A 72089-nucleotide genomic window follows, 5' to 3' on the forward strand; every position below is an offset into this window, starting at 1 on the left:
GTGGACTGGTGGTTGGTTAGTGGACTGTCGGTGGTGGTGGTTAGTGGGACTGTCGGTGGTGGTGGTTAGTGGGACTGTCGGTGGTGGTGGTTAGTGGGACTGTCGGTGGTGCTGGTTAGTGGACTGTCGGTGGTGCTGGTTAGTGGACTGTCGGTGGTGGTGGGTGGTGGTGGTTAGTGGACTGTCGGTGGTGGTGGTTAGTGGGACTGTCGGTGGTGGTGGTTAGTGGGACTGTCGGTGGTGGTGGTTAGTGGGACTGTCGGTGGTGGTGGTTAGTGGACTGTCGGTGGTGGTGGTTAGTGGGACTGTCGGTGGTGGTGGTGGTTAGTGGACTGGGTCGGTGGTGGTGGTTAGTGGGACTGTCGGTGGTGGTGGTTAGTGGGACTGTCGGTGGTGGTGGTTAGTGGGACTGTCGGTGGTGGTGGTTAGTGGGACTGTCGGTGGTGGTGGTTAGTGGGACTCGGTGGTGGTGGTTAGTGGACTGTCGGTGGTGGTGGTTAGTGGGACTGTCGGTGGTGGTGGTTAGTGGGACTGTCGGTGGTGGTGGTGGTGGTTAGTGGACTGTCGGTGGTGGTGGTTAGTGGACTGTCGGTGGTGGTGGTTAGTGGGACTGTCGGTGGTGGTGGTTAGTGGGACTGTCGGTGGTGGTGGTTAGTGGACTGTCGGTGGTGGTGGTTAGTGGGACTGTCGGTGGTGGTGGTTAGTGGACTGTCGGTGGTGGTGGTTAGTGGACTGTCGGTGGTGGTGGTTAGTGGGACTGTCGGTGGTGGTGGTTAGTGGGACTGTCGGTGGTGGTGGTTAGTGGGACTGTCGGTGGTGGTGGTTAGTGGGACTGTCGGTGGTGGTGGTTAGTGGGACTGTCGGTGGTGGTGGTTAGTGGACTGTCGGTGGTGGTGGTTAGTGGACTGTCGGTGGTGGTGGTTAGTGGACTGTCGGTGGTGGTGGTTAGTGGACTGTCGGTGGTGGTGGTTAGTGGACTGTCGGTGGTGGTGGTTAGTGGACTGTCGGTGGTGGTGGTTAGTGGGACTGTCGGTGGTGGTGGTTAGTGGGACTGTCGGTGGTGGTGGTTAGTGGGACTGTCGGTGGTGGTGGTTAGTGGGACTGTCGGTGGTGGTGGTTAGTGGGACTGTCGGTGGTGGTGGTTAGTGGGACTGTCGGTGGTGGTGGTTAGTGGGACTGTCGGTGGTGGTGGTTAGTGGACTGTCGGTGGTGGTGGTTAGTGGACTGTCGGTGGTGGTGGTTAGTGGGACTGTGGGTGGGACTGTGGTGGTTAGTGGACTGTCGGTGGTGGTGGTTAGTGGACTGTCGGTGGTGGTGGTTAGTGGGACTGTCGGTGGTGGTGGTTAGTGGGACTGTCGGTGGTGGTGGTTAGTGGTTAGGACTGTCGGTGGTGGTGGTTAGTGGGACTGTCGGTGGTGGTGGTTAGTGGGACTGTCGGTGGTGGTGGTTAGTGGGACTGTCGGTGGTGGTGGTTAGTGGGACTGTCGGTGGTGGTGGTTAGTGGGACTGTCGGTGGTGGTGGTTAGTGGGACTGTCGGTGGTGGTGGTTAGTGGGACTGTCGGTGGTGGTGGTTAGTGGACTGTGGGACGGTGGTGGTGGTTAGTGGGACTGTCGGTGGTGGTGGTTAGTGGACTGTCGGTGGTGGTGGTTAGTGGGACTGTCGGTGGTGGTGGTTAGTGGACTGTCGGTGGTGGTGGTTAGTGGGACTGTCGGTGGTGGTGGTTAGTGGGACTGTCGGTGGTGGTGGTTAGTGGGACTGTCGGTGGTGGTGGTTAGTGGGACTGTCGGTGGTGGTGGTTAGTGGGACTGTCGGTGGTGGTGGTTAGTGGGACTGTCGGTGGTGGTGGTTAGTGGGACTGTCGGTGGTGGTTAGTGGACTGTCGGTGGTGGTGGTTAGTGGGACTGTCGGTGGTGGTGGTTAGTGGGACTGTCGGTGGTGGTGGTTAGTGGGACTGTCGGTGGTGGTGGTTAGTGGGACTGTCGGTGGTGGTGGTTAGTGGGACTGTCGGTGGTGGTGGTTAGTGGATGATAGATTCTGAGTATAAAGACGAGTGGCCATTTTTAAACAATTAAATGTATGGAATCTGAAGCATATTTCTAAGGATAATTTGTCCCATTTTAGCTGATGTTTTATCCAAAGCGACTTACATAGTCATGCATACATTTCTCTTATGGGAAGGGCGCAGCGGGAATCGAACCCGAGCGCCAAGCTTTACCAGCTGTTCGCAGAGGGCCTTCAGTACGTGTTTTCTGTCTGTAGATCCGATGCTTGACTTGGACATCCAGGAGCTGGCTAACCTGACGGCTGGGGACGCGGACGTGGAGAACTTCGAACGCCTCTTCACCAAACTGAAGGAGATGAAAGGTATCTGGCTGGAGACGCAAGGCAGTGCACTACTGGCACCCTAATCCCTACACAGTGCACTACTGGCACCCTAATCCCTACACAGTGCACTACTGGCACCCTATTCCCTACACAGTGCACTACTGGCACCCTATTCCCTACACAGTGCACTACTGGCACCCTAATCCCTACACAGTGCCCTACTGGCACCCTAATCCCTACACAGTGCACTACTGGCACCCTATTCCCTACACAGTGCACTACTGGCACCCTATTCCCTACACAGTGCACTACTGGCACCCTAATCCCTACACAGTGCACTACTGGCACCCTAATCCCTACACAGTGCACTACTGGCACCCTATTCCCTACACAGTGCACTACTGGCACCCTATTCCCTACACAGTGCACTACTGGCACCCTATTCCCTACACAGTGCACTACTGGCACCCTAATCCCTACACAGTGCACTACTGGCACCCTAATCCCTACACAGTGCACTACTGGCACCCTATTCCCTACACAGTGCACTACTGGCACCCTATTCCCTACACAGTGCACTACTGGCACCCTATTCCCTACACAGTGCACTACTGGCACCCTAATCCCTACACAGTGCACTACTGGCACCCTAATCCCTACACAGTGCACTACTGGCACCCTATTCCCTACACAGTGCACTACTGGCACCCTATTCCCTACACAGTGCACTACTGGCACCCTAATCCCTACACAGTGCACTACTGGCACCCTAATCCCTACACAGTGCACTACTGGCACCCTAATCCCTACACAGTGCACTACTGGCACCCTAATCCCTACACAGTGCACTACTGGCACCCTAATCCCTACACAGTGCACTACTGGCACCCTAATCCCTACACAGTGCACTACTGGCACCCTAATCCCTACACAGTGCACTACTGGCACCCTAATCCCTACACAGTGCACTACTGGCACCCTAATCCCTACACAGTGCACTACTGGCACCCTAATCCCTACACAGTGCACTACTGGCACCCTAATCCCTACACAGTGCACTACTGGCACCCTAATCCCTACACAGTGCACTACTGGCACCCTAATCCCTACACAGTGCACTACTGGCACCCTAATCCCTACACAGTGCACTACTGGCACCCTAATCCCTACACAGTGCACTACTGGCACCCTAATCCCTACACAGTGCACTACTGGCACCCTAATCCCTACACAGTGCACTACTGGTAGATGTTGGCTCAATTGTAAACCTTAAATGTACAGCGTGCTATAGAGGTTTCTGATTGGATCCAGCGTGCTGTAGAGGTTTCTGATTGGATCCAGCGTGCTGTAGAGGTTTCTGATTGGATCCAGCGTGCTGTAGAGAGGACTCTGATTGGATCCAGCGTGCTGTAGAGAGGACTCTGATTGGATCCAGCGTGCTGTAGAGAGGACTCTGATTGGATCCAGCGTGCTGTAGAGAGGACTCTGATTGGATCCAGCGTGCTGTAGAGAGGACTCTGATTGGATCCAGCGTGCTGTAGAGGTTTCTGATTGGATCCAGCGTGCTGTAGAGAGGACTCTGATTGGATCCAGCGTGCTGTAGAGAGGACTCTGATTGGATCCAGCGTGCTGTAGAGAGGACTCTGATTGGATCCAGCGTGCTGTAGAGAGGACTCTGATTGGATCCAGCGTGCTGTAGAGAGGACTCTGATTGGATCCAGCGTGCTGTAGAGAGGACTCTGATTGGATCCAGCGTGCTGTAGAGCGGTTTTTGATTGCATCCCGGCCTTGGTTGTCATTAACAACCTCTGTATATTACAGAACAATGTCATGCGATATTGCCGTTCTGTTTTTCTCTCTACAGATAAGGCTTCATGGCTACCTCCTGAACAGAGGAAACTCCATGCCGAGAAGGTAGCTTCACCCCTAAACACAACCATTTTAAAATGTTACACCCCCATTTTTTTTTTAAATCAAATTATATTCATACTTGGTTCTTCTGACTGTCGGTGTCAAACTGTAAATGTCCTCTTGTCATCTGTGTAGATTTTGTGTTTCTTCATCCTGTCCTGGCGGAGGACCAGGGCTAATAAACCCTGTAATGTCCTCTTGTAATCTGCATAATGTTGATTGCGGCCAAATGCCTGAAACCTGATTACTTGCTCTGCAGGTTGCCAAGGCGTTTTGGACGGCAATCGGAGGAGACCAGGATGAGATAGAAGGCCTGTCGTCAGGGGAGGAGAGTTAAGGGGAGACTGAGGAGTCACGCTCTTCCTTGCTGTCCCCAGTCCTCCCCTTGCTGTCCCCAGTCCTCCCCTTGCTGTCCACAGTCCTCCCTTGCTGTCCCCAGTCCTCCCCTTGCTGTCCCCAGTCCTCCCTTGCTGTCCCCAGTCCTCCCCTTGCTGTCCCCAGTCCTCCCCTTGCTGTCCCCAGTCCTCCCCTTGCTGTCCCCAGTCCTCCCCTTGCTGTCCCCAGTCCTCCCCTGTCCCCAGTCCTGCTGTCCCCAGTCCTCCCCTTGCTGTCCCCAGTCCTCCCCTTGCTGTCCCCAGTCCTCCCCTTGCTGTCCCCAGTCCTCCCCTTGCTGTCCCCAGTCCTCCCCTTGCTGTCCCCAGTCCTCCCTTGCTGTCCCCAGTCCTCCCCTTGCTGTCCCCAGTCCTCCCCTTGCTGTCCCCAGTCCTCCCCTTGCTGTCCCCAGTCCTCTCCTTCCTGGGGCTCCTCCCCTTCCTGTCTCCAGTCCTCTCCTTCCTGGGGCTCCTCCCCTTCCTGTCTCCAGTCCTCCCCTTCCTGGGGCTCCTCCCCTTCCTGGGGCTCCTCCCCTTCCTGGGGCTCCTCCCCTTCCTGGGGCTCCTCCCCTTCCTGTCTCCAGTCCTCCCCTTCCTGTCTCCAGTCCTCCCCTTCCTGGGGCTCCTCCCCTTCCTGTCTCCAGTCCTCCCCTTCCTGGGGCTCCTCCCCTTCCTGGGGCTCCTCCCCATCCTGGGGTTTTATTCACTAGGAAGCAAACAGAACAATAGGAACTTTTTATTTTTTGTTGCAAAACATTTCACGTTGTAAAATGTTTCTCTACGGTGTTAGACTAATGAATATACGCCTGGTCTGCTCCCAACTCAGGAACCGTGGACGATTGAGTAGAGACTGGGAGGGACTCTGGCCAGGTTGAAGAGAGGGGAGTGCTTATCGTCATATTATCAATTATTAGTTTGTCTCTTCCACATTTATTTATTTTGTGACACTATCGAAAAGCTAGCTTGGTTCCCAGATCTGTTTAGTGCCATCTTCCCAACCTAATGACCATACTGAAGGAGCTGGCAAGTCTGGACAAACATCTGGGACCAGGCTAGTAAGCTGTGGGGTGTCCAGTCTGCCCAGGTTCTGGAAGAGACTGAAAAGACTGGCTGTTCCATGGATGTTTAATTAGGATGTTTGGAGTTCATGTGTTTATCCCTGGTAAAAATACAAAAAACATTGAGACCTTGAGACCTAAGAGGAGGGGTGGGCCCCCGGGAGAGGTTTGGAACGGCTGAGGGGGGGGCCCCGGGGAGAGGTTTGGAACGGCTGAGGGGGTCCCACCTGGGGAGAGGTTTGAACGGCTGAGGGGTGGGCCCCGGGAGAGGTTTGGAACGGCTGAGGGGGTCCCACCTGGGGAGAGGTTTGGAACGGCTGAGGGGGGTCCCACCTGGGGAGAGGTTTGGAACGGCTGAGGGGGGTCCCACCTGGGGAGAGGTTTGGAACGGCTGAGGGGGGTCCCACCTGGGGAGAGGTTTGGAACGGCTGAGGGGGGTCCCACCTGGGGAGAGGTTTGGAACGGCTTAGGGGGTTTGGAATGGCTGAGGGAGGGGGCCCCGGGGAGAGGTTTGGAACGGCTGAGGGAGGGGGCCCGGGGAGAGGTTTGGAACGGCTGAGGGAGGGGGGCCCGGGGAGAGGTTTGGAACGGCTGAGGGGGGGCCCGGGGGAGAGGTTTGGAACGGCTGAGGGAGGGGGCCCCGGGGAGAGGTTTTGGACACCACTGAGTGGGGGGCCCGGGAGAGGTTTTGGACACCACTGAGTGGGGGCCCGGGGAGAGGTTTGGACACCCCTGCTGTAGAATATGGATATATTGTGTTTTGTCCTTTTTGTTTGATCGTTGTTCTGGGTTCCACAGTCACCTTGTAGAAAAGTTACAAAAAATAAAGTGATGTGCCTTTTTAATGTAATCATTAGCAAGACATTACAATTACACTCTGTCTGATTAAAGACCTAAATAAATCAATCATTAACTGGTGTGCGTTTTGTATGATGTAACACAAGTGGCACCAAATCACTGATCAATTATTAGTTTGTCTCTTCCACATTTTTTATTTTTTATTTTGTGACACTATCAAAAAGCTAGCTTGGTTCCCAGATCCCCCCCCCCCCCCCCAAGGAAGTGAAAATAAACTTTGGCATATTCTCCAACATCCAACATATTCTCCCCCCCCAGTCTAAGGGTCCATTCAATCTGCATTGTGGAAATATATGCTTTACAGTGTGATTGAAATTTAAAGGAAATGTTCTTCCTTTAGTGGAGATCCAATCTCTACAGCACGCTGGATCCAATCAGAAACCTCTCTACAGCACGCTGGATCCAATCAGAAACCTCTCTACAGCAGGCTGGATCCAATCAGAAATCTCTACAGCATGCTGGATCCAATCAGAAACCTCTCTACAGCACGCTGGATCCAATCAGAAACCTCTCTACAGCATGCTGGATCCAATCAGAAATCTCTCTACAGCATGCTGGATCCAATCAGAAACTCTCTACAGCATGCTGGATCCAATCAGAAATCTCTACAGCATGCTGGATCCAATCAGAAACCTCTCTACAGCATGCTGGATCCAATCAGAAACCTCTACAGCACGCTGGATCCAATCAGAAACCTCTACAGCACGTTGGATCCAATCAGAAACCATAATGACACCCCTGTACTAGGAGAGAGGAGCCGGTAACCATAATGACACCCCTGTACTAGGAGAAGACCCAGTAACCATAACAACATCCCTGTACTAGAAGGAGTCAAAACCCAGTAACCATAATGACACCCCTGTACTAGGAGGAGAGAAGACCCAGTAACCATAATGACACCCCTGTACTAGGAGAGAGGAGCCGGTAACCATAATGACACCCCTGTACTAGAAGGAGAGAAGCCCAGTAACCATAATGACACCCCTGTACTAGGAGAGAGGAGCCGGTAACCATAATGACACCCCTGTACTAGAAGGAGAGAAGCCCAGTAACCATAATGACAACCCTGTACTAGGAGAGAGGAGCCGGTAACCATAATGACACCCCTGTACTAGAAGGAGAGAAGCCCAGTAACCATAATGACAACCCTGTACTAGGAGGGAGAAGACCCAGTAACCATAACGACACCCCTGTACTAGGAGAGAAGCCCAGTAACCATAATGACACCCCTGTACTAGGAGGAGAGAAGACCCAGTAACCATAATGACACCCCTGTACTAGGAGGGAGAAGACCCAGTAACCATAATGACACCCCTATACTGGGAGGGAGAAGACCCAGTAACCATAATGACACCCCTGTACTAGGAGGGAGAAGACCCAGTAACCATAACGACACCCCTATACTGTGAGGGAGAAGACCCAGTAACCATAATGACACCCCTGTACTAGGAGGGAGAAGACCCAGTAACCATAACGACACCCCTATACTGGGAGGGAGAAGACCCAGTAACCATAACGACACCCCTATACTGGGAGGGAGAAGACCCAGTAACCATAACGATACCCCTATACTGGGAGGGAGAAGACCCAGTAACCATAACGACACCCCTATACTGGGAGGGAGAAGACCCAGTAACCATAACGACACCCCTATACTGGTAGGGAGAAGACCCAGTAACCATAACGACACCTCTATACTGGGAGGGAGAAGACCCAGTAACCATAACGACACCCCTATACTGGGAGGGAGAAGACCCAGTAACCATAACGACACCCCTATACTGGGAGGGAGAAGACCCAGTAACCATAACGACACCCCTATACTGGGAGGGAGAAGACCCAGTAACCATAACGACACCCCTATACTGGGAGGGAGAAGACCCAGTAACCATAACGACACCCCTATACTAGGAGGAGGGAGAAGACCCAGTAACCATAACGACACCCCTGTACTAGGAGGAGGGAGAAGACCCAGTAACCATAACGACACCCCTATACTGGGAGGGAGAAGACCCAGTAACCATAACGACACCCCTGCACTAGGAGGGGAGAAGACCCAGTAACCATAACGACACCCCCGCACTAGGAGGGGAGAAGACCCAGTAACCATAACGACACCCCTGCACTAGGAGGGGAGAAGACCCAGTAACCATAACGACACCCCTGCACTAGGAGGGGAGAAGACCCAGTAACCATAACGACACTCCTGCACTAGGAGGGGAGAAGACCCAGTAACCATAATCAAACCAATAACAATCTTTACAAAAACACACCTCTAGAGCTGCCAGCATTTATACCTACCTTTTGGATTAGAATAGATCATCTGTATTAAAATAGACCATTCTGTATTAAAATAGATCATAATCTGTATTAAAATAGATCTTAATCTGTATTAAAATAGATCTTAATCTGTATTAAAATAGATCATAATCTGTATTAAAATAGATTAAAATAGACCATTCTGTATTAAAATAGATCATAATCTGTATTAAAATAGATTAAAATAGATCTTAATCTGTATTAAAATAGATCTTAATCTGTATTAAAATAGATCATAATCTGTATTAAAATAGATCATAATCTGTATTAAAATAGACCATTCTGTATTAAAATAGATCATAATCTGTATTAAAATAGATTAAAATAGATCTTAATCTGTATTAAAATAGATCTTAATCTGTATTAAAATAGATCATAATCTGTATTAAAATAGACCATTCTGTATTAAAATAGATCATAATCTGTATTAAAATAGATCATAATCTGTATTAAAATAGACCATTCTGTATTAAAATAGATCATAATCTGTATTAAAATAGATTAAAATAGATCTTAATCTGTATTAAAATAGATCTTAATCTGTATTAAAATAGATCATAATCTGTATTAAAATAGACCATTCTGTATTAAAATAGATCATAATCTGCATTAAAATAGATTAAAATAGACCATTCTGTATTAAAATAGACCAATTATGAAAGCAGATGAAAATAGATTTAAAAAACGATAAGATGATAATACATAAAAAAATATATTAAATATATAAGGTAATAGATATGATAATCGATTAGATGATAATAGATTAGATCAGTATACACCATTCTGTATACCTCTGGCCCTTCTTTAGACACTGTGTTATCTAACCTCTAGACAAGCTTCATTGCCATACAACTCTCCTTCCGTGGCCTCCAACTGCTCTTAAATACAAGTACAACTAAATGTATGCTCTTCAAACGTTCGCTGCCTGCACCTGCTCGCCCATCCAGCATCACTACTCTGGACGGTTCTGACTTAGAATGTGTGGACAAGTACAAATACCTAGGTGTCTGGTTAGACTGTAAACTCTCCTTCCAGACTCATATTAAGCATCTCCAATCCAAAGTTAAATCTAGAATCAGCTTCCTATTTCGCAACAAAGCATCCTTCACTCATGCTGCCAAACATACCCTTGTTAAACTGACCATCCTACCGATCCTTGACTTCGGTGATGTCATTTCCGGAATGGCCTCCAACACCCTACTCAGCAAATTGGATGTAGTCTATCACAGTACCATCTGTTTTGTCGCCAAAGCCCCATATACTACCCACCATTGTGACATGTACGCTCTCGTTGGCTGGCCCTCGCTTCATACTCGTCGCCAAACCCACTGGCTCCAGGTCATCTACAAGTCTCTGCTAGGTAAAGCCCCACCTTCTCTCAGCTCACTGGTCACCATAGCAGCACCCACTCGTAGCACGCGCTCCAGCAGGTATATCTCTCTGGTCACCCCCAAAGCCAATTCTTCCTTTGGCCGCCTCTCCATCCAGTTCTCTGCTGCCAATGACTGGAACAAACTGCAAAAATCACTGAAGCTGGAGACTCTTATCTCCCTCATTAATTTTAAGCACCAGCTGTCAGAGCAGCTCACAGATTACTGCACCTGTACATAGCCCACCTATAATTTAGCCCAAACAACTACCTCATCCCCATACTGTTATTTATTTATCTTGCTCCTTTGCACCCCAGTATCTCTACTTGCACATTCATCTTCTGCACATGAATCACTCCAGTGTTTAATTGGTATATTGTATTTACTTCTCCACCATGGCCTATTTATTGCCTTACCTCCCTTATCTCACCTCATTTGCTCACATCGTATATAGACTTGTTTATATACTATTATATACTATATATATTATTGACTGTATGTTTGTTTTACTCCATGTGTAACTCTGTGTTGTTGTATGTGTCAAACTGCTATGCTTTATCTTGGCCAGGTCGCAATTGTAAATGAGAACTTGTTCTCAACTAGACTACCTGGTTAAATAAGGGGGAAATAAAAATAAAATAGATGATAGACGATAATAGATGATAATAGATTAGATGATAATAGATAACAGATAAATAGATTAGATGATAGATAATAATAGATTAGATAAATAGATTAGATGATAATAGATTAGATGATAATAGATTAGATGATAGATGATAATAGATTAGATAAATAGATTAGATGATAGATGATAATAGATTAGATGATAATAGATTAGATGATAGATAATAATAGATAAATAGATTAGATGATAGATAATAATAGATAAATAGATTAGATGAAAGATGATAATAGATTAGATGATAGATGATAATAGATTAGATGATATATAATAATATATAAATAGATTAGATGATAGATGATAATAGGTTAGATAATAGATAAATAGATTAGATGATAGATAATAATAGATAAATAGATTAGATGATAATAGATTAGATGATAGATAAATAAATTAGATGATAGATGATAATAGGTTAGATAATAGATAAATAGATTAGATGATAGATGATAATAGGTTAGATAATAGATAAATAGATTAGATGATAGATGATAATAGATTAGATAATAGATAAATAGATTAGATGATAGATAATAATAGATAAATAGATTAGATGATAATAGATTAGATGATAGATAAATAGATTAGATGATAGATGATAATAGGTTAGATAATATATAAATAGATTAGATGATAGATAATAATAGATAAATAGATTAGATGATATATGATTATTAATAGATGAATGTATTAAATAAATGATAGTAATAAATAGATAATACATCAGATGAAAATAGACAGATTAAAATGACTTTTTTTCAAATATTGAATTGGATTTACAATTTACTTCCTGAGTTGGCTGACAGCAAATAGCATTGACCCAAGCCTGGAGGGAAAAGTGCTTCGTTGGTTCCTTGAAATAGACAGCAGGCGTATTATACACAGAGCATTGTGTCCGACAGCGATGAGCAGGACAACACGCTCCGTTGAAACTGATTCATTATTACATCTCTGAGTAAAACCAAATGCCTCTTGGTCCAGCACCGTCCTCCTCAGTCCAGCACCATCCTCCTCAGTCCAGCACCGTCCTCCAATGTCCATCACTGTCCTCCTCCATCCTGCACTGTCCTCCATTGTCCAGAACTGTCCTCCATTGTCCAAAACTGTCCTCTCCACTCAACCCTCTGAACAATGACTAGAATTCACCAAATAATGGACACACTAATGTAGAGGCATGATTATGAGTTCATAAATGAAAACACCAACATGCTATAGATGTTGAGCAAATACCACAAAGATGCCAAAGTACAGTTAAAAACCACCATCAAATCAATATGATACACTAAATGCTACTGTTGAGAAGAACAGTTCAAAAAATAGAAATACAATTAAAAAGGTAAATAAACTACAAATCCCATCTGGCGCTGTGTCCTATATAGCTGCCCCTGCTCATTCCTGACTCATTTAGGATTTTTAGACAAATCTAACGGAGTAAACTAAATCTCCAGACACATATATTTTTTAAATCACAGATTTGAGAGAAATATTCATGTTCTTCATGAAATGTGATGATATTTTGGATGAAAAGTCACTGGTCCCCCCCCCACCCCCCGCGTCAAACACTTGGATTCATTATTATTAAGGTGACGTCACCTTAACTCTCATTTTAATACACCAATGGTCACGTGATATTCTCGTAACTAATTTAAATAATAACGACATCGGATAAGATGTGTTTGCAGAGTGGTGTGGTTTATATAACTAGATAACTCTATCAATTTGACTGTAGGATGTCAGTAAATATAATACATTGTTTAACCTATTAATTTATGGCAAATATACTTATATATATATATACATTCCCCTTTCATCTGTGTCTGGTGTTAGCTAGTGACTGGCTAGCTAGGTCTTTATGTCTGGTGTTAGCTAGTGACTGGCTAGCTAGGTCTTTATGTCTGGTGTTAGCTAGTGACTGGCTAGCTAGGTCTTTATGTCTGGTGTTAGCTAGTGACTGGCTAGCTAGGTCTTTATGTCTGGTGTTAGCTAGTGACTGGCTAGCTAGGTCTTTATGTCTGGTGTTAGCTAGTGACTGGCTAGCTAGGTCTTTATGTCTGGTGTTAGCTAGTGACTGGCTAGCTAGGTCTTCAGCCAGCATGGAACAAAAGGAGGGTAAAACTCAGATGCAGTTGTCATGTCAACATGCCAAATGGTGGATGTATGAATTTTTGTTGTTGGACATAATTGATGCATTTTCAATGCTGTTTGAGTTGCTTTGTGTATCACCACATTAGCTTGAGATGATTTCACTCCCAACACTGCTCACTGCATCCAAGTTGCTAGTTAGCCATGAGAGAAAAGGTACTTTTCCAGAATGACTGTTCTGTCTGCGCACCTGTGTGTGTGTATTTAGGAGACACTAGAACAGTGGATGCTGGGGGAGCCCATCTGTGTCAGTACTTTATCCAGCCACTGGAGAGGGCCATTGAGGTGCAGCTCAATCCAACAAGGGGTGCTGGTTACGGTCTGTCGCCTGAGGGAGAGGGAGATTAATGAAAATGTGTTCATCTTTTGTATAAAACAACAGCACAGCAAACCTGCTTTATCACTCGCTAGTAAACATTACAGATAACAATTCAACAAACAACTTGTATCAATAGCATTTCATAAATCAAACCATTTTTTTAATCAAGAAAAAGTGGAATCTCATGTCTGTTTAACTGATGTTTAGCCTACATCTCAACTCTTAAGTTAAAGTGTTCTACCTACATCTTGTGTGGTTCTACGAAGTCTGTTTTGCTAGTTGTATGTTTGGAACATGACTCAGGGCAGTGAGGCCAGGGAGAGTCCAGTGGGAATCCCCTTCCGTGTACTCTAGTCCGTCTGAACACGATCACCTCTGTCCCTCCCTCCCCCACGTCCTCTGCCTCCTACATTCCTCCCCCGTTTGTCAACTCTCTCTCTCTGCCGCCGTCTCACACCCTGTCTCACACCCTATCGCCCCCCCCCCCCATCCTCTCGCTCTCTCCATCCTCTCCAAGTCTGTCGCCGCCGCAGAGCGCACATGCAAAGTGACCACACACACACACACTCTCTTTTCCTGTCTTTATCCTCCTTCCTCCTCGTGGTTTTGCACGAATCCAGGATTCTTGGAGTCGACTCAGACTCCTGCGGTTTGACTCGAAGGAGTCGACTCTTGCTCCCCAAAACAGGCTGAAATGGATGAGCACACACGTGCACACCAGTTCCTGATTGCAGAATGTTTGGCGTTCTAGATGACTGACCTGAACATGATGCTGTCCATCTGAACTCTTCAACAGCCAATAAAAACGTTTTAGGTGACTTCTAGAACGTTTGAATATTCTAGATGATATATCTGAACATGATGCTGTCCATCTGCTCTTCAACAGCCAATAAAAATGCCTGTTTCAATATAGGTGACTTGTAGGAAGTTGAATATTTCAGTGATATATCTGCTATGTGCATGAAGCCATGGGATGATGCGTCTCTAAATGGCTGATCAGAATATTATCATATATTCTGCACATCTATCGTTCCAGTGTTTAAATGCTATATTGTGATTATTTCGCCACCATGGCCTATTTATTTCCTTATCTTACCTCATTTACACTCACTGTATGTAGACTTTTTGTTTTCTTTTGTTTCTACTGTATTATTGACTGCATGTTTGTTTTACTCCATGTGTGACTCTGTGTTGTTGTTTGCGTCGAATTGCTTTGCTTTATTCTTGGCCAGGTCGCAGTTGTAAATGAGAACTTGTTCTCAACTGGCCTACCTGGTTAAACCTGGTTAAATAAAGGTGTTCTCAACTGGCCTACCTGGTTAAATAAAGGTGTTCTCAACTGGCCTACCTGGTTAAATAAAGGTGTTCTCAACTGGCCTACCTGATTAAATAAAGGTGAAATAAATTTTAAAAATCATAGTATTATCCATGTTATGGAGGAAACCTAAACATCTAGAGGACCCATCATCCTTCCACTCCCTCCTCTTCCTCTGGAGGACCCATCATCCTTCTACTCCCTCCTCTTCCTCTAGAGGACCCATCATCCTTCTACTCCCTCTTCCTCTAGAGGACCCATCATCCTTCTACTCCCTCCTCTCTACATTCTCTTCCTCTAGAGGACCCATCATCCTTCTACTCCCTCCTCTTCCTCTAGAGGACCCATCATCCTTCTACTCCCTCTTCCTCTAGAGGACCCATCATCCTTCCACTCCCTCCTCTTCCTCTGGAGGTCCCATCATCCTTCTACTCCCTCCTCTCTACATCCTCTTCCTCTAGAGGACCCATCATCCTTCTACTCCCTCCTCTTCCTATAGAGGACCCATCATCCTTCTGCTCCCTCCTCTCTACATTCTCTTCCTCTAGAGGACCCATCATCCTTCTGCTCCCTCCTCTACATTCTCTTCCTCTAGAGGACCCATCATCCTTCTGCTCCCTCCTCTCTACATTCTCTTCCTCTAGAGGACCCATCATCCTTCTGCTCCCTCCTCTCTACATTCTCTTCCTCTAGAGGACCCATCATCCTTCTACTCCCTCCTCTTCCTTAGAGGACCCATCATCCTTCTGCTCCCATCCTCTCTACATTCTCTTCCTCTAGAGGACCCATCATCCTTCTGCTCCTCCCCTCCTCTTCCTCTAGAGGACCCATCATCTGCTCCTCCACATTCTCTTCCTCTAGAGGACCCATCATTCTTCCATGCCATCCTCTCTACATTCTCTTCCTCTAGAGGACCCATCATCCTTCCACTCCCTCCCTTCCTCTAGAGGACCCATCATCCTTCTCCTCTTCATCTAGAGGACCCATCATCCATCCACTCCCTCCTCTCTACATCCTCTTCCTCTAGAGGACCCATCATCCTCTACCACTCCCTCTACATTCTCTTCCTCTAGAGGACCCATCATCCTTCTACTCCCTCCTCTTCCTCTAGAGGACCCATCATCCTTCCACTCCCTCCTCTTCCTCTAGAGGACCCATCATCCTTCCACTCCCTCCTCTTCCTCTAGAGGACCCATCATCCTTCTACTCCCTCCTCTTTCTCTAGAGGACCCATCATCCTTCTACTCCCTCCTCTACCTCTAGAGGACCCATCATCCTTCCACTCCCTCCTCTTCCTCTGGAGGACCCATCATCCTTCTACTCCATCCTCTTCCTCTAGAGGACCCATCATCCTTCTGCTCCCTCCTCTTCCTCTAGAGGACCCATCATCCTTATACTCCCTCCTCTTCCTCTAGAGGACCCATCATCCGTCTACTCCCTCCTCTTCCTCTAGAGGACCCATCATCCTTCTACTCCCTCCTCTCTACATTCTCTTCCTCTGGAGGACCCATCATCCTTCTACTCCCTCCTCTTCATCTGGAGGACCCTTCATCCTTCCACTCCCTCCTCTTCCTCTGGAGGACCCATCATCCTTCTACTCCCTCCTCTTCCTCTAGAGGACCCATCATCCTTCTACTCCCTCCTCTCTACATCCTCTTCCTCTGGAGGACCCATCATCCTTCTACTCCCTCCTCTCTACATTCTCTTCCTCTAGAGGACCCATCATCCTTCTACTCCCTCCTCTCTACTTCCTCTGGAGGACCCATCATCCTTCTACTCCCTCCTCTCTACATTCTCTTCCTCTAGAGGACCCATCATCCTTCTACTCCCTCCTCTTCCTCTAGAGGACCCATCATCCTTCTACTCCCTCCTCTCTACATCCTCTTCCTCTGGAGGACCCATCATCCTTCTACTCCCTCCTCTCTACATTCTCTTCCTCTAGAGGACATCATCCTTCTACTCCCTCCTCTTCCTCTAGAGGACCCATCATCCTTCTACTCCCTCCTCTTCCTCTAGAGGACCCATCATCCTTCTACTCCCTCCTCTTCCTCTAGAGGACCCATCATCCTTATACTCCCTCCTCTCTACATTCTCTTCCTCTAGAGGACCCATCATCCTTCTGCCCATATTAACAACAAAAAATTAAGGCCATAACTGAACCAATTTCTGTAGGCTTGCGCTTCAGTTTCCCAGACTTCACAGCCTCCCCAGACTTCACAGCTTCCCCAGACTTCACCACTTCCCCATACTTCACAGCTTCCCCAGACTTCACCACTTCCCCAGACTTCACAGCTTCCCCAGACTTCACCACTTCCCCAGGCTTCACAGCTTCCCCAGACTTCACCGATTCCCCAGACTTCACCGATTCCCCAGACTTCACAGCTTCCCCAGACTTCACCGATTCCCCAGACTTCACCACTTCCCCAGACTTCACAGCTTCCCCAGACTTCACAGCTTCCCCAGACTTCACAGATTTCCCAGACTTCACAGCTTCCCCAGACTTCACAGCTTCCCCAGACTTCACCGATTCCCCAGACTTCACAGCTTCCACAGACTTCACAGCTTCCCCAGACTTCACAGCTTCCCTAGGAAACTCAACGTATTGTAGCATCACGTGGACAAAATAATAACGGAGTTCGCTTCTGCTGCATTAGTTCACGGTGAATAAAACAGAAAAGAAAATGACCCGGTGTGGCTTTATGGTACGTATGTGTGTGGTAGTCCTTACCGGTACTCAGTGCCCCAGCCCTTCACAAAGCTCATGCGTATGGTACACATCCTGGTGAGCTGGTAGACGGCCTCAAAGCCCTGGTTCACCGACTGGGCCAGCAGAGCTGCAAACTCCTGGTTATTGAATATCTTCAGGTTACAGCCTGAGGGGAAATCACATCACACCACGTCCAGACATGTTCATCAGGAAATAAAACGTGTGTGTGTGTGTGTGTGTGTGTGTGTGTGTGTGTGTGTGTGTGTGTGTGTGTGTGTGTGTGTGTGTGTGTGTGTGTGTGTGTGTGTGTGTGTGTGTGTGTGTGTGTGTGTGTGTGTGTGTGTGTGTGTGTGTAAGTGTGTGTATGTGAGTGTGTGTATATGTGTGTGTGTGTGAGTGTGTGTGTACCTGGAGGGACCTTGCAGACAGTGGCAGGGTGCCAGCCATAGTGTTGATTACAGTTGGGACTCTGGACAAAGATGGCACTGTCACTAAGACACTCTGCAAACACCTCTCCTCCGATGTAGTACAACCTCACACCCCGGCCTAGAGAGAGAGAGAGAGAGGAAGAGGAAGAGGAAGGTTGAGATAGAGGGAGAGGAACATGAGAGAGGGAGGAAGGTTGGGAGAGATAAGAGAGAGAGAGAGCGGAAGAGGAAGGTTGAGAGAGAGGGAGAACATTAATGGTGGTAGGTTGGGAGTAAGAGAGAGTGGTAGGTGTGTAATGGAACAGTAATGGTGGTAGGTGTGTAATAGTGGTAGGTGTGTAACGGTGGTAGGTGTGTAATGGTGGTAGGATAAGAGTGTAACGGAAGAGGTAGGTGTGTAAGGGTACAGTAATGGTGGTAGGTGTGTAACGGTGGTAGGTGTGTAATGGTGGTAGGTGTGTAATGGTGGTAGGTGTGTAACGGTACAGTAATGGTGGTAGGTGTGTAACGGTGGTAGGTGTGTAATTGTGGTAGGTGTGTAACGGTGGTAGGTGTGTAATGGAACAGTAATGGTGGTAGGTGTGTAATAGTGGTAGGTGTGTAACGGTGGTAGGTGTGTAATGGTGGTAGGTGTGTAACGGTGGTAGGTGTGTAACGGTACAGTAATGGTGGTAGGTGTGTAACGGTGGTAGGTGTAATGGTGGTAGGTGTGTAATGGTGGTAGGTGTAACGGTGGTAGGTGTGTAATGGAACAGTAATGGTGGTAGGTGTGTAATAGTGGTAGGTGTGTAATGGTGGTAGGTGTATAATGGTGGTAGGTGTGTAATGGAACAGTAACGGTGGTAGGTGTGTAATGGTGGTAGGTGTGTAATGGTGGTAGGTGTGTAATGGTGGTAGGTGTGTAATGGTGGTAGGTGTGTAATGGAACAGTAACGGTGGTAGGTGTGTAACGGAGGAAGGTGTGTAATGGTGGTAGGTGTGTAATGGAACAGTAATGGTGGTAGGTGTGTAATGGTGGTAGGTGTGTAATGGTGGTAGGTGTGTAACAGTGGTAGGTGTGTAATGGTGGTAGGTGTGTAATGGTGGTAGGTGTGTAATGGTGGTAGGTGTGTAACGGTGGTAGGTGTGTAATGGAACAGTAACGGTGGTAGGTGTGTAATGGAACAGTAATGGTGGTAGGTGTGTAACGGTGGTAGGTGTGTAATGGTGGTAGGTGTGTAATGGAACAGTAACGGTGGTAGGTGTGTAATGGAACAGTAACGGTGGTAGGTGTGTAACGGTGGTAGGTGTGTAATGGTGGTAGGTGTGTAATGGAACAGTAACGGTGGTAGGTGTGTAATGGTACAGTAACGGTGGTAGGTGTGTAACGGTGGTAGGTGTGTAATGGAACAGTAATGGTGGTAGGTGTGTAATGGTGGTAGGTGTGTAATGGTGGTAGGTGTGTAATGGTGGTAGGTGTGTAACGGTGGTAGGTGTGTAATGGAACAGTAACGGTGGTAGGTGTGTAATGGAACAGTAACGGTGGTAGGTGTGTAACGGTGGTAGGTGTGTAATGGTGGTAGGTGTGTAACGGTGGTAGGTGTGTAATGGTGGTAGGTGTGTAATGGTGGTAGGTGTGTAGTGTGTAACGGTGGTAGGTGTGTAATGGAACAGTAACGGTGGTAGGTGTGTAATGGAACAGTAACGGTGGTAGGTGTGTAACGGTGGTAGGTGTGTAATGGTGGTAGGTGTGTAATGGAACAGTAACGGTGGTAGGTGTGTAATGGTACAGTAACGGTGGTAGGTGTGTAACGGTGTTAGGTGTGTAATGGAACAGTAATGGTGGTAGGTGTGTAATGGTGGTAGGTGTGTAACGGTGGTAGGTGTGTAATGGTGGTAGGTGTGTAATGGTGGTAGGTGTGTAACGGTGGTAGGTGTGTAATGGTGGTAGGTGTGTAATGGTGGTAGGTGTGTAATGGTGGTAGGTGTGTAATGGTGGTAGGTGTGTAACGGTGGTAGGTGTGTAACGGTAGGTGTGTAATGGAACAGTAATGGTGGTAGGTGTGTAATGGAACAGTAATGGTGGTAGGTGTGTAATGGTACAGTAATGGTGGTAGGTGTGTAATGGTGGTAGGTGTGTAACGGTGGTAGGTGTGTAACGGTACAGTAATGGTGGTAGGTGTGTAATGGTACAGTAACGGTGGTAGGTGTGTAATGGTGGTAGGTGTGTAACGGTGGTAGGTGTGTAACGGTGGTAGGTGTGTAATGGTACAGTAATGGTGGTAGGTGTGTAATGGTGGTAGGTGTGTAAGGTGTGTAACGGTGGTAGGTGTGTAATGGTGGTAGGTGTGTAACAGTGGTAGGTGTTGTAACGGTGGTAGGTGTGTAACGGTGTTAGGTGTGTAACGGTGGTAGGTGTGTAATGGTGGTAGGTAATGGTGTAACGGTGGTAGGTGTGTAACGGTGTTAGGTGTGTAATGGTGGTAGGTGTGTAATGGTACAGTAACGGTGGTAGGTGTGTAATGGTGGTAGGTGTGTAATGGTACAGTAACGGTGGTAGGTGTGTAATGGTGGTAGGTGTGTAACGGTGGTAGGTGTGTAACGGTGGTAGGTGTGTAATGGTACAGTAACGGTGGTAGGTGTGTAATGGTGGTAGGTGTGTAATGGTACAGTAATGGTGGTAGGTGTGTAATGGTACAGTAATGGTGGTAGGTGTGAAATGGTGGTAGGTGTCTAATGGTGGTAGGTGTGTAATGGTGGTAGGTGTGTAACGGTGGTAGGTTGGGGTCAGGTTGGGGTCAGGTTGGGGTCAGGTCAGGGTCAGGGTCAGGTTGGGGTCAGGTTATGGTCAGGTTATGGTCAGGTTGGGGTCAGGTCAGGGTCAGGTTGGGGTCAGGTCAGGGTCAGATTAGGGTCAGGGTCAGGTCAGGGTCAGGTTAGGGTCAGGTTGGGGTCAGGATCAGGTTATGGTCTGGTCAGGGTCAGATTAGGGTCAAGGCCAGGGTCAGGTTGGGGTCAGGTTAGGGTCAGGTTGGGGTCAGGTTATGGTCTGGTCAGGGTCAGGTTATGGTCTGGTCAGGGTCAGGTTAGGGTCAGGTCAGGGTCAGGTTAGGGTCAGGGTGGTACTGTACCTATGTGTCTGCGTGTGAGCTCCACAGCAGCGTTGCGGTTGACGTTGGACAGTAGTCCCAGACAGAAGCGTTCTGAGTTGGAGGGGTCTGTAAACCCGTCGACAGTGAGAGAGGGCTGGGAGGCATGGAAGGTCTCGCCCACACGCTGGTTCAACTCATAATAGGACATAGAGCACCAGAACGCTGACTCACAGTACATTACCGGCTGTAGGTCTGGAGAGGGAGAGAGAGAGAGAGATACAGAGAGAGACAGAGAGAGAGACAGAGAGAGACAGAGACAGAGACAGAGAGAGAGAGAGAGATACAGAGAGAGAGACAGAGAGAGACAGAGAGAGAGACAGAGAGAGACAGAGAGAGAGAGAGACAGAGAGAGAGAGAGACAGAGAGAGAGAGAGAGAGAGAGAGACAGAGAGAGAGAGAGAGAGAGAGAGACACAGAGAGAGAGAGAGACACAGAGAGAGAGAGAGAGACACACAGAGAGAGAGAGAGAGAGAGAGAGAGACACAGAGAGAGAGAGACAGAGAGAGAGAGAGAGAGAGAGAGAGAGAGAGAGAGAGAGAGAGAGAGAGAGAGAGAGAGAGAGAGAGAGAGAGAGAGAGAGAGAGAGAGAGAGAGAGAGAGAGAGAGAGAGAGAGAGAGAGAGAGAGAGAGAGAGAGAGAGAGAGAGAGAGAGAGAGAGAGAGAGAGAGAGAGAGAGAGAGAGAGAGAGAGAGAGAGAGAGAGAGAGAGAGAGACAGACAGACAGACAGACAGACAGACAGACAGACAGACAGACAGACAGACAGACAGACAGACAGACAGACAGACAGACAGACAGACAGACAGACAGACAGACAGACAGACAGACAGAGAGAGAGAGAGAGTCCATCAGGTGTTATTAGATATGTTATAGGTCTGTGGACACAGACAGTTAATCAGACAGACAGTTAACCAGACAGTTAACAAGACAGACAGACAGTTAACCAGACAGACAGTTAAACCAGACAGACAGTTAACCAGACAGACAGTTAACCAGACAGACAGTTAACCAGACAGACAGTTAACCAGACAGACAGACAGTTAACCAGACAGACAGACAGTTAACCAGAAACAGACAGTTAACCAGACAGACAGTTAACCAGACAGACAGTTAACCAGACAGCCAGTTAACCAGACAGACAGTTAACCAGACAGACAGACAGTTAACCAGACAGACAGACAGTTAACCAAACAGACAGTTAACCAGACGGACAGTTAACCAAACAGACAGTTAACCAGACAGCCAGTTAACCAGACAGACAGTTAACCAGACGGACAGACAGTTAGACAGTTAACCAGACAGACAGTTAACCAGACGGACAGTTAACCAGAAAGCCAGTTAACCAAAGCCAGCCAGTTAACCAAACAGGCAGTTAACCAGACAGCCAGTTAACCAGACAGCCAGTTAACCAGACAGTCAGCCAGTTAACCAGACAGAGCCAGTTAACCAGACAGACAGTTAACCAGCCAGACAGTTAACCAGCCAGCCAGACAGTTAACCAGCCAGACAGCCAGTTAACCAGACAGCCAGTTAACCAGACAGCCAGTTAACCAGACAGCCAGTTAACCAGACAGACAGTTAACCAGACAGCCAGTTAACCAGACAGCCAGTTAACCAGACAGACATTTAACCAGCCAGACAGTTAACCAGACAGACAGTTAACCAGACAGACAGTTAACCAGCCAGACAGTTAACCAGCCAGACAGCCAGTTAACCAGACAGACAGTTAACCAGACAGACAGTAACCAGACAGCCAGTTAACCAGACAGACAGTTAACCAGACAGACAGTTAACCAGCCAGACAGTTAACCAGATAGCCAGTTAACCAGACAGCCAGCCAGTTAACCAGACAGACAGTTAACCAGACAGACAGTTAACCAGACAGACAGTTAACCAGACAGCCAGTTAACCAGACAGACAGTTAACCAGACAGACAGTTAACCAGACAGACATTTAACCAGCCAGCCAGTTAACCAGACAGCCAGTTAACCAGACAGCCAGTTAACCAGACAGTTAACCAGACAGCCAGCCAGTTAACCAGCCAGCCAGCCAGCCAGCCAGTTAACCAGACAGACAGTTAACCAGACCAGCCAGACAGTTAACCAGCCAGCCAGTTAACCAGCCAGACAGACTACTATTAAAATCAGTTGTTCCTTACCCAGGTTAGTGCAGTTTGAGGCTGATTCTGTGACAGCCAGTTAACTAGGTGAGCCAGTTAACCAGACAGACAGTTAACAACACAGGGTTAATGGACAGTAGTGTGTGTGTGTGTGTGTGTGTGTGTGTGTGTGTGTGTGTGTGTGTGTGTGTGTGTGTGTGTGTGTGTGTGTGTGTGTGTGTGTGTGTGTGTGTGTGTGTGTGTGTGTGTGTGTGTGTGTGTGTGTGTGTGTGTGTGTGTGTGTGTGTGTGTGTGTGGTCAGACCTGTGTTCATCAGGTTGTTAAGATGGTGGTCCAGACTCTCCATTAACCAGACCCAGGAGTTAACCAGACAGACAGTTAACCAGAAAACCCACCGTCACAGTTCCCACCAGAACAGCACAGTTAACCATCACATGCCAGCCAGTTAACACCACATTCACAGTTAACCAGACACCCCAGTTAACCAGACAGCCAGTTAACCACAAGCAGCCAGTTCAAAATTCATCACACATCAGTTAAAGACAGACAGTTAACCAGCCAGACAGTTAACCACAGAACTGTCCATCTGAATACAGCCAGTTCCAGACAACATTCTAAACCAGATAGCCAGTTAACCTTACGTAAAACAGTTAACCAGACAGTCCAGTTAACCTTACGACAACATTTAACCAGTCCAGTCTCTCCTTACGTTAACAACAGACTAAACCAGTCTCAGTTAACGTAACAACAGTTAACCTGGATAGTTTTGTCCAGTTCTCCAGACAACAGTTAACCAGACAGTTTTGTCCAGTCTAACCAGACGTAACAACAGTTAACCAGATAGTTTTGTCCAGTTAACCAGTAACAACATTTAAACCAGATAGTCTCTCCAGCCAGTTAACAACATTCTAAACCAGACAGCCAGTCTCCAGACACCTGGATAGTTAACATTCAAACAGTCAGTTTTGTCCTGTCTAACCAGACAACAGTTAACCAGACAGTTTTGACAGTTAACCACGCCAACAGTTAACCAGAGCCAGTTTTGTCCAGTTAACCACAGTAACAACAGTTAACCAGACAGTCCAGTTAACCAGACAACATTTAACCTGGATAGTTCAGTCCAGTTAACCAGACAACAGTTAAACCTGGATAGTCCAGTTAACCAGTAACAACAGTTAAACCAGACAGTTTTGTCCAGTCTCAGTTAACCAGACAACATTCTAAACCTGGACAGTTTTGTCCAGTTCCTTAACCAACAACATTTAAACCTGGATAGACAGTCCAGTTAACCAGCCACAACAGTTAAACCAGACAGACAGTCTCTCCTTACAGTAACAACAGTTAAACCAGACAGACAGTTAACCAGTAACAACATTTAAACCTGGACAGTTTAACCAGACAGACAGTTAAACCAGACAGCCAGTCCTGTTAACCAGTAACAACAGTTAAACCTGGATAGTTTTGTTAACCTCTCCAGACAGTTAACAACATTCTAAACCAGAGTTTTGTCCAGTTAACCAGACAGACAGTTAAACCTGGCCAGACAGTTAACCAGACAACATTAACCTAAACCTGGCCAGTTAACCAGACAGACAGTTAACCAGTAACAACATTCTAAACCAGATAGTTTTGTCCTGTCTCTCCAGTAACAACAGACTAAACCAGACAGTTTTGTCCTGTCTCTCCACGTAACAACATTTAAACCTGGATAGTTTTGTTGTCTCTCCTTACGTAACAACATTCTAAACCTGGATAGTTTTGTCCAGTCTCATATAACAGTAACAACATTCTAAACCAGATAGTTTTGTCCTGCCAGTTAACCAGACAGACAGTCTAAACCTGGATAGTTTTGTCCTGCCAGCCAGTTAACCAGCCAGACAACATTTAAAATAGTTTTGTCCTGTTACGTAACCATTCTAAACCAGTTTTGTGCTGTGTCTTTAGTAACTGATTCTAAACCAGGTTACTAGTTTTGTGAGCTCCTTACAGAGAGAACAAACATTCTAAACCAGGATAGTTTTGTCCTGTCTCTCCTTACGTAACAACATTCTAAACCTGGATAGTTTTGTCCTGTCTCTCCTTACGTAACAACATTCTAAACCTGGATAGTTTTGTCCTGTCTGTGTACGTAACAACAGTCTATCAGGTTGTTAAGAACCTGTGTGTGGATAGTTTTGTCCTGTCTCTCCATCCTAACAACAGATAAACCAGGATAGTTTTGTCCTGTCTCTCCTTACGTAAAACATTCTAAACCTGGATAGTTTTGTCCATTCCCGTAACAACATTCAAAGGATAGTTTTGTCCTGTCTCACATAACGTTCAGACAACATTCTAAACCTGGAAGTTTTGTCCGTCTCACGTAACAACATTCTAAACCTGAACTTCTCCACAACAACATTTAAACCTGGATAGTTTTGTCCTGTCAACTCCTTACGTAACAACATTCTAAACCTGGATAGTTTTGTCCTGTCAAATATAACGTAACAACATTCTAAACCTGGATAGAGTCCTGTCTCTCCTTATGTAAAACATTCTAAACCTGGATAGTTTTGTCTGTCTCTCTTGTAACAACATTCTAAACCTGGATAGTTTTGTCCTGTCTCTCCTTACGTAACAACATTCTAAACCTGGATAGTTTTGTCCTGTCTCTCCTTACGTAACAACATTCTAAACCTGGATAGTTTTGTCCTGTCTCTCCTTACGTAACAACATTCTAAACCTGGATAGTTTTGTCCTGTCTCTCCTTATGTAACAACATTCTAAACCTGGATAGTTTTGTCCTGTCTCTCCTTACGTAACAACATTCTAAACCTGGATAGTTTTGTCCTGTCTCATATATGTATCAACATTCTAAACCTGGATAGTTTTGTCCTGTCTCTCATATAACGTAACAACATTCTAAACCTGGATAGTTTTGTCCTGTCTCTCCTTACGTAACAACATTCTAAACCTGGATAGTTTTGTCCTGTCTCTCCTTACGTAACAACATTCTAAACCTGGATAGTTTTGTCCTGTCTCATATTATGTAACAACATTCTAAACCTGGATAGTTTTGTCCTGTCTCTCCTTACGTTACAACATTCTAAACCTGGATAGTTTTGTCCTGTCTCTCCTTACGTAACAACATTCTAAACCTGGATAGTTTTGTCCTGTCTCTCCTTACATTACAACATTCTAAACCATTTTTGTCCTTCTCATATAACGTAACAACATTCTAAACCTGGATAGTTTTGTCCTGTCTCTCCTTACGTAACAACATTCTAAACCTGGATAGTTTTGTCCTGTCTCTCCTTACGTAACAACATTCTAAACCTGGATAGTTTTGTCCTGTCTCTCCTTACGTAACAACAGTCTAAACCTGGATAGTTTTGTCCTGTCTCTCCTTACGTAACAACATTCTAAACCTGGATAGTTTTGTCCTGTCTCTCCTTACGTAACAACATTCTAAACCTGGATAGTTTTGTTCTGTCTCTCCTTACGTAACAACAGTCTAAACCTGGATAGTTTTGTCCTGTCTCTCCTTATGTAACAACATTCTAAACCTGGATAGTTTTGTCCTGTCTCTCCTTACGTAACAACATTCTAAACCTGGATAGTTTTGTCCTGTCTCTCCTTACGTAACAACAGTCTAAACCTGGATAGTTTTGTCCTGTCTCTCCTTACGTAACAACATTCTAAACCTGGATAGTTTTGTCCTGTCTCTCCTTATGTATCAACATTCTAAACCTGGATAGTTTTGTCCTGTCTCTCCTTACGTAACAACATTCTAAACCTGGATAGTTTTGTCCTGTCTCTCCTTACGTAACAACATTCTAAACCTGGATAGTTTTGTCCTGTCTCTCCTTACGTAACAACATTCTAAACCTGGATAGTTTTGTCCTGTCTCTCCTTACGTAACAACATTCTAAACCTGGATAGTTTTGTCCTGTCTCTCCTTACGTAACAACATTCTAAACCTGGATAGTTTTGTCCTGTCTCTCCTTACGTAACAACATTCTAAACCTGGATAGTTTTGTCCTGTCTCTCCTTACGTAACAACATTCTAAACCTGGATAGTTTTGTCCTGTCTCTCTTTACGTAACAACATTCTAAACCTGATGTTCGACTGTCCCGTCTGAACTTAGCTTCAGAGGCATTATAAAAATATCAACACTCATGAGATCAAAGCCTCACACCAAGTGGCCAATCTATGAAGTTCATTAAGCTAAGTTCATGTAGTTTATTGAATTTATTGTAACAACTACCTAAAAGACTGCTGCATGCTACAGAAGACCTCAGGGTACACTTGTTCCTGCTGTGGGTATGAGTGGGTCATGCCTGTTATTGTTCATGTTGTGGGTAAGAGTGGGTCATGTCTGTTATTTTTCATGCTGTGGGTTGTTCATGCTGTGGGTATGAGTGGGTCATGTCTGGTATTGTTCCTGCTGTGGGTAAGAGTGGGTCATGTCTGTTATTGTTCCTGCTGTGGGTAAGAGTGGGTCATGTCTGTTATTGTTCATGCTGTGGGTAAGAGTGGGTCATGTCTGTTATTGTTCCTGGTGTGGGTGTGGGTAAGAGTGGGTCATCTCTGGTATTGTTCCTGCTGTGGGTAAGAGTGGGTCATGTCTGGTATTGTTCCTGGTGTGGGTAAGAGTGGGTCATGTCTGTTATTGTTCCTGGTGTGGGTGTGGGTAAGAGTGGGTCATCTCTGGTATTGTTCCTGCTGTGGGTAAGAGTGGGTCATGTCTGTTATTGTTCATGCTGTGGGTAAGAGTGGGTCATGTCTGTTATTGTTATTGTGGGTCATGTCTGTTATTGTTCATGCTGTGGGTAAGAGTGGGTCATGCCTGTTATTGTTTCTAGGATGTTTCCTGGAATTAAAAATGGTGGAAGAGCAACCAGGCCAGCACAGTATAGCTCGGCCCGGGTCAGTTGTGTGACTCACCTGGGATGTAGTTGCTCTGTGGCTCGATGCCGGCGGGGAAGATGGTGTTCTCAGGGATAGAATGGTTGTAGTCGTCTACAATAGGACACTCTGTAGGGATTTCTGTTTGTCTAGGAACCAGGACAGGAGGGAGGACTGAACAGGACAGAGAGACATTGTTATGACACTGTCCACAGCCAACGATATAACATTTGTAATGTCTTTATACTTTTGAAACTTTTGAGTGTAATGTTTACTGTAAATTCCGTATTATCTACTTCAGTTGCTTTGGCAATGTAAACATATGTTTCCTATGCCAATAAAGCTCTTTGAATTGAAGTGTGGGGGGGGGGCAGACAGATATGATTTTTCAGCATGTTTTTACAAAAAAATAGATTTAGGGTTCTTTAAACAAGGGCATATCCAGGTTACTACCCACCACAACATAACCTTCACTATGTCACCAGGACATATACAGGATACTACCCTCTACAACACTATGTCACCAGGACATATACAGGATACTACCCTCTACAACACTATGTCACCAGGACATATACAGGATACTACCCTCTACAACACTATGTCACCAGGACATATACAGGATACTACCCTCTACAACATAACCTTCACTATGTCACCAGGACATATACAGGATACTACCCTCCACAACACTATGTCACCAGGACATATACATGATACTACCCTCTACAACACTATGTCACCAGGACATATACAGGATACTACCCTCTACAACATAACCTTCACTATGTCACCAGGACATATACAGGATACTACCCTCCACAACATAACCTTCACTATGTCACCAGGACATATACATGATACTACCCTCTACAACACTATGTCACCAGGACATATACAGGATACTACCTACAACACTATGTCACCAGGACATATACAGGATACTACCCTTACAACACTATGTCACCAGGACATATACAGGATACTACCCTCTACAACACTATGTCACCAGGACATATACAGGATACTACCCTCTACAACACTATGTCACCAGGACATATACAGGATACTACCCTCTACAACATAACCTTCACTATGTCACCAGGACATATACAGGATACTACCCTCTACAACACTATGTCACCAGGACACATACAGGATGTTACCCTAACCAACATAACCTTCACTATGTCACCAGGACACATACAGGATGTTACCCTCTACAACACTATGTCACCAGGACACATACAGGATGTTACCCTAACCAACATAACCTCCACTATGTCACCAGGACACATACAGGATGTTACCCTAACCAACATAACCTCCACTATGTCACCAGGACACATACAGGATGTTACCCTAACCAACATAACCTCCACTATGTCACCAGGACACATACAGGATGTTACCCTAACCAACATAACCTCCACTATGTCACCAGGACACATACAGGATGTTACCCTAACCAACATAACCTTCACTATGTCACCAGGACACATACAGGATGTTACCCTCTACAACACTATGTCACCAGGACACATACAGGATGTTACCCTAACCAACATAACCTTCACTATGTCACCACCAGATGTTACCCTAACCAACATAACCTTCACTATGTCACCAGGACACATACAGGATGTTACCCTCTACAACACTATGTCACCAGGACACATACAGGATGTTACCCTAACCAACATAACCTTCACTATGTCACCAGGACACATACAGGATGTTACCCTAACCAACATAACCTTCACTATGTCACCAGGACACATACAGGATGTTACCCTAACCAACATAACCTTCACTATGTCACCAGGACACATACAGGATGTTACCCTAACCAACATAACCTTCACTATGTCACCAGGACACATACAGGATGTTACCCAAACCAACATAACCTTCACTATGTCACCAGGACACATACAGGATGTTACCCTAACCAACATAACCTTCACTATGTCACCAGGACACATACAGGATGTTACCCTAACCAACATAACCTTCACTATGTCACCAGGACACATACAGGATACTACCCTCTACAACACTATGTCACCAGGACACATACAGGATGTTACCCTAACCAACATAACCTTCACTCCAAATCAAAACTCCAAACCTACAACCTGATTTTGGAAAGAATTACCTGGAAGGATTCAGACTTTCAAAGAATCTTATACCCTGTATAGGACTGTATAGCAAATGCTCTGCAAACCAACGACTGAAAAAAGAAGCATAACAGAAACCTGAAAACACCATCCAACCTGGAACTGAGTGAGTAATGTTTAGTCTGAAGCTACTTTTAGAAAGCCAAGGAGAGAAATAAAATACAATAATTTATTTTACTTTATAAGGACCGAATGCTATGTTAATTAAGGCTACCAAGCTTGCTAGGACAGAACATATCTGACTGCAATTTTAATTATAATGTGAAGTGAGAGGTGTCAAAGCACTTGAGCCCAATAATGGCAGGAGAGTTTCACAGCCGACCCCACCCAAATGAAGAGGCCTTTGAAGCCCCCTCCCTCTGTGCAGATGGCATTACAAGGCACGGAAAGAGAACAAAAAGAACCTCCTCATGGACAATCTAGAGACTGGACGGCAGCGTAGTCTAGTGGTTAGAGCGTTGGACTAGTTACCGAAAGGTTGCAAGATCAAATTCCAGAGCTGACAAGGTAAAAATCTGTCGTTCTGCCCCTAAACAAGGCAGTTAACCCCACTGTTCCCCTGAACAAGGCAGTTAACCCACTGTTCCCCTGAACAAGGCAGTTAACTCACTGTTCCCCTGAACAAGGCAGTTAACCCACTGTTCCCCTGAACAAGGCAGTTAACCCACTGTTCCCCTGAACAAGGCAGTTAGCCCACTGTTCCCCTGAACAAGGCAGTTAACCCACTGTTCCCCTGAACAAGGCAGTTAACCCACTATTCCCCTGAACAAGGCAGTTAACCCACTGTTCCCCTGAACAAGGCAGTTAACCCACTGTTCCCCTGAACAAGGCAGTTAACCCACTGTTCCCCTGAACAAGGCAGTTAACCCACTGTTCCCCTGAACAAGACAGTTTACCCACTGTTCCCCTGAACAAGGCAGTTAACCCACTGTTCCCCTGAACAAGGCAGTTAACCCACTGTTCCCCTGAACAAGGCAGTTAACCCACTGTTCCCCTGAACAAGGCAGTTAACCCACTGTTCCCCTGAACAAGGCAGTTAACCCACTGTTCCCCTGAACAAGGCAGTTAACCCACTGTTCCCCTGAACAAGACAGTTTACCCACTGTTCCCCTGAACAAGGCAGTTAACCCACTGTTCCCCTGAACAAGGCAGTTAACCCACTGTTCCCCTGAACAAGGCAGTTAACCCACTGTTCCCCGGTAGGCTGCCATTGAAAATAAGAATTTGTTCTTAACTGACTTGCCGAGTTAAATAAAGGTCAAAAACAAACACTTTTAGCTGACTACTACAAAAATGTGAATGTCTGCAACTTAATCTTCCATACAGACCATCCCCTGGCATGGTGCAGTGCTATATTAACAAACTACCCCTCTGTCTAGAGGGGGGGGGGGTGTTAGCAATGGTTGGAAACTCAGGAAATTAGAAGACGAGGACTCTGAGTCAGCCAATGTCAACCTGTACAATTCTGGAACAGTAATGGTACAGGGCAACGCCAAAACAGTTTCAGCTGGAAAAGAGGGAGCGGAGCAGGAGAAGTAAACTAGAATGTTATCTGGTCCTAAACAGAGAGTACATAGCGGCAGAATACCTGACCACTGTGACTGACCCTAAACAGAGAGTACATAGCGGCAGAATACCTGACCACTGTGACTGGCCCTAAACAGAGAGTACATAGCGGCAGAATACCTGACCACTGTGACTGACCCTAAACAGAGAGTAAATAGTGGCAGAATACCTGACCACTGTGACTGGCCCTAAACAGAGAGTACATAGCGGCAGAATACCTGACCACTGTGACTGGCCCTAAACAGAGAGTAAATAGTGGCAGAATACCTGACCACTGTGACTGACCCTAAACAGAGAGAACACATTGGCAGAATACCTGACCACTGTGACTGGCCCTAAACAGAGAGTACATAGTGGCAGAATACCTGACCACTGTGACTGGCCCTAAACAGAGAGTACATAGTGGCAGAATACCTGACCACTGTGACTGGCCCTAAACAGAGAGTACATAGTGGCAGAATACCTGACCACTGTGACTGGCCCTAAACAGAGAGTACATAGTGGCAGAATACCTGACCACTGTGACTGGCCCTAAACAGAGAGTACATAGTGGCAGAATACCTGACCACTGTGACTTACCCAAACTTAAGCTTTGACTATATATGTACAGACTCAGGCAGACCTTTTTTTCAAGAGAAGACATATCTATTAACTCCATATCTACTGGGTGAAATACCACAGTGTGACGTCACAGCAGCAAGATGTGTGACCTGTTGCCACGAGAAAAGGGCAACCAGTGAAGAACAAACATCATTGTCAATTACAACCCATATTTATGCTTATTTATTTTCCCCTTTGTACTTAAAACTATTTGCACATCATTACAACACTGTATATATACATAATATGACATTTGAAATGTCTTTATTATTTTGGAACTTTTGTGAGTGTAATGTTTACTCTACATATTTATTGTTTATTTAACCTTTGTGAGTGTAATGTTTACTCTACATATTTATTTACTGTATTTATATTTATTTAAACTCTACAATGTTTACTGTTCATTTCTCTTGTTGTTGGTATTTCCTCAATTCTCCACGTCCTCTCTCCGAGCATGATTTCCAGGTCTGAGGGGAGAAACGTCTAAACCGTCTCCTCCGATAGGAGGCGAGGAGACGGGACGCAAGGAATGAAGAAAGATGACAAAGTAGGCAGCCACTGCGATGCAGAAAACCTTTAGTTAAACTATTTAGCTGTAATAATATATAATAGAATAGATATAGAAAGGAGTAGATCAGCGGGCAGGGCGTAGATGGAGTGTGAACTGTAATAATATATAATAGAATAGATATAGAAAGGAGTAGATCAGCGGGCAGGGCGTAGATGGAGTGTGAACTGTAATAATATATAATAGAATAGATATAGAAAGGAGTAGATCAGCGGGCAGGGCGTAGATGGAGTGTGAACTGTAATAATATATAATAGAATAGATATAGAAAGGAGTAGATCAGCGGGCAGGGCGTAGATGGAGTGTGAACTGTAATAATATATAATAGAATAGATATAGAAAGGAGTAGATCAGCGGGCAGGGCGTAGATGGAGTGTGAACTGTAATAATATATAATAGAATAGATATAGAAAGGAGTAGATCAGCGTAAGATATGAAGGAAAGAGACAGTGACTATTAGAACACACCAGATGTAGTAGTATCATATAGTACTGTAGTAGCATCATATAGTACTGTAGTAGAATCATATAGTACTGTAGTAGCATCATAGTACTGTAGTAGTATCATATAGTCCTGTAGTAGTATCATATAGTACTGTAGTAGTATCATATAGTCCTGTAGTAGTCTGCTAAATGACTTAAATGTAATGTAATGTAGTATCAGAGTCCTGTAGTACTATCATAGTCCTGTAGTAGTATCATAGTACTGTAGTAGTACCATAGTCCTGTAGTAGTATCATAGTACTCTAGTAGTATCATAGTACTGTAGTAGTACCATAGTCCTGTAGTAGTATCATAGTCCTGTAGTAGTATCATAGTACTGTAGTAGTACCATAGTCCTGTAGTGGTACCATAGTCCTGTAGTAGTATCATAGTACTGTAGTAGTATCATAGTCCTGTAGTGGTACCATAGTACTGTAGTAGTATCATAGTACTCTAGTAGTATCATATAGTACTGTAGTAGTATCATAGTCCTTTAGTAGTACCATAGTCCTGTAGTATTATCATAGTCCTGTAGTGGTACATAGTACTGTAGTAGTATCATAGTCCTGTAGTAGTATCATAGTCCTGTAGTAGTACTGTGGTAGTACCATAGTACTGTAGTAGTACCATAGTACTGTAGTAGTATCATAGTACTGTAGTAGTACCATAGTCCTGTAGTAGTATCATATAGTACTGTAGTAGTATCATAGTCCTTTAGTAGTACCATAGTCCTGTAGTATTATCATAGTCCTGTAGTGGTACATAGTACTGTAGTACTAGCATAGTCCTGTAGCAGTACCATAGTACTGTAGTAGTATCATAGTACTGTAGTAGTATCATAGTCCTGTAGTAGTACCATAGTACTGTAGTAGTATCATAGTCCTGTAGTAGTACTGTGGTAGTACCATAGTACTGTAGTAGTACCATAGTACTGTAGTAGTATCATAGTACTGTAGTAGTACCATAGTCCTGTAGTAGTATCATAGTCCTGTAGTAGTATCATAGTACTGTAGTAGTACCATAGTCCTGTAGTGGTACCATAGTCCTGTAGTAGTATCATAGTACTGTAGTAGTATCATAGTCCTGTAGTGGTACCATAGTACTGTAGTAGTATCATAGTACTCTAGTAGTATCATATAGTACTGTAGTAGTATCATAGTCCTTTAGTAGTACCATAGTCCTGTAGTATTATCATAGTCCTGTAGTGGTACATAGTACTGTAGTACTAGCATAGTCCTGTAGCAGTACCATAGTACTGTAGTAGTATCATAGTACTGTAGTAGTATCATAGTCCTGTAGTAGTACCATAGTACTGTAGTAGTATCATAGTCCTGTAGTAGTATCATAGTCCTGTAGTAGTACTGTGGTAGTACCATAGTACTGTAGTAGTACCATAGTACTGTAGTAGTACCATAGTACTGTAGTGGTACATAGTACTGTAGTGGTACATAGTACTGTAGTAGTACCATAGTACTGTAGTAGTACCATAGTACTGTAGTGGTACATAGTACTGTAGTAGTATCATAGTACTGTAGTATTATCATAGTACTGTAGTGGTACATAGTACTGTAGTAGTATCATAGTACTGTAGTAGTACCATAGTACTGTAGTAGTACTGTGTCGTCTGCATATCATTGCTATGCAGACGACACACAATTAATCTTCTCCTTTCCCCCTTCTGATGACCAGGTGGCGAATCGCATCTCTGCATGTCTGGCAGACATATCAGTGTGGATGACGGATCACCACCTCAAGCTGAACCTCGGCAAGACGCAGCTGCTCTTCCTCCCGGGGAAGGACTGCCCGTTCCATGATCTCGCCATCACGGTTGACAACTCCATTGTGTCCTCCTCCCAGAGCGCTAAGAACCTTGGCGTGATCCTGGACAACACCCTGTCGTTCTCAACTAACATCAAGGCGGTGGCCCGTTCCTGTAGGTTCATGCTCTACAACATCCGCAGAGTACGACCCTGCCTCACACAGGAAGCGGCGCAGGTCCTAATCCAGGCACTTGTCATCTCCCGTCTGGATTACTGCAACTCGCTGTTGGCTGGGCTCCCTGCCTGTGCCATTAAACCCCTACAACTCATCCAGAACGCCGCAGCCCGTCTGGTGTTCAACCTTCCCAAGTTCTCTCACGTCACCCCGCTCCTCCGTTCTCTCCACTGGCTTCCAGTTGAAGCTCGCATCCGCTACAAGACCATGGTGCTTGCCTACGGAGCTGTGAGGGGAACGGCACCTCAGTACCTCCAGGCTCTGATCAGGCCCTACACCCAAACAAGGGCACTGCGTTCATCCACCTCTGGCCTGCTCACCTCCCTACCATTGAGGAAGTACAGCTCCCGCTCAGCCCAGTCAAAACTGTTCGCTGCTCTGGCCCCCCAATGGTGGAACAAACTCCCTCACGACGCCAGGACAGCGGAGTCAATCACCACCTTCCGGAGACACCTGAAACCCCACCTCTTTAAGGAATACCTAGGATAGGATAAGTAATCCTTCTCACCCCCCTTTAAGATTTAGATGCACTATTGTAAAGTGACTGTTCTACTGGATGTCATAAGGTGAATGCACCAATTTGTAAGTCGCTCTGGATAAGAGCGTCTGCTAAATGACTTACATGTAAATGTATAGTACTGTAGTAGTACCATAGTACTGTAGTAGTACCATAGTACTGTAGTAGTACATAGTACTGTAGTGGTACATAGTACTGTAGTAGTACCATAGTACTGTAGTAGTATCATAGTCCTGTAGTGGTACATAGTACTGTAGTACTAGCATAGTCCTGTAGCAGTACCATAGTACTGTAGTATTATCATAGTACTGTAGTAGTATCATAGTCCTGTAGTGGTACATAGTACTGTAGTACTATCATAGTCCTGTAGTAGTACCATAGTCCTGTAGTATTATCATAGTACTGTAGTAGTATCATAGTCCTGTAGTGGTACATAGTACTGTAGTAGTATCATAGTCCTGTACATTACATTACATTTAAGTCATTTAGCAGACGCTCTTATCCAGAGCGACTTACAAATTGGTGCATTCACCTTATGACATCCAGTGGAACAGTCACTTTACAATAGTGCATCTACTGTAGTAGTACCATAGTACTGTAGTAGTATCATAGTCCTCTAGTAGTACCATAGTACTGTAGTAGTACCATAGTACTGTAGTAGTATCATAGTACTGTAGTAGTACCATAGTACTGTAGTAGTATCATAGTCCTCTAGTAGTACCATAGTACTGTAGTAGTACCATAGTACTGTAGTAGTATCATAGTCCTCTAGTAGTACCATAGTACTGTAGTAGTACCATAGTACTGTAGTAGTATCATAGTCCTCTAGTAGTACCATAGATAGTCCTGTAGTAGTACTGTAGTAGTATCATAGTAAAGAGAGAGATGTAGTAGTGCCATAGTACTGTAGTAGTACGATAGTCCTGTAGTACTACTGTCGTAGTACCATAGTACTGTAGTAGTACCATAGTACTGTAGTAGTATCATAGTCCTCTAGTAGTACCATAGTCCTGTAGTAGTACTGTAGTAGTATCATAGTACTGTAGTAGTACCATAGTACTCACTTGGTGTCTCGACGCGTTGGTAATGGTAGGGGTTGACACACACCTCGTCCTTCTTGGTGTGGAAGGCGTACTCACACAGCTCTATGGCCCGGAGCTCGTGGGGCGACTGCAAGTCTGGCCAACGCCACAGACGAGAGTAAATGACATGGGGAAGGCCTTTGCGATGGGACACCTGGAGACGACCATCTAGAGACCTGGGGGGTTGGGGGAGGGAGGGGAGGGGAACAGCAAGGATGTTAGAAGAAGGGAAATATATTAAAAAAAATATTGATTTAACCTTTATTTAACTAAGCAAGTCAGTTCAGAACAAATTCTTATTTACAATGACGGCCTACCAGAAGGGGCCTCCTGTAGGGACGGGGGCCTGGGATTCAAAATAAAAAAATAAAATAAAAATATAGGACAAAACACACATCACAACAAGAGAGGATACCCATGCAAGAAACTCTGGTAGCCTAGCTTGTTAGTTAGCTCAAGCTTGTGCGCTAGCTAGTTCATACTTGTTAGTTAGCTAGCTCAAGCTTGTTAGCTTCTTAGTTAGCTTGCTCAAGCCTGTTAGCTCAAGCTTGTTAGCTTGTTAGCTCAAGCTTGTTAGCTCGTTAGCTCAAGCTTGTTAGCTCAAGCTTGTTAGCTTGTTAGTTAGCTAGCTCAAGCTTGTTAGCTTGTTATCTAGCTAGCTCAAGCTTCTTAGCTTGTTAGTTAGCTAGCTCATGCTTGTTAGCTTGTTAGTTGGCAAGCTCAAACTTGTTAGCTAGCTCAAGCTTATTAGCTTTTTATCTAGCTCACACTTGTTATCTCATTAGCTTAAGCTTGTTACATTGGTAGCTCGCTAGCTTGTTAGTTAGCTAACTCCAACTTGTGTGCTAGCTTACTAAAAAGCTTGAACTAGCTAACTAACACGCTAACAAGCTTGAGCTAGCTAGATAACTAACAAGCGTGTGCTAGCTATCTAGCTAGCTCGAGGGTGTTAGGTTGTTATCTAGCTCACTATTGTTAGCTTGTTAGTTAACTAGCTCAAGCTTTTTAGCTTGTTAGTTTAGTTTCTTACCCATGGTTTAAAACTAGGGTTGTCACAATACCAGTACACACACACACACACACGCACGCACGCACGCACGCACGCACGCACGCACGCACGCACACACACACACAGCCAGATATACCCACACTTGACTTTCAGACACGCACTACAATATTTACAAAACGCAAAGTTAGACTAGTCACACAGCATTCTGGGGAATCCCATTTTCCCACAGACACTCTCTCTTTTCTCTCCCCATGAGAGGGGAAGGTTTCTTTCTCCAGTCTAAACAGTATTCCTGTCCTGTGAATGGCTCAGAAGGTACCACCACACAGAAGCCACCCAGCCCTCAGGTCTTAAGACGTGTGTGGACAGGATATTAGGTATTTGTAGAATGTAACAAGGTTAGATGGTGTCGCCTGGTACTGACTTAATGCTGACCAGGGTTGGGGTCTCCTCTTTTTCAGTTTATTGCAAAATAATTGAAAATAGTTTTTCAATTATTGAATTAGAATTTGATTTAACTTCAAATTGACCCCCAAAAGCTGCTGCTGACTGACATCATGCCATGATGGACAGACTGACAGAGGGGACTTGAAAGGTGCAGGGCAAGGGGAACCACTACTTCAAAAGGTCTCAGAGCAAGTGACGTCACCGATTGAAACGCTATTAGCGCGCACCACCGCTAACTAGCTAGCCGTTTCACACCCGTTACATAGGGTTGTCAGATTGTCCCGTTCATAAAGGAGTAGGGTTGTCAGATTGTCCCGTTCTTAAAGGACTAGGATTGATCTGAACGTTTTGACCTCAACAACGGCAGTCAAGCACCCAAACTAACTTGCTATCTACTTCCAGACACAAATGACAGGACCCTTCACTCGCCCCAGCAGAGCTGGTCAGGCTGTGTTCATGTTATCCAGTGCTTTGGTGACTAACTGTGCTGCTGGCAAAACACTTTAAAAACGCATTTTTTCCCGAAACCGGCTATATTCAACGGGTGTTTTAAGCGTTTGTAAATTCATCAGTTATTCTGGGACACTCAGACAAGAGTTTTCTGAAATCGGAGTAGATAGGCAGAGCGAAATTACGAACGCACCCAAATGCATATGCCAATAATCATTGTTGATCACATAATTAAATCTTTCATGGTTATAAGGTTAAATAAAGTAGTTACTCACTGGTGGTGTAGCTGGCTTTGCTAGCTAGTTAACTAAATCACAACAGTATAACCAGAAGATAGCCTAGTTAAGTAGCTGGTTAGCTACCTGTCTGAGAGTTACTACGGCAGGGGGGTCCTATACCTTGGTATGGTAATGCATTTGGTGTTGATATTCTGGGTCGTGATGGCTTTCTCCAACTCGTCCAGCTGTCCTGTCTTCTTCAATTTCTTTACGAGACTTTTCACTGCCTTTTCACACCATTTCTCCTCTTGTCCATTTATCTGGTCGCCCTTTTTCCAGCCTAAAAGCCTCTTCACAATCGGGAAAGTGAATGGCAGTATAGACATCTTGAGATTGAGGTCAGTAAAAATCCACTCGGTTTTCAGTATTCGGCTATAAAACGTTCATTATGGTCCTCCTGAAATTAACTACAAATAATAATAAAAATAAACGTTATTTGTTGAAAGGTAGCAGGCTTGAAATGTTGTTGGTTGGATAGCTCAAGGCACTAATCGTTGAATGACAGTCTCTCCTTCTGTGAAGGGCTTTAGATAAAGGGCAGACAGATGAACATCCCCCCCACTTCTCCGCCCCGTCTGCCTCTCCTCCCCGTCTGGCTCTCTGCCTCTATAGAGGTAGAATCATTACTTAATTATACAAGCATGTACCGTATGATTTACGCGTGCAAAATAATGGTTGAGACAGGGGGATAGCTCGTCAGTTGTCCGACTGAATGTATTGTAACGACACTGGGTTTATACGCGCTGATATCGACTCGCAGGAGCGTGTTTTTTGCGGCACAGTCGATAGCGCGCCGGACGCCGGGGCCCAGAAGGTCGAGGGTTCGAGACCTGCTCCCTGCCTGTTTCATTACAGTATTCAACTGAAATGTGTCTTCCTCATTTAACCTAACCCCTTTGAATCAGAGAGGTAGGGGGGGGGTGCCTTATCGATATATTCGGCGCCCAGATAGTGGAGTTAACTGCTATGCTCAAGGGGCAGAACGACAGTTGCACCTATATACTGAGTTTTGTAGTTGCAAACAATATTTGAAAACATGTAATTTATTTAGAGAATAAATTTAACAACACTTGCAAACAGGTAATGAATGATATGCGAATACTGCCTTCTACTGTGATAAATATGGATACAAAATTTGTTGAAATGAATTGCTAGCTAACTAAATGATATTTACCGAATTTGAAAGCTATACATGAATGCGTTGGTGAGGAAGATGAAAGAAATCATTAAAACAAGTGTTTCCACATAGCATAACCGCTACAAAGCTAATGCTTTTCTATTGGCATAACATGGCTGGTTATCTAGCCTCAGTGTAATGTACTTCAGTGGAGGCTGCTGATGGGAGGAAGTGCATAATAATGTCTGGAATGGCATCAAATACCATGGAAACCACGTGTTTGATGTATTTCATACTATTCCAATAATTACGCTCCAGCCAATACCACGATCCCCGTTCTCCCCAATTAAGGTGCCACCAACCTCCTGTGATGGACTTGTCATTTTGTTGAGATTAACATTAGAAAATGATTGTTTGCGATGTGTGTATGTGAGTAACAATATACAGACAGAATGGACTGGCAGAATATACAGACAGAATATACAGACAGAATATACTAACAGAATATACTGACAGAATATACAGACAGAATATACAGACAGAATATACTAACAGAATATACTGACAGAATATACAGACAGAATATACAGACAGAATATACAGATAGAATATACTGACAGAATATACAGACAGAATATACAGACAGAATATACAGATAGAATATACTGACAGAATATACAGACAGAATATACAGACTGAATATACAGAGAGAAAATAAGACACAACAATTTACACATGAATATCTTTTTTTAGAGAATCCCTATGGGAGGAAACTAGCAAAAGGAAACTAGCAAAACGATCACAGCATCGTCTTGGCACCATTTAGGCAATGCACACTGTGTTATACACATCAACTGTGTTGTTACGTCGTGTAGTTCCAATGTATTTACCTTCATGGGCATGGCAGTCAAACTCTGCTAATGGTTTGTTTACCTGCTGCGCGTCATCATCACCACCTTGTTTAGTCTAACTGACATGTCATATCCTGTCCCAGTGTGGTGAGTCATATTCTAGAATATAACTTTTTGCCTAAAAGACAATTTTATGATGTTCCCCTTTTTATTTATTTTTTAATCGAGATCGAGAGAGAGAGCGAGACAGGGAGAGAGAGAGAGAGAGAGAGAGAGAGAGAGAGAGAGAGAGAGAGAGAGAGAGAGAGAGAGAGAGAGAGAGAGAGAGAGAGAGAGAGAGAGAGAGAGACAGAGAGAGAGAGACAGAGAGAGAGACAGAGAGAGACACAGAGACAGAGAGAGAGAGAGAGAGAGAGACACAGAGACAGAGAGAGAGAGAGAGAGAGAGAGAGAGAGAGAGAGACAGAGAGAGACAGAGAGAGAGACAGAGAGAGAGAGACAGAGAGAGACAGAGAGAGACAGAGAGAGAGACAGAGAGAGAGAGACAGAGAGAGACAGAGAGAGACAGAGAGAGAGAGACAGAGAGAGACAGAGAGAGAGAGACACAGAGACAGAGAGAGAGAGAGAGAGAGAGACAGAGAGAGACAGAGAGAGAGAGAGAGAGAGAGAGAGAGAGAGGATATGACCATACCAAAACAGTCTGAACAGGAAATGGCAACAATAACAACAACCACATCAACAGGAAGTTCATGTGTCTCCAACAGTAGCAGGTTGGATTGTTGACGTGTGCTGCCAAGTGTCAAGTGGTCTACTGAGGCCTGCACCGCTTCAACCCAGGCAGGACCTGTTAACACTCTGGGGACTGGCACGGGACAGATTCATGGACCTGTTAACACTCTGGGGACTGGCACGGGACAGATTCATGGACCTGTTAACACTCTGGGGACTGGCACGGGACAGATTCATGGACCTGTTAACACTCTGGGGACTGGCACGGGACAGATTCATAGACCTGTTAACACTCTGGGGACTGGCACGGGACAGATTCATCGACCTGTTAACACTCTGGGGACTGGCACGGGACAGATTCATGGACCTGTTAACACTCTGGGGACTGGCACGGGACAGATTCATCGACCTGTTAACACTCTGGGGACTGGCACGGGACAGATTCATCGACCTGTGAACACTCTGGGGACTGGCACGGGACAGATTCATCGACCTGTGAACACTCTGGGGACTGGCACGGGACAGATTCATCGACCTGTTAACACTCTGGGGACTGGCACGGGACAGCGGTGTGAAGTGTGTGTGTGTGTGTGTGTGTGTGTGTGTGTGTGTGTGTGTGTGTGTGTGTGTGTGTGTGTGTGTGTGTGTGTGTGTGTGTGTGTGTGTGTGTGTGTGTGTGTGTGTGTGTGTGTGTGTGTTTGTAAGCGAGAGCAATGGGGGCTGGTGTGTGTGAGAGAAAGAGTGATGTGTGATGTGATGTGTTGACCAACCAAACACTTCCTGTAGTTGTTGACCAAACAAACACTTCCTGTAGTTGTTGACCAACCAAACACTTCCTGTAGTTATTGACCAACCAAAACCTTCCTGTAGTTATTGACCAACCAAACACTTCCTGTAGTTGTTGACCAACCAAACACTTCCTGTAGTTGTTGACCAACCAAACACTTCCTGTAGTTGTTGACCAACCAAACACTTCCTGTAGTTGTTGACCAACCAACCACTTCCTGTAGTTATTGACCAACCAAACACTTCCTGAAGTTATTGATCAACCAAACACTTCCTGTAGTTGTTGACCAACCAAACACTTCCTGTAGTTATTGACCAACCAAAACCTTCCTGTAGTTATTGACCAACCAAAACCTTCCTGTAGTTGTTGACCAACCAAACAACCAAACACTTCCTGTAGTTGTTGACCAACCAAACACTTCCTGTAGTTGTTGACCAACCAAACACTTCCTGTAGTTGTTGACCAACCAAACACTTCCTGTAGTTGTTGACCAACCAAACACTTCCTGTAGTTTTTGACCAACCAAACACTTCCTGTAGTTGTTGACCAACCAAACACTTCCTGTAGTTGTTGACCAACCAAACACTTCCTTTAGCTGCAATGACTCCAACCAAACACTTCCTGTAGTTGTTGACCAACCAAACACTTCCTGTAGTTGTTGACCAACCAAACACTTCCTGTAGTTTTTGACCAACCAAACACTTCCTGTAGTTGTTGACCAACCAAACACTTCATGTAGTTGTTGACCAACCAAACACTTCCTTTAGCTGCAATGACTCCAACCAAACACTTCCTGTAGTTGTTGACCAACCAAACACTTCCTGTAGTTGTTGACCAACCAAACACTTCCTGTAGTTGTGGACCAATCAAACACTTCCTGTAGTTGTAGACCAACCAAACACTCCCTGTAGTTGTTGATCATTCTCTCACGTCGCTGTGGAGGAATTTACTGTAGCTGCAATGACTCCAATCAAACACTTCCTGTAGTTGTTGACCAACCAAACACTTCCTGTAGTTGTTGACCAACCAAACACTTCCTGTAGTTGTTGACTAACCAAACACTCCCTGTAGTTGTTGATCAGTCTCTCACGTCGCTGTGGAGGAATTTACTGTAGCTGCAATGACACCAATCAAACACTTCCTGTAGTTGTTGACCAACCAAACACTTCCTGTAGTTGTTGACCAACCAAACACTTCCTGTAGTTGTTGACCAACCAAACACTTCCTGAAGTTATTGACCAACCAAACACTTCCTGTAGTTGTTGACCAACCAAACACTTCCTGTAGTTATTGACCAACCAAACACTTCCTGTAGTAATTGACCAACCAAAACCTTCCTGTAGTTATTGACCAACCAAACACTTCCTGTAGTTGTTGACCAACCAAACACTTCCTGTAGTTGTTGACCAACCAAACACTTCCTGTAGTTGTTGACCAACCAAACACTTCCTGTAGTTGTTGACCAACCAAACACTTCCTGAAGTTATTGATCAACCAAACACTTCCTGTAGTTGTTGACCAACCAAACACTTCCTGTAGTTATTGACCAACCAAAACCTTCCTGTAGTTATTGACCAACCAAAACCTTCCTGTAGTTATTGACCAACCAAACACTTCCTGTAGTTGTTGACCAACCAAACACTTCCTGTAGTTGTTGACCTACCAAACACTTCCTGTAGTTGTTGACCAACCAAACACTTCCTGTAGTTGTTGACCAACCAAACACTTCCTGTAGTTGTAGACCAACCAAACACTTCCTGTAGTTGTTTACCAACCAAACACTTCCTGTAGTTATTGACCAACCAAAACCTTCCTGTAGTTATTGACCAACCAAACACTTCCTGTAGTTATTGACCAACCAAAACCTTCATGTAGTTATTGACCAACCAAACACTTCCTGTAGTTGTTGACCAACCAAACACTTCCTGTGGTTGTTTACCAACCAAACACTTCCTGTAGTTATTGACCAACCAAAACCTTCCTGTAGTTATTGACCAACCAAACACTTCCTGTAGTTATTGAGCAACCAAAACCTTCCTGTAGTTATTGACCAACCAAACACTTCCTGTAGTTGTTGACCAACCAAACACTTCCTGAAGTTATTGACCAACCAAACACTTCCTGTAGTTGTTGACCAACCAAACACTTCCTGTAGTTATTGACCAACCAAACACTTCCTGTAGTTGTTGACCAACCAAACACTTCCTGTAGTTGTTGACCAACCAACCACTTCCTGTAGTTGTTGACCAACCAAACACTCCCTGTAGTTGTTGATCAGTCTCTCACGTCGCTGTGGAGGAATTTACTGTAGCTGCAATGACTCCAATCAAACACTTCCTGTAGTTGTTGACCAACCAAACACTTCCTGTAGTTGTTGACCAACCAAACACTTCCTGTAGTTATTGACCAACCAAAACCTTCCTGTAGTTATTGAACAACCAAACACTTCCTGTAGTTATTGACCAACCAAACACTTCCTGTAGTTATTGACCAACCAAACACTTCCTGTAGTTATTGACCAACCAAACACTTCCTGTAGTTATTGACCAACCAAAACTTCCTGTAGTTGTTGACCAACCAAACACTTCCTCTAGTTGTTGACCAACCAAACACTTCCTGTAGTTGTTGATCAGTCTCTCACGTCGCTGTGGAGGAATTGTGGCCCACTCTTCCATGCAGAACTGCTTTAACAGAGACATTTGTGGGTTTTCAATCATGGACTGGTCGTTTCAAGTCCTGCCACAACATCTCAATTGGGATTAGGTCTGGACTTTGACTGGGTCATTGCTACATGTGTTGCTTTTTTAGCCATTTTCATGTAAATTGGATTGTGTGTTTTGGATCATTGTCTTGCTGTGTGACCTGACTGGGCTCCTGACTGGGCTCCTGACTGGGCTCCAGACTGGGCTCCAGACTGGGCTCCAGACTGGGCTCCAGACTGGGCTCCTGACTGGGCTCCAGACTGGGCTCCAGACTGGGCTCCAGACTGGGCTCCAGACTGGGCTCCTGACTGGGCTCCAGACTGGGCTCCAGACTGGGCTCCTGACTGGGCTCCAGACTGGGCTCCAGACTGGGCTCCAGACTGGGCTCCAGACTGGGCTCCTGACTGGGCTGCAGACTGGGCTCCTGACTGGGCTCCAGACTGGGCTCCAGACTGGGCTCCAGCTTCAGCTCACAGACGGATGGCCTGATATTCTCTGATACAGAGCAGAATTCATGGTTCCTTCTATTAAGGCAAGTGGTCCAGGTCTTGAGGCAGCAAAGCATCCCCAAACCATCACACTACCACCACCACGCTGACCCCAAACCATCACACTACCACCACCATGCTGACCCCAAACCATCACACTACCACCACCATGCTGACCCCAAACCATCACACTGCCACCACCATGCTGGACCCCAAACCATCACACTACCACCACCATGCTGGACCCCAAACCATCACACTACCACCACCATGCTGGACCCCAAACCATCACACTACCACCACCATGCTGGACCCCAAACCATCACACTACCACCACCACGCTGACCCCAAACCATCACACTACCACCACCATGCTGGACCCCAAACCATCACACTACCACCACCACGCTGACCCCAAACCAACACACTACCACCACCATGCTGGATCCCAAACCATCACACTACCACCACCATGCTGACCCCAAACCATCACACTACCACCACCACGCTGGACCCCAAACCATCACACTACCACCACCACCATGCTGACCCTAAACCATCACACTACCACCACCATGCTGGACCCCAAACCATCACACTACCACCACCATGCTGGATCCCAAACCATCACACTACCACCACCATGCTGACCCCAAACCACCACACTACCACCACCACGCTGGACCCCAAACCATCACACTACCACCACCACCATGCTGACCCTAAACCATCACACTACCACCACCATGCTGACCCCAAACCATCACACTACCACCACCATGCTGACCCCAAACCATCACACTACCACCACCATGCTGACCCCAAACCATCACACTACCACCACCATGCTGACCCCAAACCATCACACTACCACCACCATGCTGACCCCAAACTATCACAAAACCCAAACGTAGGCAGACATGGCTCTCAAAAGAAGACAGGCTATGTGCTCACTGCCCACAAAATGAGGTGGAAACTGAGCTGCACTTCCTAACCTCCTGCCCAATGAATGACCATATTAGAGAGACATATTTCCCTCAGATTACACAGATCCACAAAGAATTCAAAAACAAATCCAATTTTGAAAAACTCCCATATCTACTGGGTGAAATTCCACAGTGTGACATCACAGCAGCAAGATTTGTGACCTGTTGCCACGAGAAAAGGGCAACCAGTGAAGAACAAACACCATTGTAAATACAACCCATATTTATGTTTATTTATTTTCCCTTTTGTACTTTAACTATCTGCACATCATTACAACACTGTATATATATATATATATATATAATATGACTGTATATATATATAGACATAATATGACATTTGAAATGTCTTTATTCTTTTGAAACTTCTGTGAGTGTAATGTTTACTGTCTGTTCCTGTCTGTCCCTGTCTATCCAATACCCTGTCTGTCCTTGTCAGTCTCTGCTGTCCCTCTCTGTCCATCCTGTTCCTGTATGTCCCTGTCTTTCCATCCTGTCCTTCCTGTCTGTCCCTGTCTGTCCCTGTCTGTCCCTCTTGTCCCTGTCTGTCCCTGTCTGTCCCTCTTGTCCCTGTCTGTCCCTCTTGTCCCTGTCTGTCCCTCTTGTCCCTGTCTGTCCCTGTCTGTCCCTCTTGTCTCTGTCTGTCCCTCTTGTCCCTGTCTGTCCCTGTCTGTCCCTCTTGTCCCTGTCTGTCCCTGTCTGTCCCTCTTGACCCTCTGTCCCTGTCTGTCCCTCTTGTCCCTGTCTGTCCCTCTTGCCCTGTCTGTCCCTGTCTGTCCCTCTTGTCCCTGTCTGTCCCTGTCTGTCCCTCTTGTCCCTGTCTGTCCCTGTCTGTCCCTATTGTCCCTGTCTGTCTCTGCCTGTCCTTCTCTGTCCCTCTTGTCCCTGTCTGTCCCTGTCTGTCCCTATTGTCCCTGTCTGTCTCTGCCTGTCCTTCTCTGTCCCTCTTGTCCCTGTCTGTCCCTCCTGTCCCTATCTGTCCCTCTCTGTCCCTCCTGTCCCTGTCTGCTCCTCCTGTCTCTGTCTGTCCCTGTCTGTCCCTCCTGTCTCTGTCTGACCCTCTCTGTCCCTCTTTGTATCTCCTGTCCCTGCCTGTCCCTCCTGTCTCTGTCTGTCCCTGTGTAACATTTACATTTACATTTAAGTCATTTAGCAGACGCTCTTATCCAGAGCGACTTACAAATTGGTGCATTCACCTTATGACATCCAGTGGGACAGTCACTTAACAATAGTGCATCTAAAACTTAGGGGGGGGGGTGAGAGGGATTACTTATCCTATCCTAGGTATTCCTTAAAGAGGTGGGGTTTCAGGTGTCTCCGGAAGGTGGTGATTGACTCCGCTGTCCTGGCGTCGTGAGGGAGTTTGTTCCACCATTGGGGGGCCAGAGCAGCGAACAGTTTTGACTGGGCTGAGCGGGAGCTGTACTTCCTCAGTGGTAGGGAGGCGAGCAGGCCAGAGGTGGATGAACGCAGTGCCCTAGTTTGGGTGTAGGGCCTGATCAGAGCCTGGAGGTACTGAGGTGCCGTTCCCCTCACAGCTCCGTAGGCAAGCACCATGGTCTTGTAGCGGATGCGAGCTTCAACTGGAGAAAAGTGGAGAGAACGGAGGAGCGGGGTGACGTGAGAGAACTTGGGAAGGTTGAACACCAGATGGGCTGCGGCGTTCTGGATGAGTTGAAGGGGTTTAATGGCACAGGCAGGGAGCCCAGCCAACAGCGAGTTGCAGTAATCCAGACGGGAAATGACAAGTGCCTGGATTAGGACCTGCGCCGCTTCCTGTGTGAGGCAGGGTCGTACTCTGCGGATGTTGTAGAGCATGAACCTACAGGAACGGCCACCGCCTTGATGTTGGTTGAGAACGACAGGGTGTTGTCCAGGATCACGCCAAGGTTCTTAGCGCTCTGGGAGGAGGACACAATGGAGTTGTCAACCGTGATGGCGAGATCATGGAACGGGCAGTCCTTCCCCGGGAGGAAGAGCAGCTCCGTCTTGCCGAGGTTCAGCTTGAGGTGGTGATCCGTCATCCACACTGATATGTCTGCCAGACATGCAGAGATGCGATTCGCCACCTGGTCATCAGAAGGGGGAAAGGAGAATATTAATTGTGTGTCGTCTGCATAGCAATGATAGGAGAGACCATGTGAGGTTATAACAGAGCCAAGTGACTTGGTGTATAGCGAGAATAGGAGAGGGCCTAGAACAGAGCCCTGGGGGACACCAGTGGTGAGAGCGCGTGGTGAGGAGACAGATTCTCGCCACGCCACCTGGTAGGAGCGACCTGTCAGGTAGGACGCAATCCAAGCGTGGGCCGCGCCGGAGATGCCCAACTCGGAGAGGGTGGAGAGGAGGATCTGATGGTTCACAGTATCGAAGGCAGCCGATAGATCTAGAAGGATGAGAGCAGAGGAGAGAGAGTTAGCTTTAGCAGTGCGGAGCGCCTCCGTGATACAGAGAAGAGCAGTCTCAGTTGAATGACTAGTCTTGAAACCTGACTGATTTGGATCAAGAAGGTCATTCAGAGAGAGATAGCGGGAGAGCTGGCCAAGGACGGCACGTTCAAGAGTTTTGGAGAGAAAAGAAAGAAGGGATACTGGTCTGTAATTGTTGACATCGGAGGGATCGAGTGTAGGTTTTTTCAGAAGGGGTGCAACTCTCGCTCTCTTGAAGACGGAAGGGACGTAGCCAGCGGTCAGGGATGAGTTGATGAGCGAAGTGAGGTAAGGGAGAAGGTCTCCGGAAATGGTCTGGAGAAGAGATGAGGGGATAGGGTCAAGCGGGCAGGTTGTTGGGCAGCCGGCCGTCACAAGACGCGAGATTTCATCTGGAGAGAGAGGGGAGAAAGAGGTCAGAGCACAGGGTAGGGCAGTGTGAGCAGAACCAGCGGTGTCGTTTGACTTAGCAAACGAGGATCGGATGTCGTCGACCTTCTTTTCAAAATGGTTGACGAAGTCATCTGCAGAGAGGGAGGAGGGGGGAGGGGGAGGAGGATTCAGGAGGGAGGAGAAGGTGGCAAAGAGCTTCCTAGGGTTAGAGGCAGATGCTTGGAATTTAGCGTGGTAGAAAGTGGCTTTAGCAGCAGAGACAGAGGAGGAAAATGTAGAGAGGAGGGAGTGAAAGGATGCCAGGTCCGCAGGGAGGCGAGTTTTCCTCCATTTCCGCTCGGCTGCCCGGAGCCCTGTTCTGTGAGCTCGCAATGAGTCGTCGAGCCACGGAGCGGGAGGGGAGGACCGAGCCGGCCTGGAGGATAGGGGACATAGAGAGTCAAAGGATGCAGAGAGGGAGGAGAGGAGGGTTGAGGAGGCAGAATCAGGAGATAGGTTGGAGAAGGTTTGAGCAGAGGGAAGAGATGATAGGATGGAAGAGGAGAGAGTAGCGGGGGGGAGAGAGAGCGAAGGTTGGGACGGCGCGATACCATCCGAGTAGGGGCAGTGTTGGAGGTGTTGGATGAGAGCGAGAGGGAAAAGAATACAAGGTAGTGGTCGGAGACTTGGAGGGGAGTTGCAATGAGGTTAGTGGAAGAACAGCATCTAGTAAAGATGAGGTCGAGCGTATTGCCTGCCTTGTGAGTAGGGGGGGGAAGGTGAGAGGCTGAGGTCAAAAGAGGAGAGGAGTGGAAAGAAGGAGGCAGAGAGGAATGAGTCAAAGGTAGACGTGGGGAGGTTAAAGTCGCCCAGAACTGTGAGAGGTGAGCCGTCCTCAGGAAAGGAGCTTATCAAGGCATCAAGCTCATTGATGAACTCTCAGAGGGAACCTGGAGGGCGATAAATGATAAGGATGTTAAGCTTGAAAGGGCTGGTATCTGTGACAGCATGGAATTCAAAGGAGGCGATAGACAGATGAGTAAGGGGAGAAAGAGAGAATGACCACTTGGGAGATGTTATGCAGGTGAATGAGGACCAAAAAGCGACTTAACAGAAACAGAGTTTATTCCAGTCTTAACAAAAAACGATTAATCCTGAATTCTTTCACTGGTAATGTCCAAACAGGAATAACTGAAATCCTCTAGTCAGTAGAGGGGAACAACAGGAGATGCAACCACAGACTGCAGGTCGCTTCGGGTTGGCGCAGGCCGTAGCTAATAGAGACACCTGCTCACACGCAGCATCTGAAGAAGGCAAAAACACGACAGGACGGAACAAGGACACAGTACATCAAACATCAAACAAGGATCCGACAAGGACAGAAGCGGAAACAGAGGGAGAAATAGGGACTCTAATCAGAGGGCAAAATAGGGGACAGGTGTGAAAGAGTAAACGAGGTAGTTAGGAGAATGAGGAACAGCTGGGAGCAGGAACGATAGAGAACGAGAGAGAGAGAGAGAGAGAGAGAGAGAGAGAGAGAGAGAGAGAGAGAGAGAGAGAGAGAGAGAGAGAGAGAGAGAGAGAGAGGGAAAGAACCTAATAAGACCAGCAGGGGGAAACGAATAGAAGAGAAAGCACAGGGACAAGACATGACAATCTATGACAAAACATGACAGTACCCCCCCACTCACCGAGCGCCTCCTGGCGCACTCGAGGAGGAACCCTGGCGGCAACGGAGGAAATCATTGATCAACGAACGGTCCAGCACGTCCCGAGAAAGAACCCAACTCCTCTCCTCAGGACCGTAACGGGAAACGATGAAGAGGGAATCTAGTGCAATAACTCTTATAAAAATGAGACACAGGTAGAGAACTGTAAGCGTTAGAGCAATCAGGACCAAACAGGCCAGGAGAGTAACAACTAGGGACAGACTGAGACACAGCAAGGCTAAGACCAGGAACAGGAGAGAGGCGGTGGCTGTGGACAGACTGAGACACAGCAAGTGCAGGAAAGATGCGGTGGCTGGGGACAGACTGAGACCCAGCAAGGCCAGGAGCAGAAGCAGGAAGAAAGTTACCGGACTTAGTCTGCGCGCAGTCCGAACAAGCAGCCACGAAACGGCGCGTGTCACGCTCCTGAGTAGGCCACCAAAAATGCTGGCGAATAGAAGCAAGCGTACCCCGAACGCCGGGGTGGCCAGCTAACTGGGCAGAGTGAGCCCACTGAAGAACGGCCAGGCGAGTAGAAACGGGAACGAAAAGAAGGTTCCTAGGACAAGCGCGCGGTGACGGAGTGTGAATGAGTGCTTGCTTTACCTGTCTCTCAATTCCCCAGACATTCAACCCGACAACACGCCCCTCAGGGAGAATTCCCTCGGGGTCGGTAGAGGCTACAGAAGAACTGAAGAGACGGGATAAAGCATCAGGCTTGGTGTTCTTAGTGCCCGGACGATAAGAAATAACGAACTCGAAATGAGCGAAATACAGCGCCCAACGAGCCTGACGCGCATTATGTCGTTTGGCAGAACGGATGTACTCAAGGTTCTTATGGTCAGTCCAAACGACAAAAGGAACGGTCGCCCCCTCCAACCACTGTCGCCATTCGCCTAGGGCTAAACGGATGGCGAGCAGTTCGCGGTTAGCCACATCATAGTTACGTTCCGACGGCGACAGGCGATGAGAAAAATACGCGCAAGGGTGGACCTTATCGTCAGTATGGGAGCGCTGGGACAGAATGGCTCCCACGCCCACCTCTGACGCGTCTACCTCGACAATGAACTGTTTAGTGACGTCAGGTGTAACAAGGATAGGAGCGGATGTAAAACGCTTCTTGAGGAGATCAGTACAACAATCATACGACCGGTGAGGAGGAAGGGAGGTGGCTCTGGACCGACTGAAGACCGTGCGCAGATCATGATATTCCTCCGGTACTCCTGTCAAATCACCAGGTTCCTCCTGTGAAGAGGGAGCAGAAGAAACAGGAGGAATAGCAGACATTAAACATTTCACATGACAAGAAACGTTCCAGGAAAGGATAGAATTACTAGACCAATCAAAAGAACGATTATGACACACTAGCCAGGGATGACCCAAAACAACAGGTGTAAAAGGTGAACGAAAAATCAAAAAAGAAATGGTCTCACTATGGTTACCAGATACTGTGAGGGTTAAAGGTAGTGTTTCACATAATATACTGGGGAGAGGACTACCATCCAACGCGAACATGACCGTGGGCTCCCCTAACTGTCTGAGAGGAATGTCATGTTCCCGAGCCCAGGCTTCGTCCATAAAACAGCCCTCCGCCCCAGAGTCTATTAATGCACTGCAGGAAGCTGCCGAACCGGTCCAGCGTAGATGGACTGGCAAGTTAGTACAGGAACTTGACGGAGAGGACAGAGTAGTAGCGCTTATCAGTAGCCCTCCGCTTACTGATGAGCTCTGGCCTTTAACTGGACATGAAATGACAAAATGACCAGCGGAACCGCAATAGAGACAGAGGCGGTTGGTGATTCTCCGTTCCCTCTCCTTAGTCGAGATGCGAATACCCCCCAGCTGCATGGGCTCAACACCTGAGTCAGTGGGGAAAGATGGTAGTGTCGGGGAGAGGGGGGACACAGTTAACGCGAGCTCTCTTCCATGAGCTCGGTGACGAAGATCTACCCGTCGTTCTATGCGAATAGCGAGTTCAATCAAAGAATCCACGCTGGATGGAACCTCCCGGGAGAGAATCTCATCCTTAACCTTAGCGTGGAGTCCCTCCAGAAAACGAGTGAGCAACGCCTGCTCGTTCCAGTTACTGGAGGCAGCAAGAGTGCGAAACTCTATAGAGTAATCCGTTATGGATCGATTACCTTGACATAGGGAAGACAGGGACCAGGAAGCTTCTTTCCCAAAAACAGAACGATCAAAAACCCGTATCATCTCCTCCTTAAAGTTCTGATACTGGATAGTACACTCAGCCCTTGCCTCCCAGATAGCCGTGCCCCACTCCCGAGCCCGTCCAGTAAGGAGAGATATGACGTAGGCGATACGAGCAATACCCCTGGAGTACGTGTGGGGCTGGAGAGAGAACACTATATCACACTGGGTAAGGAACGAGCGACATTCAGTAGGCTCCCCAGAGTAGCACGGTGGGTTATTAATTCTGGGCTCCGGAGACCCGGAAGCCCAGGAGGTAACCGGTGGATCGAGGCGGAGATTGTGAATCTCCTCCGAGAGGCCGGAGACTTGGGCGGCCAGGGTCTCAACGGCATGTCGAGCAGCAGACAATTCCTGTTCGTGTCTGCCTAGCATCGCTCCCTGGAACTCGACAGCAGAGTAGAGAGAATCCGTAGTCGCTGGGTCCATTCTTGGTCGGATCCTTCTGTTATGCAGGTGAATGAGGACCCAAAAGCGACTTAACAGAAACAGAGCTTATTCCAGTCTTAACAAAAAACGATTAATCCTGAATTCTTTCACTGGTAATGTCCAAACAGGAATAACTGAAATCCTCTAGTCAGTAGAGGGGAACAACAGGAGATGCGACCACAGACTGCAGGTCGCTTCGGGTTGGCGCAGGCCGTAGCTGATAGAGACACCTGCTCACACGCAGCATCTGAAGAAGGCAAAAACACGACAGGACGGAACAAGGACACAGTACATCAAACATCAAACAAGGATCCGACAAGGACAGAAGTGGAAACAGAGGGAGAAATAGGGACTCTAATCAGAGGGCAAAATAGGGGACAGGTGTGAAAGAGTAAACGAGGTAGTTAGGAGAATGAGGAACAGCTGGGAGCAGGAACGGAACGATAGAGAGAGAGAGAGAGAGAGAGAGAGAGAGAGAGAGAGAGAGAGAGAGAGAGAGAGAGAGAGAGAGAGAGAGAGAGAGAGGGAAAGAACCTAATAAGACCAGCAGGGGGAAACGAATAGAAGAGAAAGCACAGGGACAAGACATGACAATCTATGACAAAACATGACAGTACCCCCCCACTCACCGAGCGCCTCCTGGCGCACTCGAGGAGGAACCCTGGCGGCAACGGAGGAAATCATTGATCAACGAACGGTCCAGCACGTCCCGAGAAAGAACCCAACTCCTCTCCTCAGGACCGTAACGGGAAACGATGAAGAGGGAATCTAGTGCAATAACTCTTATAAAAATGAGACACAGGTAGAGAACTGTAAGCGTTAGAGCAATCAGGACCAAACAGGCCAGGAGAGTAACAACTAGGGACAGACTGAGACACAGCAAGGCTAAGACCAGGAACAGGAGAGAGGCGGTGGCTGTGGACAGACTGAGACACAGCAAGTGCAGGAAAGATGCGGTGGCTGGGGACAGACTGAGACCCAGCAAGGCCAGGAGCAGAAGCAGGAAGAAAGTTACCGGACTTAGTCTGCGCGCAGTCCGAACAAGCAGCCACGAAACGGCGCGTGTCACGCTCCTGAGTAGGCCACCAAAAACGCTGGCGAATAGAAGCAAGCGTACCCCGAACGCCGGGGTGGCCAGCTAACTGGGCAGAGTGAGCCCACTGAAGAACGGCCAGGCGAGTAGAAACGGGAACGAAAAGAAGGTTCCTAGGACAAGCGCGCGGTGACGGAGTGTGAATGAGTGCTTGCTTTACCTGTCTCTCAATTCCCCAGACATTCAACCCGACAACACGCCCCTCAGGGAGAATTCCCTCGGGGTCGGTAGAGGCTACAGAAGAACTGAAGAGACGGGATAAAGCATCAGGCTTGGTGTTCTTAGTGCCCGGACGATAAGAAATAACGAACTCGAAATGAGCGAAATACAGCGCCCAACGAGCCTGATGCGCATTAAGTCGTTTGGCAGAACGGATGTACTCAAGGTTCTTATGGTCAGTCCAAACGACAAAAGGAACGGTCGCCCCCTCCAACCACTGTCGCCATTCGCCTAGGGCTAAACGGATGGCGAGCAGTTCGCGGTTAGCCACATCATAGTTACGTTCCGACGGCGACAGGCGATGAGAAAAATACGCGCAAGGGTGGACCTTATCGTCAGTATGGGAGCGCTGGGACAGAATGGCTCCCACGCCCACCTCTGACGCGTCTACCTCGACAATGAACTGTTTAGTGACGTCAGGTGTAACAAGGATAGGAGCGGATGTAAACGCTTCTTGAGGAGATCAGTACAACAATCATACGACCGGTGAGGAGGAAGGGAGGTGGCTCTGGACCGACTGAAGACCGTGCGCAGATCATGATATTCCTCCGGCACTCCTGTCAAATCACCAGGTTCCTCCTGTGAAGAGGGAGCAGAAGAAACAGGAGGAATAGCAGACATTAAACATTTCACATGACAAGAAACGTTCCAGGAAAGGATAGAATTACTAGACCAATCAAAAGAACGATTATGACACACTAGCCAGGGATGACCCAAAACAACAGGTGTAAAAGGTGAACGAAAAATCAAAAAAGAAATGGTCTCACTATGGTTACCAGATACTGTGAGGGTTAAAGGTAGTGTTTCACATAATATACTGGGGAGAGGACTACCATCCAAGGCGAACATGACCGTGGGCTCCCCTAACTGTCTGAGAGGAATGTCATGTTCCCGAGCCCAGGCTTCGTCCATAAAACAGCCCTCCGCCCCAGAGTCTATTAATGCACTGCAGGAAGCTGCCGAACCGGTCCAGCGTAGATGGACTGGCAAGGTAGTACAGGAACTTGACGGAGAGGACAGAGTAGTAGCGCTGATCAGTAGCCCTCCGCTTACTGATGAGCTCTGGCCTTTAACTGGACATGAAATGACAAAATGACCAGCGGAACCGCAATAGAGACAGAGGCGGTTGGTGATTCTCCGTTCCCTCTCCTTAGTCGAGATGCGAATACCCCCCAGCTGCATGGGCTCAACACCTGAGTCAGTGGGGAAAGATGGTAGTGTCGGGGAGAGGGGGGACACAGTTAACGCGAGCTCTCTTCCATGAGCTCGGTGACGAAGATCTACCCGTCGTTCTATGCGAATAGCGAGTTCAATCAAAGAATCTACGCTGGATGGAACCTCCCGGGAGAGAATCTCATCCTTAACCTTAGCGTGGAGTCCCTCCAGAAAACGAGTGAGCAACGCCTGCTCGTTCCAGTTACTGGAGGCAGCAAGAGTGCGAAACTCTATAGAGTAATCCGTTATGGATCGATTACCTTGACATAGGGAAGACAGGGACCAGGAAGCTTCTTTCCCAAAAACAGAACGATCAAAAACCCGTATCATCTCCTCCTTAAAGTTCTGATACTGGATAGTACACTCAGCCCTTGCCTCCCAGATAGCCGTGCCCCACTCCCGAGCCCGTCCAGTAAGGAGAGATATGATGTAGGCGATACGAGCAATACCCCTGGAGTACGTGTGGGGCTGGAGAGAGAACACTATATCACACTGGGTAAGGAACGAGCGACATTCAGTAGGCTCCCCAGAGTAGCACGGTGGGTTATTAATTCTGGGCTCCGGAGACCCGGAAGCCCAGGAGGTAACCGGTGGATCGAGGCGGAGATTGTGAATCTCCTCCGAGAGGCCGGAGACTTGGGCGGCCAGGGTCTCAACGGCATGTCGAGCAGCAGACAATTCCTGTTCGTGTCTGCCTAGCATCGCTCCCTGGAACTCGACAGCAGAGTAGAGAGAATCCGTAGTCGCTGGGTCCATTCTTGGTCGGATCCTTCTGTTATGCAGGTGAATGAGGACCCAAAAGCGACTTAACAGAAACAGAGTTTATTCCAGTCTTAACAAAAAACGATTAATCCTGAATTCTTTCACTGGTAATGTCCAAACAGGAATAACTGAAATCCTCTAGTCAGTAGAGGGGAACAACAGGAGATGCGACCACAGACTGCAGGTCGCTTCGGGTTGGCGCAGGCCGTAGCTGATAGAGACACCTGCTCACACGCAGCATCTGAAGAAGGCAAAAACACGACAGGACGGAACAAGGACACAGTACATCAAACATCAAACAAGGATCCGACAAGGACAGAAGCGGAAACAGAGGGAGAAATAGGGACTCTAATCAGAGGGCAAAATAGGGGACAGGTGTGAAAGAGTAAACGAGGTAGTTAGGAGAATGAGGAACAGCTGGGAGCAGGAACGGAACGATAGAGAGAGAGAGAGAGAGAGAGAGAGAGAGAGAGAGAGAGAGAGAGAGAGAGAGAGAGAGAGAGAGAGAGAGAGAGAGAGAGAGAGAGAGAGAGAGAGAGAGAGAGAGAGAGAGAGAAAGAACCTAATAAGACCAGCAGGGGGAAACGAATAGAAGAGAAAGCACAGGGACAAGACATGACAATCTATGACAAAACATGACAGGAGAGATGAGGATCCCGGTGCCACCACCCCGCTGACCAGAAGCTCTCGGGGTGTGCGAGAACACGTGGGCGGACGAAGAGAGAGCAGTAGGAGTAGCAGTGTTGTCTGTGGTGATCCATGTTTCCGTCAGTGCCAAGAAGTCGAGGGACTGGAGGGAGGCATAGGCTGAGATGAACTCTGCCTTGTTGACCGCAGATCGGCAGTTCCAGAGGCTACCGGAGACCTGGAACTCCACGTGGGTCGTGCGCACTGGGACCACCAGATTAGGGTGGCCGCGGCCACGCGGTGTGGAGCGTTTGTATGGTCTGTGCAGAGAGGAGAGAACAGGGATAGACAGACACATAGTTGACAGGCTACAGAAGAGGCTACGCTAATGCAAAGGAGATTGGAATGACAAGTGGACTACACGTCTCGAATGTTCAGAAAGTTAAGCTTACGTAGCAAGAATCTTATTGACTAAAATGATTAAAATGATACAGTACTGCTGAAGTAGGCTAGCTGGCAGTGGGTGCGTTGTTGACACTACACTAATCAAGTCGTTCCGTTGAGTGTAATAGTTTCTGCAGTGCTGCTATTCGGGGGCTAGCTGGATAGCTAGTAGTGTTGTTTACGTTACGATGCGTTAAAAGAACGACAATAGCTGGCTAGCTAACCTAGAAAATCGCTCTAGACTACACAATTATCTTTGATACAAAGACGGCTATGTAGCTAGCTATGTAGCTAGCTACGATCAAACAAATCAAACCGTTGTACTGTAATGAAATGAAATGAAAATGTGATACTACCTGTGAATGCGACCGGGTTGTGAGTCTATTCGGTAGACGTCGGCTAGCTGTTGGCTAGCTGTTGGCTAGCTAGCAGTGTCTCCTACGTTAAGGACGACAAATAGCTGGCTAGCTAACCTCGGTAAATTAAGATAATCACTCTAAGACTACACACTCTAAACCTAAACTACACAATTATCTTGGATACGAAGATACAAAGACAGCTATGTAGCTAGCTAACACTACACTAATCAAGTCGTTCAGTTGAGTGTAATAGTTTCTCCAGTGCAGCTAATCAGTGGACGTTAGCTAGCTGGCTAGTGAAGACTACGTTAGGACGGCGAAATACGATAATTACGCAATTATCTTTGATACAAAGACGGCTATGTAGCTAGCTGAGAAGAAATTGCTAAGATTAGACAAATCAAACCGTTGTGCTATAATGAAATGTAATGAAAAAGTTATACTACCTGCGGGAGCGAAGTGCCGATGCGACCACTCGCTCCAACCCGGTGTAACCCTCCTCTCCTTGTCTGTATCCCTCCTGTCTCTGTCTGTCTCTGTCTGTCCCTGTGTAACCCTCCTCTCCCTGTCTGTCCCTCCTGTCTCTGTCTGTCTCTGTCTGTCCCTGTCTGTCCTTCCTGTCTCTGTCTGTCTTTGTCTGTCTCTCACTGTCTGTCCCTCCTGTCTCTGTCTGTCTCTGTCTGTCCCTGTGTAACCCTCCTCTCCCTGCCTGTCCCTCCTGCCTCTGTCTGTCCCTCCTGTCTCTGTCTGTCTTTGTCTGTCTCTCTCTGTCCCTCCTGTCTCTGTCTTTCTCTGTCTGTCCCTGTGTAACCCTCCTCTCCCTGCCTGTCCCTCCTGCCTCTGTCTGTTGTTGTTGTTGTGATTCAGTTTGTTATTGTTGTGATTCCGTTTGTTGTTGTTGTCATGATTCCGTTTGTTGTTGTTGTTGTCGTGATTCCGTTTGTTGTTGTTGTCGTGATTCCGTTTGTTGTTGTTGTTGTTGTGATTCCGTTCGTTGTTGTTGTTGTTGTTGTGATTCTTCCTTTGTGAGATGCTGTCTACAACCCTGCGGTTTCCCATGTTTTCCACACCTCACTTCATTTAGAAATCGTTAAGTAAATAAAGATCATCACAGTTGAAAGCCTTTTTGATGTCTCTATGAAAGGTTGTTTATCGCCACCTAGTGGATATCTTACATTACTACAACACGTATAGATGTGGAATGGTGACAGGGTCTCATAGTCGATTCATAAATGACATGACTAAAAACCACCTCTAAGAACTGCTGCATCCACATTTTCGGTCCCAAATGGCAACTTTTTCCCTATGTAGAGCACTATTTTTGACCAGTGCCCATTTGGGACACAATTGATCAAGTGTGAATCATTCTAATTCTAATGCTTTCAGACAGTAATGTTGTTTTTATATTCATTATTTTAAGATATCGTTTAGGACCTTGAGCGTGGCTGAGGTGCACCCATGACCAGCTCTGAAACCAGATTGCATAGCAGAGAAGGTATGGTGAGATTCGAAATGGTCGGTAATCTGTTTGTTGACTTGGCTTTCGAAGACCTTAGAAAAGCAGGGTAGGATAGATATAGGTCTGTAGCAGTTTGGGTCAAGAGTGTCCCCCCACTTTGAAGAGGGGGATGACCGCAGCTGCTTTCCAATCTTTGGGAATCTCAGACGATACGTAAGAGAGGTTGATCAGGCTAGTAATAGGGGTGGCAACAATTTCAGCAGATAATTTTATAAAGAGAGGGTCCAGATTGTCTAGCCCGGCTGATTTGTAGGGGTCCAGATTTTGCAGCTCTTTCAGAACATCAGCTGAATGGATTTGGGAGAAGGAGAAATGGGGAAGGCTTGGGCGAGTTGCTGTGGGGGGTGCAGAGCTGTTGACCAGGGTAGGAGTAGCCAGGTGGAAAGCATGGCCAGCCGTAGAAAAATGCTTATTGAAATTCTCAATTATGGTGGATTTATCGGTGGTGACAGTGTTTCCTATCTTCAGTGCAGTGGGCAGCTGGGAGGAGGTGTTCTTATTCTCCATGGACTTTACAGTGTCCCAGAACTTTTTTGAGTTAGTGTTGCAGGAGGCAAATGTCTGCTTGAAAAAGCTAGCCTTGGCTTTTCTAACTGCCTGTGTATAACGGTTTCTAGCTTCCCTGAACAGCTGCGTATCACGGGGGCTGTTTGATGCTAATGCAGAACGCCATAGGATGTTTTTGTGTTGGTTAAGGGCAGTCAGGTCTGGGGAGAACCAAGGGCTATATCTGTTCCTGGTTCTAAATTTCTTGAATGGGGCATGTTTATTTAAGATGGTGAGGAAGGCATTTAAAAAAAATAACCAGACATCCTCTACTGACAGGATGAGGTCAATATCCTTCCAGGATACCCCGGCCAGGTCGATTAGAAAGGCCTGCTCGCTGAAGTGTTTCAGGGAGCGTTTTACAGTGATGAGTGGAGGTCGTTTGACCGCTGACCCATTACGGATGCAGGCAATGAGGCAGTGATCGCTGAGATCTTGGTTGAAGACAGCAGAGGTGTATTTAGAGGGGAAGTTGGTTAGGATGATATCTATGAGGGTACCCGTGTTTAAGGCTTTGGGAGGTACCTGGAAGGTTCCTTGATGATTTGTGTGAGATTGAGGGCATCAAGCTTAGATTGTAGGATGGCTGGGGTGTTAAGCATGTTCCAGTTTAGGTCGCCTAGCAGCACGAGCTCTGAAGATAGAAGTGGGGCAATTAGTTCACATATGGTGTCCAGAGCACAGCTGGGGGCAGAGGGTGGTCTATAGCAGGCGGCAATGGTGAGAGACTTGTTTTTAGAGAGGTGGATTTTTAAAAGTAGAAGTTCAAATTGTTTGGGTACAGACCTGGATAGTAGGACAGAACTCTGCAGGCTATCTTTGCAGTAGATTGCAACACCGCCCCCTTTGGCAGTTCTATCTTGTCTGAAAATGTTGTAGTTTGGAATTAAAATTTCAGAATTTTTGGTGGTCTTCCTAAGCCAGGATTCAGACACAGCTAGAACATCCGGGTTGGCAGAGTGTGCTAAAGCAGTGAATAGAACACACTTAGGGAGGAGGCTTCTAATGTTAACATGCATGAAACCAAGGCTATTACGGTTACAGAAGTCATCAAAAGAGAGCGCCTGGGGAATAGGAGTGGAGCTAGGCATTGCAGGGCCTGGATTCACCTCTACATCGCCAGAGGAACATAGGAGGAGAAGAATAAGGGTGCGGCTAAAAGCAATAAGAATTGGTCGTCGAGAACGTCTGGAACAGAGAGTAAAAGGAGGTTTCTGGGGGCGATAAAATAGTATCAAGGTATAATGTACAGACAAAGGTATGGCCCCCCCAATGGTGGAACAAACTCCCTCACGACGCCAGGACAGCGGAGTCAATCACCACCTTCCGGAGACACCTGAAACCCCACCTCTTTAAGGAATACCTAGGATAGGATAAGTAATCCCTCTCACCCCCCCCCCCCTTAAGTTTTAGATGCACTATTGTAAAGTGACTGTTCCACTGGATGTCATAGGGTGAATGCACCAATTTGTAAGTCGCTCTGGATAAGAGCGTCTGCTAAATGACTTAAATGTAAATGTAAATGGATGTGAATACAGGTATTGAGTGATGAAGAGAGAGATATTGTCTCTAGAAACATCATTGAAACCAGGAGATGTCATCGCATGTGTGGGTGGTGGAACTAATAGGTTGGATAAGGTATAGTGAGCAGGACTAGAGGCTCTACAGTGAAATAAGCCAATAAACACCAACCAGAACAGCAATGGACAAGACATATTGACATTAAGGAGAGGCATGCTTAGTTGAGTGATCAAAAGGGTCCAGTGAGTGGAGAGGTTGGTTGGGGGTCACGGTGATTTAGACAGCTAGCCAGGCCATCGGTAGCAAGCTAGCATAGGATGGAGGTCTGTTGTTAGCCACCTCGTGCGTTTCCGTCGGTAGGATTAGTGGGGTTCCGTGTGGTAGAGGGGATGAATCCAAATCACACAACAAAAAAACCAATAGATATAGTTATAGAGAACCAAGAAAGAAAAAAGAAAAAAAAAAAAAGAAATTGTCCGATAGGTCTATTCAGATAGCAGCCGATAAGACAGCTAACGGTTAGCGGACCGCAAATGGGCGACGGAGGAGCCAGCCGGATAACTCCCTCGGGTAGATAACGTCGGCAGTCCAGTTGTGAAGGCCCGGTGGGGCTCCGCGTTGGCAGTAAAACGGGTCCGGATAGGTGATTGAAGCCTAGGAGTGATTGATGGAACTCTTCAGCTGGCTAGCTCCGGAATAATTGATGTTTGCTCCGGAATCGACGAAAGCCGATAGTCACACGGATAGCAGCTAGCTAGCTGTGAGATCCAGGTATGAATGTCCAGAGTTAGCGGTTGAAATCAGGTCCGGTATGTTCCGTTCCGAGCCGCGTTGTACAAAACTGGCGATAGATTTTTGAGCTAAAGGATAGCTGATGACCACAAACAGTGGTTAGCTGAATACTAACGATTAGCCAGTAAAGAAGCTAACTAGCTTCTGATTAGCTTCTGATTAGCTTCTGGCTAGCTTCTGGATTCGCTTCTGGCTAGCTTCTGATTAGCTTCTGGCTAGCTTCTGGATTCGCTTCTGGCTAGCTTCTGGTTAGCTTCTATGGAGGATTACAGATTTGAGGTAAATAATACTTTTTAAAATAAATATAAATTGGTGAGGCGGGTTGCAGGAGAGTGTTTTGAAGATGAGTTTATGGAGAAAAAATATATATATATATAATTAAAAAATATATACATATGGCACAGTTCAGACGTCTTTTGTCCTTGTTTTGTCGTGTCCCGTATATATATATATATATATATATTTACAACCTTTTTTCGCATACCTTTTTTATATATATATATATATATATATATATATATATATATATATATATATATATATATATATATATACATATGGACGAGCGATGTCAGAGCGGAACGGACTAAGATACAGTAGAATAGTATAGAATACAGTATATACATATGAGATGAGTAATACATAGACTAAGATACAGTAGAATAGTATAGAATACAGTATATACATATGAGATAAGTAATACATATATGTGAACATTATTAAGTGACTAGTGTTCCATTCCTTAAAGTGGCCAGTGACTCCTAGTCTATGTCTATAGGCAGCAGCCTCTAATGTGCTAGTGATGGCTGTTTAACAATCTGATGGCCTTGAGATAGAAGTTGTTTTTCGGTCCCAGCTTTGATACACCTGTACTGACCTTGCCATCTAGATGATAGCGGGGGAACAGAGAGTGGCTCAGGTGGTTGATGTCCTTGACAATATTTTGGCCTTCCTGTGACATCAGTGCTATAGGTGTCCAGGTGGGCGGGTTGTTTGCCCACGGTGATGCGTTGGGCAGACCACACCATCCTCTGGAGAGCCTTGCGGCTGTGGGTGGTGCAGTTGCCAAACCAGGCGGTGATACAGCCCGACAGGATGCTATCAATTGTGCATCTGTAAAAATTTGTTTTAGGTGACAAGCCACATTTCTTTAGCTTCCTATACGGACTCCCGGGAGTCTCGCGAAAGAGGCGAAGGTCGAGATATAACTAGTAGAATGGTACTATATATAACTAGTAGACTGGTAGTGTATATAACTAGTAGACTGGTAGTGTATATAACTAGTAGACTGGTAGTGTATATAACTAGTAGACTGGTAGTGTATATAACTAGTAGAATGGTAGTGTATATAACTAGTAGACTGGTAGTGTATATAACTAGTAGACTGGTAGTGTATATAACTAGTAGACTGGTAGTGTATATAACTAGTAGACTGGTAGTGTATATAACTAGTAGACTGGTACTATATATAACTAGTAGACTGGTACTATATATAACTAATAGACTGGTAGTGTATATAACTAGTAGACTGGTACTATATATAACTAGTAGACTGGTACTATATATAACTAGTAGACTGGTAGTGTATATAACTAGTAGACTGGTACTATATATAACCAGTAGACTGGTACTATATATAACTAAATATAACTAATAGACTGGTAGTGTATATAACTAGTAGACTGGTCCTATATATAACTAGTAGACTGGTACTATATATAACTAGTAGACTGGTAGTGTATATAACTAGTAGACTGGTAGTGTATATAACTAGTAGACTGGTAGTGTATATAACTAGTAGACTGGTAGTGTATATAACTAGTAGACTGGTACTATATATAACTAGTAGACTGGTACTATATATAACTAGTAGACTGGTAGTGTATATAACTAGTAGACTGGTACTATATATAACTAGTAGACTGGTACTATATATAACTAGTAGACTGGTACTATATATAACTAGTAGACTGGTACTATATATAACTAGTAGACTGGTAGTGTATAGAACTAGTAGACTGGTACTATATATAACTAGTAGACTGGTACTATATATAACTAGTAGACTGGTACTATATATAACTAGTAGACTGGTACTATATATAACTAGTAGACTGGTACTATATATAACTAGTAGACTGGTACTATATATAACTAGTAGACTGGTACTGTATATAACTAGTAGACTGGTACTATATATAACTAGTAGACTGGTACTATATATAACTAGTAGACTGGTACGATATATATAACTAGTAGACTGGTACTATATATAACTAGTAGACTGGTACTATATATAACTAGTAGACTGGTACTATATATAACTAGTAGACTGGTAGTGTATATAGACTGGTACTATATATAACTAGTAGACTGGTACTATATATAACTAGTAGACTCGTAGTGTATATAACTAGTAGACTGGTACTATATAACTAGTAGACTGGTAGTGTATATAACTAGTAGACTGGTAGTGTATATAACTAGCAGACTGGTACTATATATAACTAGTAGACTGGTAGTGTATATAACTAGTAGACTGGTAGTGTATATAACTAGTAGACTGGTAGTGTATATAACTAGTAGACTGGTAGTGTATATAACTAGTAGAATGGTAGTGTATATAACTAGTAGACTGGTAGTGTATATAACTAGTAGACTCGTAGTGTATATAACTAGTAGACTGGTAGTGTATATAGACTGGTACTATATATAACTAGTAGACTGATAGTGTATATAAATAGTAGACTGGTACTATATATAACTAGTAGACTGGTACTATATATAACTAGTAGACTGGTAGTGTATATAACTAGTAGACTGGTAGTGTATATAACTAGTAGACTGGTAGTGTATATAACTAGTAGAATGGTAGTGTATATAACTAGTAGACTGGTAGTGTATATAACTAGTAGACTGGTAGTGTATATAACTAGTAGACTGGTAGTGTATATAACTAGTAGACTGGTAGTGTATATAACTAGTAGACTGGTAGTGTATATAACTAGTAGACTGGTAGTGTATATAACTAGTAGACTGGTAGTGTATATAACTAGTAGACTGGTACTATATATAACTAGTAGACTGGTACTATATATAACTAATAGACTGGTAGTGTATATAACTAGTAGACTGGTACTATATATAACTAGTAGACTGGTACTATATATAACTAGTAGACTGGTAGTGTATATAACTAGTAGACTGGTACTATATATAACTAGTAGACTGGTACTATATATAACTAATAGACTGGTAGTGTATATAACTAGTAGACTGGTCCTATATATAACTAGTAGACTGGTACTATATATAACTAGTAGACTGGTAGTGTATATAACTAGTAGACTGGTAGTGTATATAACTAGTAGACTGGTAGTGTATATAACTAGTAGACTGGTAGTGTATATAACTAGTAGACTGGTACTATATATAACTAGTAGACTGGTACTATATATAACTAGTAGACTGGTAGTGTATATAACTAGTAGACTGGTACTATATATAACTAGTAGACTGGTACTATATATAACTAGTAGACTGGTACTATATATAACTAGTAGACTGGTACTATATATAACTAGTAGACTGGTAGTGTATAGAACTAGTAGACTGGTACTATATATAACTAGTAGACTGGTACTATATATAACTAGTAGACTGGTACTATATATAACTAGTAGACTGGTACTATATATAACTAGTAGACTGGTACTATATATAACTAGTATATAACTAGTAGACTGGTACTATATATAACTAGTAGACTGGTACTATATATAACTAGTAGACTGGTACGATATATATAACTAGTAGACTGGTACTATATATAACTAGTAGACTGGTACTATATATAACTAGTAGACTGGTACTATATATAACTAGTAGACTGGTAGTGTATATAGACTGGTACTATATATAACTAGTAGACTGGTACTATATATAACTAGTAGACTCGTAGTGTATATAACTAGTAGACTGGTACTATATAACTAGTAGACTGGTAGTGTATATAGACTGGTACTATATATAACTAGTAGACTGGTACTATATATAACTAGTAGACTCGTAGTGTATATAACTAGCAGACTGGTACTATATATAACTAGTAGACTGGTAGTGTATATAACTAGTAGACTGGTAGTGTATATAACTAGTAGACTGGTAGTGTATATAACTAGTAGACTGGTAGTGTATATAACTAGTAGACTGGTAGTGTATATAACTAGTAGACTGGTAGTGTATATAACTAGTAGACTCGTAGTGTATATAACTAGTAGACTGGTAGTGTATATAGACTGGTACTATATATAACTAGTAGACTGGTACTATATATAACTAGTAGACTGATAGTGTATATAACTAGTAGACTGGTACTATATATAACTAGTAGACTGGTACTATATATAACTAGTAGACTGGTAGTGTATATAACTAGTAGACTGGTACTATATATAACTAGTAGACTGGTAGTGTATATAACTAGTAGACTGGTACTATATATAACTAGTAGACTGGTACTATATATAACTAGTAGACTGGTACTGTATATAACTAGTAGACTGGTACTATATATAACTAGTAGACTGCTAGTGTATATAACTAGTAGACTGGTAGTGTATATAACTAGTAGACTGGTACTATATATAACTAGTAGACTGGTACTATATATAACTAGTAGACTGGTAGTGTATATAATGCAAGTTCTGTTTCTTTCCTCTTGTCCACACATAAAGAACGACACTGTAATGAGCCCGTTTTTACAGTAGAATATATATTTATTTACAGTATAATATATATTTATTTACAGTATAATATATATTTATTTACAGTATAATATATTTTTATTTACAGTCTAATATATATTTACTTACAGTATAATATATATGTTTGATATAATATATAAAACTTTATATTAAATCTAGGTACATGAAATGTGGTATAGTCTCTCTCTCTCGCTCTCTCTCTTTCTCGCTCTCTCATTCCATCTCTCTCTCTCACTCTGTCTCATTCTCTCTCTCTGTCTCATTCTCTCTCTTTCTCTCATTCTATTTCTCTCTCTCTCTCTCTCTGTCTCATTCTCTCATTCTATCTCTCTCTGTCTCATTCTCTCTCTCTTGCTCTCATTCTGTCTCTCTCTCTCTCATTCTCTCTCTCATTCTATCTCTCTCTATCTATCTCTCATTCTATCTCTCTCTCTCTCTCTATCTATCTATCTCTCATTCCTCATTCTATCTCTCTCTCTCCCTCATTCTCTCTCTGTATTATGTGTGTGTGTTGAGCAGTATCTCCAGCCAGCAGGGGCATGATGTAATAAACTGTCTGGAATAGCAGGGACCCCATCCCTTAGCAAAGCTAATCCTCACACTGTTAGGATCATAGGGGCCCTCTAGCAGCTCTATAGGGTCAGCGTGCTGCAAGCTCCTCAACATGCTGAATCTCTCCCAGTCAAACACCCTGATAGAATATCCTGACATCACCTTCCTCACAACCAGACTCCTGCTCCCAGGAACATCCAGGGTGGGGGAATTCACAAAGATGGGGTGTTGACTCCGGTTATAGGCCCACACCCCGTCCGGTTCTTTACTGAGGAGGATACCGTAACCGATCTTGGCGCGTGTGCGCTGGACGGTACGGAAACCGGGGTGGTCTGTGGAACAGGGTTGATGGTTATCGTGGAGGCTGAGCTGGCCCAGACAGAAGCCGGTCCCCTGAGGTAGATCATAGAAGACAGAGACGGAGGTGTGGTAGACCGGGTAGAGACGGCCCACGCGCTCACGGTGTTCCCAGTAGGCCATGTGACACCACTGGTTGGATACGTCCGGGGACACACTGGCATCTGGAGGAGAGAGAGACAGTTTATTATTACTGACTTTTGTGACGCCTCTGCTGGTTTGGAAAAGGTTTTTAATGCTTTTGTATGTCCTCAGATAATCGCATGGTCTGCTTTCGCCGTAAAGCCTTTTTGAAATCTGACTACGCGGCTGGATTAACAAGAAGTTAAGCTTTTAAATGATGTAGGACACTTGTATGTTCATGAATGTTTAATATTACGATTCTTGTATTTCGAATTTCGCGCTCTGCAATTTCACCGGATGTTGGTGAGGTGGGTCACTAATAATAATAGCAATCAGTGTGTAGGGAGTCTGGATGAGACAGACTTGCAGGCAGCTTTTCTCAGCCAGTTGAAATGATGAAACAGCTGGCATAATATTTACGGATATACACAAAGAAATATACATGGAAAAAAGGTACAAATGAAACAAAGTGCAGCTAGTTGGCAGTCTTTCCAGCTTCAGTTTGAAGTGATTGTGTTAGCTATGTTGTTGGCTAGCTCCTCTGAACAACAGTGTCCTGACGAGTCAACACATGCCTCTTGCAACCGAACCAATAGAACGAATGACCAGCCGGCTTGGGAAGCAACACTAGAATTGTATGGGGACTATATCTTGGAAAAGGATTAAATAGTATTTATAAATTAATCAAAATAGCATTTTTAATTAAAATATGTAAATCATTATTTGAATATGTTGGTAGCCCGAGAAGCAGGGGGAGGGAGAGAGAGGGAGGTAGGGAGAGAGGGAGGTAAGGGGGAGAAGGGGAGGAGGGAGGGAGGGAGAGAGAGGGAGGTAGGGAGAGAGGGAGAGGGGAGGTAGGGAGGGAGGGAGAGGGGGAGGGAGGGAGAGAGAGAGGGGGTAGGGAGGGAGAGAGAGGGAGGTAGGGAGAGGGGGAGGTAGGGAGAGAGGGAGGGAGGGAGGGGGAGGGAGGGAGAGAGAGGGGTAGGGAGGGAGGGAGAGAGAGGGAGGTAGGGAGAGAGGGAGGGAGGGAGGGAGAGAGAGGGAGGTAGGGAGAGAGGGAGGGAGGCAGAGGGGGAGGGAGGGAGAGAGAGAGGGGGTAGGGAGGGAGAGAGAGGGGGGTAGGGAGGGAGGGAGGGAGAGAGAGGGGAGGGAGGGAGAGAGAGGGAGGGAGAGGGGGAAGGAGGGAGAGAGAGATGCAAACTTAAGACGTACTGTAGAGTAGTACAGAGTGAACACATTTAATTAGTCCCTAAAGAAATCACTCCCCGGATCCTAGTTAGTGACACGCTCCAACCAACTGAGCCACACAGGATCATATTATATATACCATACATACCATACCATATTATATATACCATACATACCATACCATATTATATACTTCAAATACCATACCATACCATATTATATACCATACATACCATACCATATTATATACCATACATACCATATTATATACCATACATACCATATTATATACCATACATACCATATTATATTATATACCATACATACCATATTATATACCATACATACATACATACCATATTATATACCATACATATTATATACCATATTATATACCATACATACCATATTATATACCATACCATACCATACATACCATACCATATTATATACCATACATACCATATTATATACCATACATATATACATACCATATTATTATATACCATATACCATACCATATATATACATATACATACATACCATATTATATACCATACATACCATACCATATTATATATATTAGATTACATACCATACCATATTATATATTATACATACCATATTATATATATATACATACCATATTATATATATATACATACCATACATACCATATATATATATACATACCATACCATATTATATATACCATACATACCATACCATATACCATACATACCATATTATATATCATACATACCATACCATATTATATACCATACATACCATACCATATTATATACCATACATACCATACCATATTATATACCATACATACCATACCATATTATATATACCATACATACCATACCATATTATATACCATACCATATTAGATATTATATATACCATATTAGATATATATATACATACCATACCATATTATATACCATATTATATACCATACCATATTATATATTATATATACCATACCATATTATATATACCATACCATATACCATACCATATTATATATACCATATTAGATATACATACCATATTATATACCATACATACCATACTAGATATATATATATACCATATTATATTATATATACCATACCATACCATATATATATACCATACATATATATTATATATACCATATTATATACATATATATTATACCATATTATATACCATATTAGATATTATACATACCATACCATATTATATACATATACCATACCATATTATTATACCATACCATATTATATATACCATATTATACCATATACCATCCATATATTATATATACCATACCATATTATTATATATATACCATACCATACCATATTATATACCATATTAGATATATATATACCATACCATATTAGATATTATATACCATATTATTATACCATACCATATTATATATACCATACCATACCATATTATATACCATATTAGATATTATATATACCATACCATATTATATACCATATACATACCATACCATGTTAGATATATATATACCATATATATACTATACCATATTATATATATATACCATATTAGATATTATATATACCATATTAGATATTATATATACCATATTAGATATTATATATACCATATTATATTATATATACCATACCATATTATATTATACATACCATATTAGATATTATATATACCATATTAGATATTATACCATACCATATTATATATATATACCATATTAGATATTATATATATACCATATTAGATATTATATATACCATACATATTATATATACCATACCATATTATATACCATATACCATACCATATTATATACCATATTATATTACATATACCATATTAGATATTATATATACCATACCATAGATATTATATATATACCATGTTAGATATTATATATACCATACATATTAGATATTACATATACCATATTAGATATTATATATACCATACCATATTAGATATTATATATACCATATTAGATATATATATACCATACATATTAGATATACATATACCATATTAGATATTATATATACCATATTAGATATTAGA

At 45.0% G+C, this 72089-nt stretch overlaps 2 protein-coding genes and 1 pseudogene across 2 annotated transcripts in view; 1 reads left to right on the plus strand and 2 right to left on the minus strand.

Annotated features, from left to right (window-relative positions):
* The window catches only part of aagab (alpha and gamma adaptin binding protein), a 21748-nt gene extending 17090 nt beyond the window's left edge, over window positions 1-4658 (plus strand). Inside the window, exons 8-10 of the mRNA XM_046352140.1 lie at window positions 2262-2366; window positions 4192-4241; window positions 4498-4658. Coding sequence (XP_046208096.1) covers window positions 2262-2366; window positions 4192-4241; window positions 4498-4575 — 233 coding nt within the window. The 3' untranslated portion in view covers window positions 4576-4658. The remainder of the gene's footprint in view (window positions 1-2261; window positions 2367-4191; window positions 4242-4497) is intronic.
* Window positions 4659-12886: 8228 nt separating this feature from the next.
* On the minus strand, window positions 12887-39646 carry LOC124036972 (annotated as a pseudogene).
* A 28531-nt stretch (window positions 39647-68177) lies between these two features.
* The window catches only part of smad6b (SMAD family member 6b), an 84195-nt gene continuing 80283 nt past the window's right edge, over window positions 68178-72089 (minus strand). The window contains exon 3 of the mRNA XM_046352141.1: window positions 68178-68860. Coding sequence (XP_046208097.1) covers window positions 68286-68860 — 575 coding nt within the window. The 3' untranslated portion in view covers window positions 68178-68285. The remainder of the gene's footprint in view (window positions 68861-72089) is intronic.

The sequence above is a fragment of the Oncorhynchus gorbuscha genome, linkage group LG06 (genome assembly GCF_021184085.1).
Source record: "Oncorhynchus gorbuscha isolate QuinsamMale2020 ecotype Even-year linkage group LG06, OgorEven_v1.0, whole genome shotgun sequence".
Classification (NCBI taxonomy): Eukaryota; Metazoa; Chordata; class Actinopteri; order Salmoniformes; family Salmonidae; genus Oncorhynchus; species Oncorhynchus gorbuscha.